Source organism: Juglans regia, chromosome 8, assembly GCF_001411555.2.
Source record: "Juglans regia cultivar Chandler chromosome 8, Walnut 2.0, whole genome shotgun sequence".
In the NCBI taxonomy this organism is placed as follows: domain Eukaryota; kingdom Viridiplantae; phylum Streptophyta; class Magnoliopsida; order Fagales; family Juglandaceae; genus Juglans; species Juglans regia.
Window position 1 is genome coordinate 23033695 of NC_049908.1, and position 72089 is coordinate 23105783.

The 72089-nt window shown below is 35.3% G+C and overlaps 4 protein-coding genes and 1 pseudogene across 4 annotated transcripts in view; 4 read left to right on the forward strand and 1 right to left on the reverse strand.

Moving 5' to 3' along the window:
• The first annotated feature begins 24675 nt into the window (after positions 1-24675).
• On the forward strand, positions 24676-26707 carry LOC109019971 (annotated as a pseudogene).
• Positions 26708-46585: 19878 nt separating this feature from the next.
• Positions 46586-54134, forward strand: LOC108980232 (glutamate--tRNA ligase, cytoplasmic). The gene is made up of 7 exons (XM_018951093.2): positions 46586-46833; positions 46921-47081; positions 47398-47494; positions 47611-47764; positions 50740-51809; positions 51964-52431; positions 53704-54134. The coding sequence occupies exons 2-7, from the start codon at positions 46942-46944 to the stop codon at positions 53920-53922; spliced, it is 2148 nt and encodes a 715-aa protein (XP_018806638.1). The 5' UTR covers positions 46586-46833; positions 46921-46941; the 3' UTR covers positions 53923-54134.
• A 261-nt stretch (positions 54135-54395) lies between these two features.
• LOC108980233 (germin-like protein subfamily 2 member 1) lies at positions 54396-55808 on the reverse strand. Its single transcript, XM_018951094.2, has 2 exons — positions 55488-55808; positions 54396-55044 (listed from the first exon to the last, which is right to left on the reverse strand). The coding sequence occupies exons 1-2, from the start codon at positions 55594-55596 to the stop codon at positions 54500-54502; spliced, it is 654 nt and encodes a 217-aa protein (XP_018806639.2). The 5' UTR covers positions 55597-55808; the 3' UTR covers positions 54396-54499.
• Positions 55809-62550: 6742 nt separating this feature from the next.
• Positions 62551-69302, forward strand: LOC108987452 (probable aldo-keto reductase 1). The gene is made up of 6 exons (XM_035693509.1): positions 62551-62697; positions 65645-65812; positions 65912-66115; positions 66622-66794; positions 67015-67111; positions 69132-69302. Exons 1-6 carry the CDS (start codon positions 62629-62631, stop codon positions 69174-69176), a joined length of 756 nt encoding a protein of 251 aa, XP_035549402.1. The 5' UTR covers positions 62551-62628; the 3' UTR covers positions 69177-69302.
• Positions 69303-71775: 2473 nt separating this feature from the next.
• Positions 71776-72089, forward strand: part of LOC109019384 (probable aldo-keto reductase 1) — a 6727-nt gene continuing 6413 nt past the window's right edge. Inside the window, exon 1 of the mRNA XM_019001665.2 lies at positions 71776-72007. Within this exon, the coding sequence (XP_018857210.1) occupies positions 71939-72007 (69 nt within the window). The 5' untranslated portion in view covers positions 71776-71938. The remainder of the gene's footprint in view (positions 72008-72089) is intronic.

Genomic DNA, 72089 nt, shown 5'->3' on the forward strand with positions numbered 1-72089 from the left:
ATGCTGACGAAGGTGGTGGTGCAAGCAGAGGGTGGACTGATTCTACAGAAGGCACAGAAAACGCCGACTGTGAAGGAGGTGGATCTTCCACCACCACTAAGTGCCTTTCCTCCTCTGAGGAGTGCACAGAAATTGTCGACGGGGTGTGGGGGAGGAGATGATGGTATGGCGAGTAACCCTGAGTTGCACAGTGACGTGGTCGTAATGGGAGATAGTGAAAAAGGGGGATTTGAGGACTCGAACAGTGATGATCTTTTTCTTTTAGATGAGGAGAACTCTCAGAGGCTTATTCAAGTTTCAAATGACTATGGTGGGGAACTTGGTTTTGTGTTTGTGTAAGAGAACATGGAGGAACAACCGTATTTTAGAATGCAGAATCCTATCCCTTTGAATTGTTCATTTCCAAACCATTCTAGTGCTTCAAACTGGGTGTTTAACACGGTGAAGGATATACAGGAAATGGTGGGTTTGAAGTGTGAAGGTTATGAGGAACAATTCATGGCACTACTCACCACTATCGAAGCAGATCACCAACAACAAAGGAAAGCTGGTTCTAAGAAACAGCGGGAACTCAGAAGGCTAACCTGGTCCATGAAGTCTGAAGGTAGCTCTAGTAGGGATAGGACCAAAGGGAAGGGGCTGGGCTATCCCAAATGAAACCAAAAATTGTATCTTGGAATGTTTGCGAACTAAATGAGGCTAGTAAGCATCTTCAAGTAAGAAACTTGTTTCAAGGGTGGAAGGCAGACATCGTTTGTTTACAAGAGACGAAGTTGAAAGTTATTACTACAAAAATTGTATGAAGTATATGGAGCTGCGTACACATGGATTAGGTATATTTGATAGCTAGTGGGGCCTCAGGAGGAGTGTTGGTGATGTGGGACCAACGGGTGGTGAAGAAAAGGGAGGAGTTTATAGAGTTATTTTCGGTAACATGCTCTTTTAAAAGTGTGTCAGATAGTTATTTGTGGGCCTTTGCAGGTGTTTATGGTCCCAATTTAGACAATGATCATAGATTATTGTGGGATGAACTAGCTGGAGTACACAGTTGGTGGGATCTTCCATGGTGTATTGGTGGAGATTTTAATGTTATAAGACTTCCCAGTGAGTGCTTTGGAAATAGAAGAATGCGTCCAGCAATGTCAGATTTTTCGGAATGCATATTTAAGTTGAATTTAGTGGGTTTACCAATGGCAGGCGATTCATGTACATGGGCCAATAATCAGATGTGGTCTCAATTAGACAGATTCTTAATTTCCTCGAAGTGGGAAAGTCATTATCCGGAGGTTTGACAAAAGAGATTGCCTCGGCTGTGTTTGGACCATTGGCCTACTATGTTGGATTGTGGCGGGATTCAAAGAAGACGTCGGTATTTTAAGTTCGACAACATGTGGCTTAAATCGAAAGGTTTTGTGGATAGGGTTAGACAATGGTGGTCTTCTTATCAGATACAAGGTACCCCAAGCTTCACGTTTGCGGCTAAATTGATAGCTTTAAAACAAGACTTAAAGCTTTGGAATAAACAGTCTTTTGGCGACATTGGGGAACACAAAAAGAGTAAGTTAAGGGAGATCCATGAGCTAGAAAGGTTACAAGAGTCTAGGACCTTAACTCCGGAGGAGATAGCCCAAAAGTTAGTGTTGGTTGTAGATCTAGAGAGGATCGTTCTATTAGAAGAAATTTCATGGCGGCAAAAGTTGAGAACGTTATGGTTGAAGGAAGGTGACCGAAGTAGTATGTTTTTCCACAAGGTACCCAATTCTCACAGGAGATCCAACAACATTGAGATGTTGAAGATTGATAGGGTAGATTGTAAGGATGAGCAGGGGATTAATAATCACGTAGTTGGTTCTTTCTTAACAGCTACTTACCGAGCAGGAGAGTTGGCGGCCTAAGCCTGATGGACTAGTTTTTTATTCTATTGGGCATATGTGATTCTATTGGGCCTATAGATGGTAACCATTTGGAGAGGCCTTTCGAGGAGGTCGAGGTTTACGAAGTTGTGAGGAAAATGGCTAGGGACAAGGCCCCGGGGATGGGTTCTCTATGAGTTTCTTTCAAACTTACTGGGATGTATTAAAGGATGATCTCATGAAGGTGTGCTAGGAGTTTCATTCAAATTGAAAATTTGAAAAAAGCCAAATGTCACTTTTCTTGCCTTAATACCTAAGAAGGTTGGGGCTGTGGAGATTAAGGAGTTCCGACCCATTAGTCTAGTAAATGGGGTATACAAGATTCTTTACAAGGTACTTGCGAATCGCCTTAGTGAGGTAGTGGGGAAGATAATCTCAAAGCCTCAAAATGCTTTTGTAAAAGATAGATAGATTTTAGACGCGGTTCTTATTGTAAATGAGTGTCTAGACAGTAGACTGAAAGCTGGAAATGCAGGGATTATATGCAAGTTAGACATAAAGAAGGCATATGATCATGTTAATTGGGACTTTCTACGAAACCTTCTTGGGAGGTGTGGTTTTGGGGAGAGATGAAGATCATGGATCCGTTGGTGTATATCTAAGGTGAAATTTTTAGTTCTGATAAACGGAAGTCCAACAAGTTTTTTTAATAGCTCAAGAAATCTAAGACAAGGAGATCCATTGTCCCTTCTACTCTTTGTTATTGTGATGGAGGCTTTGAGCAGAATGACCTTAGCCTTGGTCACCAATGGGCGTGTGATTGGTTTCTTGATTGGTTCCCCAGGACCCCGAACTTATTAATATTTCACATTTATTGTTTGCAGATGACACTCTTATTTTCTGTGAGGCAGATCATAACTAGGTTCGAGTATTGAAGGCCCTCCTACTTTGTTTCGAAGCAATTTCAGGGTTGAAAGTGAACTTGGACAAATCAGAGATGGTGCCTATAGGAGTTGTTTAACGTATAAGATGGTTGGCTAATATTCTGGGGTGTAAGATTGCCTCACTCCTTTTGACATATCTTGGTCTCCCGTTGGGGGCCACTTCGAGAGCAGCCTCTTTATGGGATAGAGTGATTGAGAAAGTAGAGCATCAATTAGCAGGCTGAAAGAGAATGTACCTATCGAAAAGTGGTAGGATTACACTGATAAAGAGTACATTATCTAACCTACTAACCTTTTTTTGTCATTGTTCCCTATTCCAGCAAGTATGGCACTTCGTATTGAGAGACTACAACGGGACTTCCTATTGGGTGGAATAGGCGAGGAGTTTAAATTCCACCTAGTCAGTTGGGAAGGTATGTAGCCCTCTCTCTAATAGTGGTTTAGGCATTAGAAATTTGATAACTTTCAATCAGGTGCTACTTGGAAAATAGTTGTGGAGATACCATAAAGAACCAGAAGCTCTATGGAAGCTGGTGATCGAGAGTAAATATGGTGGCTTATGGGGAGGATGGTGCTCCAACGATGTGAAAGGGGCAAATGGAGTGGGTTTGTGGAAACACATAAGAAGAGGATGGGGGGTCTTTTCTCGCCACACAAGTTTTTGTCTAGGAGATGGGGCTAGGATCAAATTCTGGTATGATACTTGGTGTGGTAATAGTGCTCTAAAGGATCTTTTTCCTACTCTTTTCTGGGTCGCAAGTGCCAATGATGTTTCAGTGGCGGAAGTCATCGCGAGAGTGGGGGAAAAAATTCAGTGGAATATCAATTTTAGCCTGGCGGCACATGATTTGGAAATGGATAGTTTTGCAACTTTCTTCAGCCTCTTGTACTCAATCAAACAGAGTAACCGGCATGCAGATTTATTGTGGTGGATTCCTATAGATAAAGGCCTGTTTTCCGTTCGCTCATTTTATAAGTCTCTTTCTCAAGAACATCCAACTCAATTTCCTTGGAAAATGATTTGGAGACATAAGGCGCCTCTCAAAGCAGCATTTTTCGTATGGACGGCTTCCTTGGGTAAGATGCTCACAATGGATAATTTGAGAAAACAAATGGTGATTATTGCATATGGTGTTGGATGTGTAGGAATTGGGGGCAAATATGTGGACCATCTTCTACTGCATTGTGATGTAGCTCGAGGGTTAAGGAACGAGGTATTTTGTAGACTAGACTTGGTGTAACACCCCGTATTTTAGTGTATTTTTAATCGAATGATTATTTGTTATTAATTTCAAAATTGATTCTTTTGTTTTAAATTTTCATATTTTAGTGGGTTTATTTTTATGATTTTTAATTTATGAAAATTTAATTTGACATGTTTCTTTAATATTTATATTTGTTATGCATTTAAATTTCTCTTTATTTTAAATTAACTTATTGTTAGGTTTAATTATTTATTTTCATTTTAATCACTACGTTTGAATTATTTTATTTTACTTGTTGTTTTGAAATCGTTTCCGTTGGATCTTTTTTGTGACCCAAGATGTGGGGATTGTACCTCATTTCTTTTCCTCACTTTTTCTTTTCCTCTTTTTCTTTTCTCCTCATTTTCTCTTTTTCCTCCCCTGCTTCCTGCGTGCCACACCCCATCTCCCTGTGCGTTTTCTTCCTCTCACCCAACCCGCCACCACACGCCGCCGTGACCGACACCGCCCAGCCCATTCGCTCCCCCACCGGCCGGCGACACCACCCCTCCAATCTCAGCCCCTCTAGTGCCGTCGTTTGCTCCCACGCACAACGCAAGGCCGCGGCACCTCTTGTGTTTGCGCGCCGTCGTCGCTCCACCTTCGGCCACCATTTCTTCACCACTTCATTCTCGACCTCCTAGCAACCCAATAGACCCAACCCCAGCTCTTATCCGTCACCGGTGAAGCACATACAACCTCATTTCCGATTTGGGTATTTTTGGTCTTCAACCACCCTTTGCGCCACCACCCACAGCCAACCACCACCACCACTAGCTTCACCAACATCCTTAAGCTCTACCCTAGCAATCTCGAGTCTTGGTTTGTCCCCGTTCAAAAGTGAGTTTTTGAGACCTACGGCCACAGTGCATTTGACACTGTTTTGTTGCTGCGTCGCCGCTTCTAGCACCTCTGTGATCTTTCAAAAATTATATTATAGCATTGTAAGTATTTTCTCAAAGAAATTTTGAGATTTAAATATATTTTCGCGCTAACTCATATTTACTGCGAATTGATTGGTTGTGCTGGACTGAGTCCGAGGAGTAAGGGGGTCGGTTGGATTGGATGATGGAGTTGTTTGTGTGATTGGTTTATGATGTGAGATTTGTTGGCTGTTTCAGGTTTAAATATTAGTGTCTTGAGGTTGACGTTGGTTATGGTGGATATTGATAATTTTAGAAAGTGATGATATATTTTGAGATTATGAGGGTTTTAAGTTTTGAGGAATTAAAATAAGTTATCGAAATACGTTATTGATTGGAAACTTACAGAAATTACGTGATTATTTTATAGGTGACGATTTATAGTCGACCCGACATTTTTTTGAGGAAATTTTCGAAAAGCTAAGAAGTTCAGGTAAGCGGGGTTCCTATACTAGATTTGCATAAAAAGAAATAAACTGGGGTTGGTTTGTAAAAAAAAATGTGCATGTTGTTTTAAAAAGAAAATGTGAAAAACAACCTCAGTATATGTTTTGCATTCACTCATGAGATATGTATGAAAGATAAAAGAAATGTTTTGACATGAATAGTGTAGACATGAACAATATTTGACATGTTTATGAAATATGCAAAAGAGCGATTATGATATCATTGAGATTTTTATGCATGTGATATGAAATGATTTGAATATGTTTTTAATCAAATGGAAATGATATAAATATGTTTTGCACATGTTTTGATATGATATGGATATGATAAAACTTTGGCATACTTATCTATTCTGAATGGTTCTGATATGATGATACTGGTTCACATGATATGGTTGGTACCATAATGATATGATATTATATGAGTGCACCCACTTTGGAAACAAAGTGGTCTTTTTACGTGTTCTTTCCTATGTGCACACTCGGGGCTCCGAGATTGAAAAAGGGGAAGTTCACCATATGACACTGCCTGGTTTGACCACCGGGCATAGCACAACCTTACCACGGGGGTTAAATATGGTATATGATATGATACGATATGATATGATAAGATGAAGATGTTCAGTTATGTTATGCCAAAACGTTTTTTAATATGAAACGGATCTTTAAATATGAATAGTTGATTTGAGTATGCAAAGATTGAAAAGTCGCTCAAATTTTCTGATAACACGTTTTCTGATATCTGCATATAAAAATAAAATGTTTTGTTTCTGCATACTGAACTTTCTGAAAAGGCTCACGTTTACATACTAGTATATGTTCTCTGCTTACTGAGTTGTTAATAACTCAACCCCTCTTATCTCTAATATTTTCAGATGATTTTTGGATATTTAAACTAAGGATCAGGACTATGAAGAGTTGGGTGAGATGACTTAAGAATAGTGGATTAAGAATAGAAAACTTTCGATGAATATTGATAATTTTTTATAATTGTATTGTTGAAATGTGAGTTTAAGTAACATGTAAAGGAGTTGGTAATTTTGGGGGTTACTGTATGGAAGATTTTATATACGAATATGTGTGGTTAATTAAATTTAAAGTGTTTACGTTGGATTTGGAACGTTTGGAAGTGTATTAGCAATGTTGGAGTTGATTATCAGATGTTTTGAGTTAACCCTCCAGACCCTCGGGGTCGGGGCATTACACTTGGGTTGGGTTATGCCTGAGACAGTAATGGTGATGTTGGCTAGTTGGACAGATCTAAGAGGCAATCAATAGATCAAGGCTGTATGGAAGATGCTGCCTATTTGCATCATGTAGTGTGTGGCAGGAGCGCAATGAACGGACGTTCGAGGACAAAGTGACATCGATGGAGGAACTAAAAGCTTTCTTTTTTCGAACTATTTGTACTTGGGTCATAGCCGTTAATTTTAATATGGCCACGATTTTCTCGAGTTCCTTGTATCTTTTGCCCCTCGTAGTTTAGGGCCTTCTTTGTACTGAACATGACTTTGCCAATTCTTTTATTAATATACTTTTAATTATAAAAAAAAGAATAAGAAAATAGGGAAAAGAATAAGAAAAACTTACAAAAACAACGTGGTTTAACAAGCCGGCTGGGCACCTCCATAGTTTGGGCCTAGGCTTGGGCATGGGGGCCTGGGTGTTACATCCTCTCCCTTATAAAATTCCATTGTCAAAATTTGCTACAAGTTATCAAGACTCCTATCAAACAAACATGGGTACTTGACTCACATCTCTTCCTCAAATTTCTACGAAGCTTCTTTGATGACGTGATTATTCCCCAACACTTTAACCAAAGGACACTACAAGAAATAAGACTTTTCTCGACGCCACATCTCATCGCTAATACTATCGAAAATCACCGAAAATACCCATTCTTGTTGATTTTTAAATCGCCGCATGTTCGTTAGAATTGTTTTTTTTTTTTTAAGTAAAATCAGTGAACAACAAAAATTGTCACAAATATTATGTTATTTCCGGCGATTAAGTTAGACGCAAATAGTTAAAAATTTGCCGGAAATGTGGATTCCATTACCATAGGAAATCGTTGAGAAAACGTTTTAGCGGCAGTAACTGTTCGTCGCAAATACTATTAATATCGCCGCAAATAAATATTTCCAGCAATATTTATTTTCGTTGCTAAAAGGTTATGGGAACCATATGAACTTTTTACGACCAACATTATTCTTCACAATAATTTATTTCCCTTGAAAATAGTCGTCGCAAATAATATTTTCCCGACGAATTTGGATTTTGACGCTAAATGTATATTTGCGACATACGTTAATCGTCGCAAAAAACTATTTTCGACGAGCCGCAAATAATCTGTTAGAGAGAGAGAAAAAAACAATTGGGGAAACGTTTCACTAATATTCCAAACCTCTTTTGAAAAAGTTAATGAAGTTAATTCACATAAAACAAATTTACTGAAATAGAAGTTGCCAAAAATGGTCCTTGATAAAAGAAAAAAAGAATGGCGATACTAAAACATTCTACATAAAAAATACAAATTCACATTATATTTCAACATGCCTTACAAGAATACTGCATCCAATTAACTTTTAATCTATACCAATAAAAGAATTTTAGAGAAAATAAAGGGCTAAACAAAACATGTAACCTATAAACATAATCTTAAACCAAGACATTCTGTAAGCAACTACCCAAGTTTTGAACTCCAACTACCTAAGATATTCTGTAATGATGCCAATATCCTCCTATTCAATTCCATTCTCAATCAACTTCTCTGTGATCTATATAATGAGCATGATGAGGAACAAATACATAAAGGGCTTGCACCGTGAAACAGAATTCAAAATGAAATAAGTTCTTGGTCTTAAGCAACAAGATCTATTTAATCATTTATTTTTATAAGTAACAAGAAATATTTAGTCATACCTCTGCAATTATGTAAGCTTCAATAGGATTATTCAGAGTCTTTTGATCTCTCTCCTTAAAAGCAGGTAAAATATATGAGTTGTAAAAAATTATATGTAAGAAACCAAGCCAAGTAACAAATAATTCATCGAAGGAAATGTTAACAAGAGTATAAATGATTGTATTCATCAAAGAAGAGTGATGACAGATGAGAATAGCAGTATCTGACACTAAGCATGCATTTAATAGTCCATGTTTTAGTAAAGAACTGGAGGAAACACTTACCACTTGTATATGATGCTAGTGGGAAGAAACTTTTCATTAAATTGGATCAATAGATAAGAGACTAAGGTGGGAAAGTAGGAGGTAGAAAAATTCCTAATTAATTCCTTATGTGCATTTATTTTGAGTGTGATTTGCATGTGTAGTCATTCTATTTCTGGTAATATACATTTGACTCAAAAAACTACAAGCAAGTGCTTCCAATGAACATATAAGCCAGCATATTAAGGCAACTGGATGTTGAGAGTCTATAATGAAAGTAGGACTAGAGATATACAAGCAAATCAGACCAATGAAACAAATGAGTGAGAGGATACATCTAGCACAAGCTCTTCCACATTAACCTAAACCAAACTGAAATTTTAAAAAGAATAAAAATCAAATCTAGGATCCAAATTCTAAGAGCATCTAGGATCAAATCTTTAAATCATGAGATATTAAACATCTTACCCTGAGGTGTTTTGCCATGTTAGATATCATAATGATTTAACTCTTGATAACTTTAATCAAGAGTTATTTTTTTTATAAGTAGCTTTAATCAAACTCATTACATAGTAGATGTACAAATTGATATTCCATGGATGTATTAAGCCTTTTTTTTTTTTTAATAAATATGGTAGTAGCAGCTAACCAACGTTAGTACTATATCAAAAGTGATTATAGTGGCATCCTATCTACTATAATACTTGGTAAGAGAATGTAATGAGTCCAACCAAAATAAACATCAAACTTTAGGCTCCAACATAAAAACTGAATGATACAAATATTAAAAAAAACCAACATAGCAATATATTGCACACTACAGAGCCTAAACCAAAGTCTTGTTTAGGCTCTTAGTTGTTTAAAAGTAAAGTGGTCTTCAATGGCCATCAAACATAGTTTTATTTGGTTATGTGAAAGAGGACCAAACATGATATCCTTGGCCTCTAATGCCAAGCAGACACTTCTCTTACTTTCTGTCTTCTTTTTTCCTCTCTCCCCTTAGGAAAACAACTCTTCCTATTGATAAGTCAATAAAGGAAAATTGCAGAAGAGAAAACCAATTACCAGCACCCAAAGGAGTTATAATAAGTTGATCGTCTTCTCTAGTCACAGATGAATCACGTCTCTTGAGGGATTGTTGTGGCCTTGCTGAAGCCATTCTCTTTTCCTTAATAGTAATGTACGACAAGGCCTTCAATTAAGTCCTAACTAATGAAAGTATACTGCCAAGTAGTCACATTACCAACAACTTCTACAAGTATTGGCTTACTCTTTTAAGGAAAAATTATTTCCTTTAAGCTCATTCTAAAGGAAAATACTCCCCTCTAATAACAAAATTCAAGCACACTCTGATTTCTTTCAAAAATAGAGAAGCAAAACCAGTACCTAAACCAGGCTTCCACTGCAGTGCTTTCAGAAAGGACTCTCAAAATCTTAATCCTAGCATCTTCCTATTGCAGTGCTTTCAATAAAGTCCAAAAACTTTTTCCATTTTTCAAATTATATATAACTCTTCATACATTAATTAGTACAACTTTATACTTGAATATTATATATAAAACAACATACTCTCTCTCTCTCTCTCTGGTTTGTTCTACCTAAAAGAAGACAATCTGGCCATACTCTACTGAGGATCATTCACATGCATGGCTTAATAGTTATTTGAAAAGATAAAAAGATTAGGAAAACCATATTGCAAAAGAGATAAAAAGAAAAATAAAGTACATAAAAGGATTTAAAACTAAAATTCCAACCAAGATTTAGTGCGCTAGCAAATACCAAATCCACCAAATCTACAAAATGTGATTCTGAGCAACTGAACATTGAACAAAAAGCAGTAGCGTACATAGAGAGATTTTAGTTTTGGAAAGATGATTGATTTCAGCCCCAAAGAAAAATGGTAGCTTACATTCTATTAAGATTTTTTTCCGGCCCGGTACGGAACCTGGAAAACCGGATTCCGGTTTCGGGTTTCGGCATGGATTAAATTCGGACTAAAATCCGGATTGTCAAAACCCAGACTTGTCCAGTCCGGATACGGGTTTGAAACCCAGATGCCGGATTTTAAATTCGGTACCCGGGTTTTTTTGAAGAACGATAGCTCGAGTCTGAAAGTCCAAGTTCTAAAAACTGAAACAATCCTCACACCAGTTACAAGGTCACCCGAACCCCAACTCCGACGAGCTCAACTCTTCCTCCCCCCTTAAAGCTCTGCACGAGCTCTAGAGTCCATACCGTGTCGGCTCCAGAGTCTAGATTGAGTCTAACACCATCCTCTCCAAGGACCAGAAACTCTCCACCATCTCCCCCATTAAAGTTCTGCAGGAGAACAAGCTTCTTTGAAGAGAGAGAAACTGGCGCATAGAGAGAGAGTGGCAGGCTATATTGTAGCTTTATCTTTTCACCGGAGAAGAGAGATAAACAGCGACCCATTTTGACAAACGCCTCCCTCTGATCAACGCCTCTGCTGCACTCTCATTTATTCTCATATTTTTCTTCCTTTTTTTTGTTGGGAAATGCTTTGGGTCCCGAATTCGGGACCCAAAGTATGTCCCGAATGTTTGTTTTTTTTTTTTTTTCTTTTACTGAATGATTAAAAAAATATTTTTTAATGATATTGTGATTTTTTAATTTTTTTAAAAAATATTTATGATGATTAAAAAAATACATAAAACAAAAAAACAAAAAAAATAAAATGTCTATTCGGGACACAAAATGGGTCCCGAATTCGGGACCCATAGCAGTGCCCTTTTTTGTTTTGTCTTGTCTTTTAATTTTCACATCATACTAACACACGGTAAAGGAGTAGTCTCGTAGAAAGGACGGAGAGAAACAGGGTGTCAGCGCCTCTGTTGCACTATCATTTATTCCTCATCCATTTCTCTGTTTTTTTTGTCCTTTTAATTTTCACATCACACGGTAAAGATGCAGAGAGGACGGAGAGAATAAAGGGTGTTTGCGGCCAAAAACAAAAACCCAAAGTAGAGGAAAAAGGGCATTGGGCATGCAGCCATTTACCATTGGCTGTTTGAATTTTTTTTCTTGTTATTTACGTACAAAACGAAACACGAACACACTCTATATTTGCTCTCTAAATATCTTTCTATGGGTAGGTTCTTTGTGCCATTAAAAATGTCTCGAGATTCGCATCAAGATATGACCACAAGACTCCCTCCTTGTTCAAGTTCAAGCCTTACCCAGCTTCACTTTACGAGAACTAGAACAAAGCACACCAGCAAATGAAGGAGAAAGTAGGTCTGAGCTTGCCCCAGAACACCACCAACATCAACAGCAATAATAAAGAAGCTGAAGAAGCGGCCAAAGCTACCACCTTTCTAAAATCTCATTTTCTTGGTATGAACTTTAATCACTTCAAAGTGAAAGTTTGCTTCATTCAATTGTTATTTTTTTTTAGTTTTCTTTGATTATCAGAAGTCTTTGGCCATATTTCATCACAATATATGCTTGTGTCCCCAAAAATAATAAAAAAAAAATGGATTAAACCCGAGTTCAACCCGGATTTCGGATTTAAAACCCAGGTTCATCAGGGTTCCGGCTCGGGTATGACCTAGGCTAACCCGATCAGGGTTCCGACCCGGATTTAAAATCCGGATTCCGGTCCGGATATATCCAGATTCCCGAGTCGGAACCCGGATGAACAGGCTTAGATACATACATATGATGAGTACAGCAGCTTACATCCTATTAAGATTATAGTGGATACATACTGTTAAAAAATGAATAGATAAGATACAAAATTGATTAAAAACAAAAAAAAAATAGTGTACATTACAGAAAAAAAAAAAAAAAAAAAAAAAAAAGAAAGAGTGAACTTAATTGCAAATATATCATTTCTTTCATGTAAATAAACAGATTCAGTACATGTATTCCAGCTTTGTGGTTGCTAGACTACTCGTGCAAACTCTAGTCTAGCTTGCTATTGACAAAAATTTCATATTTGAATAAATGCAAACTACAAACGAACATAAGGCATATCATACTTTATTTTGAATAACATGATATATTATAACTTAGGGGGATATTATGATCAATTGTCATTTGATCAGTCTTTGACCACTGATTAGGAAGCTTTTTTTCACATTTTTTCTTTTTTGCTTATGTATCTTATGAAAACAAACCATTATGATGAGCACAAGGAATAAACACAAAGAAGAGTTAGTGTCAATTAGAAGAAAGACTTGTATGATCTATAGAGAACAGAACATGCATGAATCATATGGCACTTAGGGAATTGAAGAAGAGACGAAAAATCTCGCCTTATGTTCCATGGCATAATTGGCTAGGCTGTCAACTAACGCATTACATGCGCTGTAAACATTTGGCAAGAGAGTACTATGTACGAAGATAAGAACTTGGGGTTACAACCAAGTCCTAAAACAAATGTAAAAAAAAAAAACTATACCAGCTAACTATCTATACAACACTGAAAAGTAAACTATATTAATAAAACTTTACAACGTAAAACATGTTTAAAAACTAAAAATTATGACTAAACTTTGGCAATCCATGTTAAATGATCTAATTTGAATTCTGTCTATCGTAAGCTAGATAGCAATCAATTTGTAGACATAAATTAATAGGAAACTAACAATATTACTTTGAAACCTCATGCAACCATGCAGTTACAGGCAATTAGTCATGATCATCAACCATCCTTGGCTATGGAACCCACATCTGCATGCTACACGCCCCACACAAATTAAAACTGATCTTTAATCTGATCCAATGTAGTACAGTGCAAAACAAATATGAATGTCCACAAAAATCTAAATGTAGTACGGTGCAAATGAAGAATATAACCATGGTCTTGTATACTCTTGACATATAGTACATACCTGCAGTGATAGAATCAGAAACACCTTCTAAGTTCACATGTTCACATCTAAAATTATCAACATAAATTACGTTTAAAAAAGCCTTTAAAAGGGGAAGCTGAAATTGGCCGTTGCAGGGGATGGTAGGTAAATCACCACAAGAACATAATAACAAGACTAAGAATAAAACGAAATAACTACAGGAAACAAAGATCACACGCAAGACACAGAAAACCAAATGGTTTAAGTCAAATTGACTATGAGAAGAGAGTAGACTGAAAATAATAAATAAATAAATAAATAAAAACCTAAAATCAAGATTACTCTCCAACAAAATGCAATAAAAAACAAAAAGAACCTAAAATTATCAACGAGACACCTTACAACATTACAATCCATAGCACTTGTTCTTTCTGTTCCAAAATTCGCACTAGTTCTTCAGCATAGGTCAGATTTTCTTGACTTTGAGGTGGCATCAATAACGTGGGTGAGGACGAGGATGTACTTCCTCAACATAGAAACATTAAATGCGTTGTGTACCCCCGAAATTTTCGGCGGCAGTGTGACCGTACAAGCCACTGGGCTAATCTGATCAAGGATCTCAAACGGTCCGATATACCTAGGGCTAACTTTCCATTCTTTCCAAATCTTATAACTCCTTTCATCGATGCAATTCTTAGAAACACTTTGTCTCCAACATCAAACTCTAGCTAGCGACGACGATTATCTGCATAGCTCTTTGGTCGACTCTGAGCTACCTTCATTCTAGCCCAAATGATCTTTACTTTCTCTGTTATTTCTGGATGATTTCTGGCCCCAAAATTTTTCTTGCACCCATCTCATCCCAATACAAGGGAGATCTACAGTTCCTACCATACAGTGCTTCATAGGGTGCCATTCTAATACTTGCATGATAACTATTATTACAAGCAAACTCCACCAATGGTAAGTTTCATATCCAAGTCCCCTTGAAATTCATTACACACCCTCAAAATGTCTTCTAAAATTTCAATAGCCATTTCTATCTGCCCATCCGTCCGAGGGTGAAAAGCAGTACTGAAATTTAAACCGATGCCCGTGGTCTCCTGTAAGCTTCTCCAAAATTTTGAAGTGAAATGAGGATCTCTATTTGATACGGTGAGCACCCCATATAATCTTACTATCTCTTATACATACAACTAAGCTAATTTTTCCATCTTATAAGAAACTTTAATGGGTACAAAGCATGCAGTCTTTGTCAAACAGTCCACTATCACCCACACTGCATCTTTCACACTTAGTGTCCAAGATCAACCAACAAAAATCATTTTAAAACAAAACCCCAAGCTTTAACTAAAAATATTATCTTTGATTCACAAGGTTTTGTCTCTTTTTAAAACATTTACAAAAACTCTAAAAGTTCAAAAATAACTTCCAAAAAATCCCTAACATACTCATAAGAAATATCATATTTTGAATCATCAAGTAAAAATCACCAAAAGTCACAAAATTCATCTAGAAGAACTTGGCTTCAACACTTCACCAAAAACAGATTTTCTCAAAATTTCGTTTTCATCAAACTACTTGATCCGAAACATACCATTACAAACATCACAAATCAATAAAATCAAATGGTTAAAAGTCATGTCCTAGAGTAGATAAAAGCATTAAACTCAAAATCACATGGCCAAAATTAAACCAAAACATAGATCTATCCAAAAACCTCAAATCGGTGACTTAACCGAACCATTTCATGTATAAAAAATAATATATTCAAAATCAACATCAAAGATCCTTAAACTAACATCCTAACAGGTAAAAACAAAAAGTCTTTAGGATCAGCATATAAAAATATTAAAGCCATTGGATCAAGTTTTTACCACAAAAGATCCAATCTTTCACAAAACAAAAAGTCAAAAAGTGTTTTACTCGTTCCAGTTTCCAACTTTTTAGATCTAAAAGAAAATTTCATCAAAAGCTTATAATATGCAACGAATCCTCATTATAATATAATATAAAAGTGTTAAATATACTCCATAAAAATTTCAGGTGGAGATCTTTCCAGTAACTTGGTCAAAAGCACCAAAATAACAGGCACTATCCAGTTTAGCGCTCAAGATGACCTTTCCAAGCTCAAAACAACTCTTGACCTATCAAATGGCAATAAAATCAAACAAAAATACATCCACAAAAACTAGACTCAAAGCGGAACAAATATTTGTGAAGGTAAATTTGTGAGATAATACATAAAAAAAAATTCAAAAAGGGCTTACAAAGTGACTCAGGAAAACTTTCTGAGAGAATCTTTAGGTTTCTCTCCAAGAAAAGTGTTGGAAAGGGGTGAAGTGAAAGGAAAATAGACTGGATGCCTTCTTACACAACTGAGGGGTGATAAGAGAGATGTGAATGACCTTGAGTGATGGTTATGTCAGTCCAAAATAATGGGCAAAACCAGCCCATCGTATTGCTACCTAGAGTTGTCATGTGAGAGTTGGTGAGTGAGGTGGCTTTGGCCTTTAGATCAAGTACAACTTGGGGCTCCTTTGGAGAGTGCTTGGCCAGCCATGGTAGGGGGAAACTTCCTCCACAAGCCTAGCAAAGGTGGCTCAATTCCGAGGGCCTTAACCAAGTGGGCATCAATTTGGGATTTAAAGATGGTTTGGCTAGGGTTTAGGTTGCTATCAAACCCAAATCCAATTTTTCTTAACCCAATAAAATTTTCAAGATTTAACGGATTGAATAATGATTTCATGACATGAACTTGAGAGGTTAATAGCTTGTGAAAGTGATTTAATCAAGTAATTAAATACTAAGCTAGAAACCGGATCCATTTAGGGTTTGAAAGCAAATTTGGGGTTTGGTGAAACCGTTTAGGGTTTCAGTTTCAACAAAACTTTTGTAGTTTCAATTGGATTCCAAGTATTTGGTATTTCAATAGGATTGAAACCCTATTTGATTTGACACAAATTGGATGATTGGATGAAATAGTGTTTTGCTTATGTAGCATGATCTCAATACTTGATTTCCTTCACATTTCCATCTCATGGTTCCTTTTGGTGTCAAGTGTCTCATACTATTCACCAAGTGTGGCTAAGATATTACCAAGGGTCCAAATAAAACTTCTCTAACATATTCACCAAGTGTGGCTAAGATATTGCCAAGTATCCAAGTCACCTACTACGGCGCTCTTCTCTCATTTCGTGCACTCGTTGTGCAGAAATGGTCGATCTCCTAGCAATCATGCACTCTCATTTCATGGAATTACAAAAAGACAAAATCAAAATGGAGAAAATAATACACAACACACTCTAAAGGTGGTCCACAAAATTTCCAAAATGGAAACATATATTTTATTCCGTATCAATGCAAATGAAGTACAACATCGGGCATAAACGACCCCATACATAAGTGAATCACAAAACATTGCCTAAGCCGAGACCAAAACAAGGCAAGACTAGATTAGTTTCCAAACAATTGCAGATACTTGGCTCGCATGTCAACTTCTTTCTCCCAAGTCGCTTCCTAAACATTATGTTTTTGCCAAAGTACGTTGACCAATGTTATCTTGCAGTTCCGTAACTCTTTTTCTTTCCAATCAATTATCTGTACTGGCTTCTCTTCATAGGTTAGGTAAGGTTGACTGCAAAGATATGCTATCGGGATCTACCACTACTGGTGTCTGATTCCCAAAACTCTTCTTCAATGAGGACACGTGGAATACATTATGAATTCCATGGGACTCAGTTGGTAACTCCAGACGGTACACAATTGCCACCACTTTCTCCACTATCTCATAGGGTCCCACGTATCTCGGACTCAATTTTTCTTTCACTCCAAATCGACTTACTCCTCTCATAGGAGATACCTTCACATAACCCAATCTCTTATACTAAAGTCCTTCGGTCCTTCCGACTTATCTTATGACTTCTGCAAGTTTGTTGTCCTCCTTCTAACGATCTTTCACTTCTTCCCAATCCAATGGAAAGAACTCTTGGACTGCTGTCAGAACAACTTCATGACTACAGTCCCTAATCAACAATTTCCTTATACTGCATAAGAGGGAACTTACTTCCGATAATGGAGCAGACAAATCTTCCAATCTGCTCTTGCAACTCAAAGCATCAGATACCACATTGGCCTTTTCGAGGTGGTACTTGATGTCACATTGATAGTCACTAATTAGTTCCAACCATCTCCTCTGCCTCATGTTAAGGTTCTTCTACTAAAAAAGATACTTGAGGCTTTTGTGATTCGTGAAAACTTCACACTTTTCACCATACAAGTAGTGTCTCTAAATCTTGGGAACAAAAACTTCTACAACTAACTCCAAGTCGTGAGTAGGATAATTCTACTCATGATCCTTCAATTGACATGAATCATAAGCGACTACCTTCTTTTCTTGAATCAACACAAATTCGAGTCCTACTTTAGATGCATTGTTATACAAAAGGCTTAAGAGACTCCGGCAGTGTAAGTACCGTGCGGTCATAAGTCTTTTCTTCAATTCAAAAAAACTTGCTTCACACTTATCATTCCAAATAAACTATTAGCTAGACACCGTTCTATTTAATATTATTGATTTGTAGTCCATAAAAGCTGCTAATTCTTTTTAATTTTTTTATGAAATTTTTTCAAAAGGAGCCGATTGAGCCTCTATCCCCCGGCCCATTGATTTAATACTATCACTTTGGACGCAAGACACTTGACTTGGACATACTTTAGCACCCTCCACCGAACATGCTATATATATTTCATGCTCTTGATTATTTCAACTAGTTCTTTTCAATGCCTAAAACCTAATAGAATAAGAATTCAAAAAAGGAAAAAAAACCTAAAAGGCATGTGGGTTTTTTTTATGGATAAAATAAAGTACAATAACATGGGGGCAAGGGACCACAACAACTGTCGGTCATCTTGTTGTTCATAAAGATGACAAGGGGAACCTAACAGTTCCATTTAGGCCTGTGCACATGGGCCGACGAACCGATTGGTCTGATTTAAGCAATCTGATCCGTCCGACAATATGACGGGTCATTACAAAGTCGGTTCCCAACCTGCCTAGTGCCGGTTTGTTCTTCGTGTGTTAATTTCCATCGAAAATAAATTTGTTCTTTAGTTCAGAATCCTAACCCCCTTCCAATCTCTGTCTTCCCCTTTCCAATCTCTGTCTTCCCCTTTCCTACTTTCCCATCTCTGTCTTCCCTTTCTCATCCTATTCCCCGAAGCCACCACCCACGACATGACTGCTCTTTGGTCTCTGCACATCACCACGATTAGGATTTTGACAAATCCCCCAAGGTTTTTATTTTTTATTTTTCTAGATTTACGTATATTTTTGGATCTCTGGATTTGGGATTGGATTTATATATTTTGAGATTATGATTTATTAGCATTATTTATTAGCACAAATCCCCCAAGTTCTTCGAGGGTAGGAATTTTCCTCATGTTAACAACCCTGTGCAAAGGATTTCACTGGACTTGAGGTACGTTTGGATAAACATTATTCTTTGCCCATTTCTTTCGATTCCCACTCGAGCACAAAAAAGAATGTTGTAGACACTAACAGGTCCCGTGTTGAAGATCTCCTCTATTCTTCAAATTCCGTAGCATAATTACTTGGTAAATCTTTTTCCGTGTTGACAATTTTCAACCTTCAGTTTTAATAATCACAAGCCAACACCTTTCTTCCCTATTTCATAAAAAATACATTTATTAGTTGCAAGAAACAATTTGGTATTTCAAACCTTTCTGTGATCAGAACATTTTCAAGTTCAATAAGGAATTCTATACTTATATAATTTGCACTAAGCACATACCGTGCGGGCTTTCAGTTTTCTTGGAAAAAAAAAATACAAACTGATCATTCTTACCCGACCCAAATGGTTCAGGTCGGGTCGAGTCATATTTTCTTGATCATACCTACGGGCCAAGTCGAAAAAATCCTTGGGCGAGCCAATGTGCAGGCCTAGTTCCATTCCCATTCCCATTCCCATATTTGTCATCTTGTTGTTCATAAAGAAACCACATTGTTTCAACTATTAAATGAGGACCTTTAAACATTAAGATAAGCATTGGAACTATCTGAGTTAAGGCATTTGATGAGGTTCTCCTCTTCACGAACCATGGGAAAAAGAGGTACTAATTCCTTAAAAAAGAGGCATCTAAACTCATACGAAAGAGTTGAGCGAGTGCAAGGTTCTGAAGGCTTGTAGAAGCCACTAGAAGTGTGGCATATGATGAGTTGCAACATTACGTGGTACTGTCCTTGGTGAAGTAGCATGGTGGAATTGAGGGCTACAACTCATATGAATAGGAGTCTTGCATGGTAATTGTGGATAAAAAAGGTAACTAGTGTACGACAACCTAGAAAAAAAAAAGAAACAAGGAAAATAAAATAGAAGAATAAAAAAGTACTAGGATATATGGGAAAAATAAAAAGTTAGGTTCCCCTAACTATTTTGGATGTGTTTTGCACTCCAGTGCATGCTCGCTGCGAACCTACAACGCGTTAATCGAGAAAGACTTGAAGGGTAGTGAAACGCTTCTAATGCCTAAGTCAAACGATTTATTTAAATTAAATAAGGAATAGAAGTTCCATTCACATGCTAGGCTAGTTCATCCCTTCTTGTATATATAGAGCTCGGGAGGGGTTTGCTCTCGTCTCCATAGCAACCATATCTCTTATTTGAACTAGGTCAGTGACTGAATCTCCCCCCTTATTTGATCTTATTCAATCGTTGAGAATGCATTTGAATTTACCTTGCTTATGCGGAATATGTTAGGTCCCTTTCCTGCGATTGATGTGTTGATCCTGAGTTCATGACCCACACGACATTCGAGGCTTGTCACAAGTTCTTTCTTTTGGATTCGGGGTCTTTAAGCCGCATAGGTTGGCCTTAAGGTTTGGAGGAGATTTTGGCCTTTCCAACAACCTTGTTGGTTGTTTTGTTTCTTACTTCACATTTATTTTCTTAGTTTCCAGGTTCTCATGCTTGTATATTGTACTTTGCAACTACTATGATTTTTCTCTAGGCTTGCAATTACTGCGTTGTTGTTATAATTACTATTTGGTAAACAATTATTGCGTTATCTGCCATTAGCATTAGTCTTGCTAAAATACCTGACATCTTTTGCTACCAGAATACAGCATCTCACATCCCACTACTAAGCAATGAACACAATTAACTAATGGTTGGAGTGAACTAGCTAGTGTTTTTTGCATGAAATGATTATTACATTAGGGTAAAAATTCTAAGAACTTGATGACAAATATTTTTGTGGATATCTCATGACTTCCACATAGGCCATCTCATGAAATGTTGAGGGAGTTTTGCTATGTACAGGGACCTTTGTAGCATAGGAAGGGGACGATGCATGAAAGAGAAGAAGGTTAGGGCACATTTAGTTAAGGAAAAGAAGGTTGGGGCTTAGGGGAAAGAGCTTGAAAGCGGTAGCCAAATGAAACAACGTGTTTTACTAATATGCCCTTTTCCACTTAAATCAAATGGAGTGTTTCACATATTACATGGCCCAACCATGTCATGCGCGTGCCAAGTCTCCCTTATGTGGGACTGCATAAAGAATTATTCTTTTTCAAAATGGAGGCAATAATAAGGAATGGTTGAAAATATTTTTTTTAAGGAAGAGGGATGGTATTTGTGAAGCCCAAAATTTTCATGCGTGTAGGGGTTTTCCTTAAGTGAAAATTTGTGCCCAAGTAGCTTATGGTGGGTTATTTGTTGGGAGTGTTGTGGGCCGAATCAAGGCTGTGAAGGAGGAAGAAATCAGGCCCAACCCTTGTGCTTTCCATAAAGCCTTTTTTTTTTTTTTTTTTGGCGGAAGAGCCGATAGCCCCAATTTAGTGGTCCCGTCCCAAATTTATTAAAAAAACACTCGCTTATGGTGGAGGAATACCTTGGTTACAACCAATGTATCTGGGAGTTTACAATAAAGAACTAAAAACCTCTCAAATACATACCAATCAGCCAATCAAGAAAAATAAATAAAACGCCGATCAAAACAAGCCAATAAGAACAAACCATAGGAAACTAAACAGGCCTATAAAAAATAAATAAATCTAAACAAGCCTAGAAATAGCCAAAACCAACAACCAAAAAACTTAAACCAATTAAAAACGAAATGAAGGAAATCCCAAATAGTCCATCAGGACAAAGCCTTTTAAACATCGGGGGGAAACTATGAATGCTATCATATATTTCATTTTTCCGCATTTCTCCATCTCTTGCTAAACAATCCGCAGAATAGTTGGCTTCACGGAATTGATGTGTAACCATGTAATTCAGCACCCTCAAAACTACGTAGTTTTGGCCAAGGGAGGGTGAAAAACCCTAGCTTTCTTTTCTCCTCCCCTTATTCTCCCTTAACACTACACAACCCTTCCTCTTTCTCTTTCTCTTTTTCTTCTTCTTCTTCTTCCTTTGCTCACCACTCGTGACCTACTGCACTGCCTCCCATTGCTACCATGCTTCTCCATGTGGTTGTGCCTTACGTCCCCACTGGCCATCGTCGCAGCTCCCCAATCCACGCCATCCGTTCTCTCTCTCTCTCTCTCTCTCTCTCTCTCTCTAATGGGTTAGTCAGTGCCTCTGCGTGCCACCCACCTCTGCCGGTCCAGCTTAACCACGCGTCCGTCGAGCAACAGTCCCGTCTTGGCTAACCACCATCTCCCCTTCCACTAATCCGCACCTCCCACTGCCAACTCATGCGCCACTCATTCTTGTCGCCTATTCACCACTACTTCACACCAAATGTCGCATGCCATGCTTCCAACACTCAGCTTCCTCCCACCATCCAGCACCACCATTCACAGCCACGACTACGTTCCCCAAGTCCCACCCCATGGCCTATATATAGACTAGACCTTACTCTTTCAAAAATCACCCCAAGCCTCCTGATCCTCTCTCAAATTGCATTCCATCTTCTTCCTCTCCCTCAAACTTGCCTCTCCATAGTCTTCGGTCCCCGCAAAGCGCCGCATTCCAGTGGTCGTCTGGCCACCCCTACTGTGAGCCACCACTCCAAGCCGCATTCCAATGGCAATCTGACCACCCCTTTGCCCATTCCCCTCTCCCTGACCTCCTTCTCCCTTATTTTCACCCCAACCTATGGGCTAACACCCAATCTTAGGTTCTGCTCTGCCGTGCACCACCACCCTTCGTCGCAAAATCCCCTTCATTCACCCTCTATCAAGTCAGATATGCCACTCCTTAAAATAACCCAGCCTTTAGCCCCTCTAATCTACCTAGATTCATCTCTGCCACATCGCACCACCACGACCCTTTGTTGCTGCCATTGCCACCGCACGACACGCACGCACACACTCGCGAGTAAGTCAGTGTACTTGATCATCCAAAAATTGCCCATCCGAGTTGTAAGTAAAATCCTAGACTAACCCTTGGAATATTGACATTGGAAAATATTTACTTCAATCTGGTTGTGATTGGTTAAGTGATTGAGGGCCCCCAAGTCGAGATAGAGTATTATCTCAGTGGAGCTTCTCTAGTCACTCGGGAGCTTGTAAAACTGATTTACGTCTCCTGACCTATCGTCGGGCGACAACAGGCTCGACTGAGACGATAACGCTCTCGATACGACTTCGTGGCCTCTCTACTAGCAGGGGCTAGAGGATATCTCAGTATCACTCGTTATGAAATCACGCGCAATAGTTACCTGTGGTGTAACCAGCCAGAGTGTGCGAATGGTCCCTATGGGAGACCAAGGTGCCCACTGTAATAAAATGAATATTTTTTGTGTATAAAATGTGATTTTGGTGTGAGTGGGTTATGTGTAAAAGATTTTTTGGTAAAGGGAAAGGAAAAGTAAATTTTGGAATATCTTTTTATGCTTGTCGTGTGCGTGTGGTTTTATGTTTTCATGTTTGTATTTTTTGATGGTTAATATGTGGATTTACTTGCTAAGATTGTGAAATCTCATTGTGGTGTTCCCACCTACAGTTCTGTTTTATGGAATTATAAACTTTGATGCAGAGGACGAATATAAGCATGGATGACCGACCCCACCTGAGGAGTGATAACTTGGAGTTTATTCCTGACGTAGTTTATTGGTCTCTTATTTTATTTTATTCAGCTGGATGACTGTAATAACCTTATGGAGGACTTCCTTGTGGGTTGTATTTAAATTTTATGGTACTTAGTTTTTGGACTGCCTTATTATTTTTCGCTACATTCATAATTGTACACATATTGCATGTGCACGCACACTTGCACACTGTGTTGGGGGTGTGTGACCTGAGTGGCCAGTACCCTGGTGTCGGGACTCTTGCCAAATCTAAAGTGGGGGTTGAGGGCGTCACAATACTCAAGATTTTATTGATTGCTTTCATTTTTGTGGAGGAATACCATACATAAAAAGGAAGGTTGGGAGTAATAAAATCCCAAAACCAAACTCTTATGAGAAAATTGTATTAAACTAACTATCATCTACACAAGTATTCAATCTAACCTAAACAAAACTTAGTCTATACAACATTATAAAACAGAAAAAGAATCTAAACAAAAACAAGTCATCTCATTCTAAAATATAGCAAACCATGATTTATCAAGCAAGCAGAAGATATTAAAGAGATGCTTTGGAATTAGTTGAGAAACTATAGAAAAGGATACATAATATCCACTACGGCACACACACCACATGGTGCATCGCTTCACCACATGGAGTACACTGTACATGTACTCCCTTCACAACATACTACCGCCACACAGAGTACACTCCACTTGTACTCTTTCCAATCCACACCACGCCACACAGAGTACACTCTACTATACTATTTTCAATCCACACTACACCACTCAGAGTACACTCCACGTATACTCTTTCTAGTTCACACTATGCTACGAGAGTACACTTGTGCATTCTTCTCATTCCACACTACGTCATGAGAGTACACTCCACGAGTACTCTTCCCATTCCACACTACACCATGAGAGTACATTCCACGTGTACTTCCTTCACAACACGCTACACCACGCACTACTATGACACATGCCACACGATGCATCACTCCACCACATGGAATACACTCCATGTGCACTCCTTTCATAACACACTAATTGAGTTAAATTATTACATATTTTATTTATTAGAGCTAATATATTTTTAATTATTTTATTATTCTATTATTGATTTTAGATGAAAAAAATGATAAAGAGTTATTTACTTTTCTTAGATTAATCTATATAACATCAATTTAATTTCTGTTATTTCTTTATATGTTTAATTATTTCTTTTTATTTTGTTCCACAGCATCCGAGCATTGCACCACCCACCATGGTTGCACCATTCGATCCCACGTGTCCAGAGCACCTCCATCGCACGTCCTCTCCACCAACCGTGAGCCCTTGCATGCACCACTCCTCCGCACGTTAAGCAGCACCACCTTTTCTCCACGTAGCCGTGTCTCTCGACGCCACCCTTCACTGCCGTGCCCAACTCCCTGCGGGCAAGAGTCTCTGTTTTTACTCACCAAAACAGAGCAGCAATTGAGAGTTTCGGTGGGAGGCCAAACTCATGTAGCACCTCCACCGCCCATTTCAGCCCTTGCCAACCTCAAGCAACCACCATGCTCTTCTACCCGCGACCACACCTGCACCACCAACCCAGTTGCACCATGCTCTACCACCAGCAACCCATGGTTTTGCCAAGCCAAACGCCCCTGTTTTACTGTACCCAAAACAGAGCATTCCGCCAGCACCATTCTGAACAACCATGCCCAACCTCGTGCCGCCGTGAGCTATCATCACACTATTTTCATGGATTGAAGCTCCTAAAGTTTGTGGTTTTTGTTAGTGCTCCTTTATCTTCTTACTTCGGTCACTGAGATATTAGTGTGTTTCTTCCACTTTATTCATCTAGGATTGGATTCGGATGTCTGCTTTTTGGTGAGGTGCTCGAAGCCTCTTGGTACTGATTAACAGTTGTAGAGACAAGGAGATTTTTCATCTGACTTATTTCCAGGACAGTCTTTCCTGGTTTATAGATGGATGGATCATCCAGAAATGATGTCTGCCCTCAGTTCTTAGATTTGGTTCCCAAAGAGAGAGCGTGGCTGGTCAACAGAGATGAACAAAGAAGGCGTGATCTTTCAGGGGAGAACAAGTTAGAGCTTAGGCTTGGTCCTTCTTGTGAGGACTGGTCTATGACAGATAACACAATGAAAAACCAAAGAGAGAGAAGCAAGTCTCTACTCTCTCTTGGGTACTTCTATCCCACTACTTCCATGACCCAAAACACTAGCAATAATAACAATAGCAATGGAAGCCAAACACATATGTTCTCTTCCTCTAAAAACCCTGTCATCTCCATGGTCTTCTTCAGCTTTCCAGGGAAAGACCCAGCACAATCAAAAGCAGACAAAAGCTCCATCTTTTCTTCAGGTACCTTCAACACATCAGAGCTTGCCGGTTTTGGCTCAGGAAGCGTCGTAGCCCCGTTGCAGTAACATAGTAGAGTTGAAGAGTGCAGAGAAGAAACCATTTTCAAAATCTTCTGCAATGACAGCTGTGCCCAACAGCTCTCAGAAAAAGACTGCTCCTTCTCCAGTCGTGGGTTAGCCTCCAATTCGATCATTCAGGAAGAGCCTAGCAAGCAGTAGCTCTTCAAGACCAGCTTCTGAGTCGCAAAATGCGGTCCCAGACAAGGTTCCCTGTAAAAAACCGGTTGAGTCTTGCACCAAAGGCCTATTCGTGAAGATCGATATGGATGGGGTCCCAATTGGGAGAAAAGTGGATCTCAAAGCCTATGACAGTTATGAGAATCTCTCCTCTGCTGTTGATGAACTTTTTAGAGGCCTACTTGCAGCTTAAAGAGATTCCCGAGAGTGTGGAATCCAGAACAAGCAAGAGGAAGACAAAGCAATTACCGGTTTATTGGACGGAAGTGGTGAATATACTCTTGTTTATGAGGATAATGAAGGAGACAGGATGCTTGTTGGGGACGTCCCATGGCACATGTTTGTATCTACCGTGAAGAGGCTACGGGTGCTGAGGTGCTTCTCTGGAAACAAAAGGCTGAACGCAGCAAAGAAATATTGAGGACGTTCAGAGATAGGAAGAAGGGCTGGACAGACGGAAACGAATCAAAAGAAAGAAGAAAAAAAAGAGGCAAGATGATGCGTACGCTGGGAAGAAGAAAAGAAAATTCATTCGGTGGAGAAGCCATGAAAAAAAGGTTAGACGCCGAAAGCAAAAACATGCAAGAATCATGAGCATTTCGGTGGATACGGGACTCATTGGTTTTACGCCGCACGAAAGAAAAATAAAAAATAAAAAGCTATCGGCGAACATGCAGCTGGCCATTTCGTTTGGACTTGAAGACAAGGGGCCTGGGACGCACCAAGGTACAGAACAAACAAAGTTGGACGCCGAAAGCAACTCACATGGAGTCTTGATGTGAGTCTATATAAAGCTTGGACGGACGAAGGAAAAGAAGAGGAGAATTTTTGGGTTTTAGTTTTGTTCAGAGAGGAGAGAACAGGAGTGAATTTTATTTTTCAGTCTCTTTAGTCAGTTTTTAATTTTGCAATTTCTGGAGTCAGTTCAGGATGAAACTCTGAAATTTCCATTTTCTTATAGTTCGGAATAACTTTTTTATTCAGTTTGAGTGTTTATTTTATTTGAGAGTTCAATTTATTTTAATGTTCATTTTATTTTGAGAGTTTATTTTATTTGAGAGATCATTTTATTTGGAATTTCAGATTTTTGGGTTGGAGAACACATCCTCCATTTCCAACCATCTAGTTAATTCCTTACAATTCTTGCTTTTATTTAATTTCAGTTTGATGTTATTTATTTTCCTTGCACCTTTAAATTCTGCTTATTTAAATTAATATAATTTATTTTCCTTGCACCTTTAAATTCTACTTATTTAAATTAATTTTATTTATTTTTCTTGCACTTTAAATTTCGGTTAATTAATTTCAACAATTTTAATTTACTATTTTGCATTTCAATCTCTTACTTTCTATTACTATACTCAAAAATCCAGAAACATGAATCTAGTCCATGACTAGTATCATTTTCATTCCCATTGTACTCTTCTATTCATTGTCCATATCAGCACTTTTATTTTTATTTTCTCTTTGTAAATACTTTCACCATTTCATGCGAGTTTGATTTTAAGCAACTTTTCATGAAGAGACAATTTAGGAATTTTATTCATAATTATTACGCGACACCCTTATGCACTTAGGAGAGCCTTTGTGCTGCTCATTTTTTAGCGAGTCACACACTACCCCACATCACAACTACGACACACACTTCACAACCATACTTCATAGCATAGTCCACAACACAACTACACAGCACACTTCCCAATTATGCCCAACACTTCACGTACACAGCCACACTTCACATCACCACACTACACAATGAACTCCATAACACAACACAATCCACAACCAACTTCACAATAAAGCTAACGAGGGAAAGGGAAAGAGAGCTATATCATCGTCGGGATAATCCGTGCGTTGCTCGATGTCCGACACGGCCCCATGGCGTCAGAAGCCACTGGCATTGGTAGTGACCATTCCGTCGTGGTCACTGTCGTGACCTTACAATGAGACTATTTCGAGTGGATAGATCTAGGGTTTTCTCAACTAGATCTAGGCTTTGGCCGGTGGATCTAGGCTGTGTGAGGTGGCTGAGGTTATGGCTGGTAGTGGAAGGTAGTGCATAGTGGCGGGTAGCCACGTACAATGGCTATTCGGTGGTTGTTTCGGGCATTTGGGAACTATTTGGGCATTGGGCTAGGCTATTACGCATTGGGTTGAGGTTCTGGGATGGTGGCCTCGTGGTGGTGCCGAGGTGGCACGCGGCGGAGACACGATGGCTCATGGAGGAGCTTGGGCAATGGGTCTAAAACAATGGAAATGGAGGGGGAGCTTGGTTGGCTAAGGGAGGTGGTGGCGTCTGGGAGGCAGCACAGTGGACCTACGGCGGTGGATCTAGGATCCCGTGAAGAGAGAAGGCATCTAGGGAGAGGGGAAGAGTTGGGGGTTTCGACTGGGCATGAAGGTGGCTAGGGGAGGTCGTGGGTGGTTAAGGGAGGCTCGTAGTGGCGACTGGAGGCTGTGGGCAGCGAAGTTTGGCCGTGGGTATGGAGAACCCGTGTAGGAGATAGTTCGTACATGGGTCTAGGGAGGAGCTATTGGCTTTGGGTCAAGGGGAGGAGGAAGGAGGTCATCATGGCAACGTCGTGGTGGTGCTTAGTGGGGCTGGAGGCTGGCAACGGCGGCGCATGGTAGATGAATGGAAGAACCTGTGTAGAGACCCATTTTGGGCTGAGGGAGAAGTTGTGCATGGATGGGGCTATCGTGGGGCTCAACGGTGGCTAGAAGGTGCTGGGAGGTGGTCGGCGTGAGGAGGAGTCAATGGTGGTGGCTGGTGACTGTACGGCTGCACTGGGTGGGGTTTCTTGGATGAGAAGCCGTATGGATAAGGGTCAGGCCATTGGGTGCTTGAACTGAGGGAGAAAGGGAGAAGAGAGAGAGAAAGGGAAAAGTGAGAGGGAAAGCTTGGGGCTAGGGTTTTAATCCCAACCCTTTACCTAGGAGTCTTCAAAACAATTTAAGGGTAGGCTCTAAATACTAATCTGAAAATGCATAAACACTAACGCAACTGAAAATACTATGCATACTTTAAAAATCAACTGCAAACATTAAAACACGCGTTCAAGGTTTGGCACGCAAGACGAGAGCGAAGGAGCAGACTGTTACATCCTTCCCTCCTTATATTAAATTATGTCCTTAGAATTTGCTCACCATTAGAGAGAAGAAGGAGTGGGATGTTACATCCTTCACTCCTTATAATAAATTTTGTCCCCGGAGTTTGCATAACTCACGGGAGAAAAGAAGCGTGTTGTTACACTGTTGATCCTCTCTCCAATCACATCCCATCTTCTTCCTCTCTCTCAGATTTGCCTTCCCGTAGGTCTTAGGTCCCCCCCCCCCTCACCCAAAGCGCCGACGTGCATAGTTGCGAGCCACCATTCCTAGATGCATTCCAGTGGTCATCCGACAATCCCTTCACCATTCCCCTTCATCCACCCTCTGTCATGTTAGATCTGCCACCCCTTAAAATAACCCAATTGTTAGCCATCTAATCTTCCCAGATTCGTCTATGCTGCTAAACACCTCCACTGTCGCTGCCACTGAATGACGTGCATGCACACACTCGGGAGATACATTAAGTCAGGGAGTTTGATTATCCAAAATTGCCCTTTCGTGTTGTAAGTAAAACCTTAGACTGATCCTTGGAATACTGACTTTGAAAAATAATTATTACAGTCTAGTTGTGATTGGTTAAGTGGTCAAGGGCCCTATGGAGCATATATTGTAGTTAGTATTGGAATTGTTGGCTAAGGGTTGGGAGAAGGGTTGGGAATCGCTTATAGTTGTGGAAAAATGTGAAATTGTGGAATGGATGATTGTGTGTTGTTCTGTCTGTTATTTTATTGTAATATGCCATGCCATCCAATAATTGTCTGTCATTCATCTATATTCTTAATATGATTTACTTGCTATTATTTTATTAATTCTGCTCTATTCTCTTGTTGTGCTGGAAATTTGGAAAATTGGGATTTTGGTGTCATTTGTTAAAAACGTATTTTTAGGAGTGTATGAGTATCATGACCCTAGGCCAAGATGGGGCATTATCTCGAAAGAGTTCCTTTGATCACTCGGAAGCGTATAAAACTGAGTGACGTTCCCTAAACTGTCACCTGTCTACAACAGGCTCCGCTGTGACGGCTACACTCTCAGTAGAACTCTGTGGCCCCTCTGCTGGCAGGGGCTAAAGGATGTCTGGTTACATAAGCGCTGGGCGCAGAGTTAAGCATCGCTTATTATGAAGTCACACAAACAGTAGTTACCCATGGTGTGGTTAAGGGAGCCAAAGTGTGTGAATGGTCCCTAAGAGAGACTATGGTGCACACCGTAATAAAATGAATATTTTCTATGTATAAAATTCAATTTTTGTGTGAGTGGGTTATGTGTGAAAAAAAAAAATGTAAAGGGCAAGGAAAAGTAAATTTTAGAATATCTTTTTATGCTTGTCATGTGCATGTGGTTGTCTATTTCCATGTTTGTATTTCTTGGTGGTTAATCTCTGGATTTATTTGTTGAGATTGCAAAATCTCATTATGGTGTTCCCACCTATGATTCCGTTTTACGAAACTGTAGACTTTGATGCAGATGACGAATATGAGCATGGAGGACCGACCCCAGCTGAGGAGTGATAACCTAGAGTTTATCCCTATCGTAGTTGATTTGTCTCTTATTTTATTTTATTAAGTTGGATGACTGTAATACTTATGGAGGACTTCCTTGTGGGTTGTTTTTAAATTTTCTAATACTTAGTTTTAGGACTACCTTATTATTTTCTGCTGCGTTCTTAACTATACACATATTGCATGTGCCCACACACTTACACATTACGTTAGGGGTGTGTGACCCAAGTGGCTAGCACCCTGGTGTCATAACTCCTACCAAATCCCAAGTGGGTTCAAGGGTGCCATAGTACTCAAAATTTTATTGATTGCTTTCATTTTTGCATAGAAATACCATATAAAATAAGAAAGGTTGGGAGTTATAAATCTCAAAACCAAACTCTTATGAGAAAATTGTATTAAACTAAACTATCATCTACAAAAGTATTCAATCTAACCTTAGCAAAATTTAGACTATACAACATTATAAAACAGAAAAAGAACCAAAACAAAAACAACTCATCTCATTCTAAAATATATCAAACCATGATTTATCAAGCAAGCAGAAGATATTACAGAGATGCTTTGGAATTAGTTAAGAAACTATTGAAAATGATACATAATATCCAGCATAACCTAAGTTTGGAAATCTATCTGCTATACCATTTCCCTCTCTAAAAACATGACATACAACCTGAAAGGATATTAAATTGTGGAATGAGATAATATCATGCCAAGTCTAAAAACACTACTATATATAGTGGCTACCAGCTTCCTTGTTGGAAGCAATTGACCACAAGCAAGGAATTAGTTCCAACTATTAGACCATGGAAAGCTCACTTCTTATCCAAACACTTGCTGAAGAGGGACGTGAGAAGCTTTTTATGTTTTTAAGACAAAAAGGTCCCTCTCAAATGACCATTGCTTTTGGAATCTTTTCAGAAGCTCAGGCCACTCTCCTCAAATTATGAGGGTATATGGGGTGAAAATTTTTATTTTACTGTAGGTGTTGTAATAAATTATTTATTTTTATCATAATAATAATATAAAATAAACTGATTTATAAATATTTCATAATTATTTAAGAATATTGTAAATAAAAATATATATTTTTATTTGATATTTTTTATAGAATTTGATTTTATAAAAATATTGTCATTTTATAATATTATTATGAATTAGATTATAAAAAAATTGGGTATGTAATTTATAAAAATTGTTATTACTTATTTATAAATATTGTCATAGCAATTAGCAATCTCTGAAAACCAAAATTTCCATGATATTGGTCTTTAATAGAGGTGCTAGCCACCCCATTCCCCCGCCCTCGCATGGGCTGGGGGCTCTTTTTGACCCCACCCCCGCCCCCCGAGTGTGGGGGCGGGGGACCCCGTCCCGGATAACCGGGTGGAGGGGGTCCTCCGTTTCCCCCCCCCCCCAACACCCTACTATGCCAAAGGCCCAGAAGCGATTTCTGGGCCAAAAACCACTGAAATGGGCCGAAAATGGTCCAGAAACAGCTTCTCGGCCATTTTGGGCCCATAAAAATAGAATTTTTTTTTAAATAAAAAAGTTACATGAATAAAAATAATAGATACATACACAATTTTATATAATTAAGATTCTAATGAAGTACTACTATAGATTACAAGTCTACTACCTAATAAACTAAAAAAATAATAATAATAACTAAGCTATTACAAAAATAAAATGGAAAGTCTAAACAATTATAAAATTACAAAATCAAAAAGTGTCTAAGGGACATTGTATCAGCATTACAAAATTACAAATCAAATAGATAATACGTACAACTGATTCAAATTTCAATATTCTAAGAAATTAATAATCTAAAAAAATAGGCGAGCTATTTGAGTCTTTGACTGTGTGACATTTGGGGTGGCCGGATGGGTAGTCTTTTGAGGTTTGAGCACATATTCATATTGCAGTAGAGGTAGACATCGTCTAAGTCGTCTCATATGTTCCTACAACAATCAATACTAAAATTAATACTGATGAAATTGCAATGAATATAAATAAATCAAAATAATAAAATAAAAACAACAATTACCAGTTTAGGGGTTCAATCCAAAACCCTAAAATTTAGGAGTTTCAATTGAAACCCTTAACTCAATTTAGGGTTTCGGATTGGAACCCTAAATTGATTTAGGGTTCCAAATCTGAACACCCAAAGGCCAAGAAATGAAAAAACTACAAAAACAAACAAACACACAACGAATCAAACACATGCACAAATTTCTCCACAACACACAAGTTCACAATTATTCTCATCCTCCATCTCTGATTCAACTCATCATTCCTCCAATCTCCAATCCAAAACTAAAAAAATAAAATCTAGGATTTCAGATTTCTTACCTTTGAGTGGCGGCGAATGCGAAGTGTCAACTTTCAAAATAGGTTCGCACGAGTCAACGAAGGTGGAGTGGTTGGACTGTGGTCTTGCTCGTGCAATCATGTGAGACAGAGAGAGAGAATAGATCAAGCGAGAGAGAGAGAGAGAGAGAGAGAGAGAGAGAGAGAGAGAGAGAGAGAGAGAAGGTGTCTGGACGCGAGGGGGGGACCTTAACTGAGAGAGAGAAGGTGTCTGGACCGGGACCTAACAGTGAAACGGCGCCGTTTCACTATTAGTTAAGGTTTAACTAAATTCTAAAAGTGAAACGGCATCATTTTGTCATGGAAAAAATGTCACATTTTTACTTACTTATGATTTTATTTATTTATTTATATATATTTAATTTTAATTTATATATATATAAGCAGAGTGGAAGAAAAGCGGAACGAGACTTCGCCCCCTCCAACATGGACGAAAGCGGGGCGAAGAGGGCGGGTTAGCAGGGTGGCACCACTGCCCACCCCTAATCTTTAATATATATATATATATATATATATCTGCCTATTACTTAAAAGAGCCTATACGTGTACTGTTCATTACTGTAAAACAGCTTCTTTCTCTCATTTTTTTTTTCATATCCTATTACTGTTCATCAACAGTAATGAACAGTAAAGAGTTTTTTTTTTCTTTTTTTTTTTTGGATTTGTCCATGTGAATGCCAATGTGTGACGTAATACCACAATCGTGCGTAGGAAATGAGAAAAGAAGAAAGCAAAAGTGGAAAAAAATATTAATTTTTGAGTTTTAAATGAACAATAAATAAGCTATTTTTTTTTCTTCGCATGTTTTTTTTCACATATCCTATTACTGTTTATTGTATCATACACTAAAAATCAACTTTAATTTATAAAATACTAATTTTTCATCATTAAATAAATGATGAAATTTTACTGTATATTTTTAAGAGAAAAAAACTATCTAATTAATTTGAATTTTTAATATAATTTAAATTTTATAATAAATGATGAACATAAATAAATAATAATTTTATTCTTATACATTAGACTATTTTAATATTCAAAATTACACTTTATTTTTTTCTTCAATTTGACAGATGTGGCAAACGTGCTTTTTTTTATCAATTAGAAAATCTTACGCCATACAGGATTTTACACAAGTACCACTAATTTCAAAATAACCAAGTTTGATCAAATGGTAAAAATATAAATACTGATTTAAATTAATTTAAAATAGATAATTAACATATAAATATCATATCATAAATAAATTATCAAATTTAATTTATAAAATATTAATATTTCATCATTAAATAAATGATGAAATTTTGTTAAATATTTTTAAAAAAAGTATAACTATATAAATAATTAGAGTTTTAACATAATTTAAATATGATAATATTTTTAATTAATAACAAAAAAGTAGCCTAAAAATATGTTCTAAATGTGTATTTATTTTTTTATTTTTCTTTTATTTTTTTTCATATATATATAAAGAAAAAATCTATTCATCATCTCAATTTTTATCATCCTCTCATCATCTCATGATGTGGTATTAAATGATAGGTTTACAAATAAAATATAATAAATAATTTCTAATTATTTAATATCATATCATAAAATAATAGAAGAATGATAGAAATTGAGATGACGAGTAGCATTACTCATATATAAAACCATCATAGCCAGCAAACCCCGAATATCCCGTTGAGGGACCACCAACGTTTAATTCTACCTTACCAGAAGGGGAAAACATCTATAAAAGCAGCTATAGTTTTCTTACCTTTGTTGCGATTTTCGAGATGTGCAGAAAAGTCAACAAAAATATTCATTATTTTAGGTATAGTTTTTATGGACTTAATGGAAACGTTAATCTCACGCAGCTATTAGTAATGAAAAACTTTCCAAATAACGACTGGAGAATGATATCATCATGCCTTGCAGAATTTCGAGCCGACCACACCTTCCAAGGAATTAAACATTAAGCAAGATCATGATCAGCAAGAATAGAAACCAAACTGCCATTATTAAAGAATTTATTTATTTTTATTTTACTTAATAATTAAAAAAATAATTATTAATAAAGTTATATATTTTTTTAATGATAAAAAATGTTAAAAAATTATTTATAAAAAAAAATTTAAAAAAATAATTACACATTAATACTAACAGTATGTCCAGCAATAAATATTGAGCAGTCGCAAGTACCACCCATCATAATTTTGAATTTCGTATCGTACCGGTCGGTACGGTCGAAATTTTTCGTACCGTACCGGTCGGTACGGTGGAAATTTTTCGTACCGACTGTCCGGTCAATACAGATATTATATCTATTTCGTACTGGTCAAAATGCCGACCTCAATTTCGGCCGGTACCAACTTCAATTTCGACCAGTGTTTTTTTTTTTTTCATTTTTTTAAACTACAAGTTTATTTTTTAACCTCCAATTCAGATTAGACTATTTATAATTTATATATATGTATTTATATATAGACTATTATTTTGGAATATAATTTTAGAATATAATTTATTTATATATCGACTATTCCGAAATGTTATCCCGAAATGTAATCTCAAAACGGTATCGATACCGAAATATTTCGTTCCAATGCCTTGACCGGTATAACATCCGGTACGGTATTCAAAACATGGCACCCATTGCAAATACATGACTGTTTTAGAAGCAAATGAAAATCAAGATGAACTTACGAATAAATGGTTTCAAAGTTCTTGATTTCAAAGAGTAGATGTACGAATGATGAATATAGGATTATTTGACGGGATTTATGATCATCCAAAGCCGAAAAAGAGCAGAAATTAAGGACTCGAAGCCACCTATAACCTTAGACCAACCAATCATTCCATCTGTTATTGTTGAAATTAAGAATGATCATCAAAAGCACTCGACGGCATCGACTCATGTGTCAAAAGTCGGCAAAGACCACCAAACAATAATATTATTCATGAATCCACGTGTGATAATTACGTGCTGGGTTAATTAATTAATCGACATCCTAAATTTCCCAAAATCTACAGGAAGTTGTCCCTTACTTGATATCATTATAATAATTCTCCCAAAATGATTAAAATTCTTAATCTTATTACGAATTTTCAAAGCTTGTCGCTTTCGATCAATTTAATCCCATCCGCCATAAATTGACATGAAAAATTACAGCCATTATAATAACAGTAGCTAGCTATACATGATATACACCTGTAAAATAAATGGCTATAAGTTCCATTCATGGCTTTGCTTCACTTCAGTGGAAAGTCCCATTAATGGCATCTAACAAACTCCAGTACTCCAGCAAGCTAGCAATTACCCACCAGCCATTTATTTGCTCTCTTGGGAAGATAAGACAAATGAAAAAAACTTGTCAGAGATTTTGTGAGAATTCGTGACGTTTCGGATACGTGTCTTCATGCATATATATATATATATATATATATATATATATATGTATGTATGTATGAGAATCTGAAAAGATTTCGTGGCTTTTAGCTTAATGCAGCTTCCAAACAAAAGCTAGTTTGGCAACCTCCAACAACCTTATAATTTGGGTACATTGAGTTCTATGTTTCGCGCTCTAGTGCTTAAATGCAGTCCCCCTGATCAACCTTATCTATTACGTACATGATGATCAGGCCTATGCACCAATTACACAGATGCGTTTGAAGATGACAGAGAGAGAAGGTAAAGTTCTTTAAAGGAGAAAAAAGTTATATATATATATATATATATATATATATATATATATTTTCTAAACAAGCTTGTATTTATTATAAAATAATAATAATAATGATAGAGAGTTTAGGATGAATCCTTTTCATTATCAAAAAATAATAGACATCTAGATAAAAAATCAGAAAATGTAACCAAAAATAATATTGGTTGTTGCCCATTACGCCACAGAGTGTGCATATCAATTTGCAGATCGATAAATTTTTACAAATTTCCAATACCTTTGAGAAGTAAAGATATGTTTGATGTCTTCAATGATGGATTCAATGTTCCAATGAGGGACAGTTTCTTTGTTATCAATGGCTTTTATTACCAGCTTCAAGTCACCTTCCAAGATTATCATTTCTTGCTACCTTGGCTAGAAGAGCTGCCTTAGCTTCAGCTACTAAGGGTTTGGAAGTGAGGAATTTTTCTGTTTAAATTTCTAAAACTTTTTTACTATTATCTCTGCCGACTACTAAGGCCATTGAGAAAGAATCTCTGGAAGCTACGTCAAATAAGAAGCTCTGGAAGTGACACATTACATACGTAGAAAAGGAAGAAGAAACAAGAAGTTGCATTCATGGCGTAGAAAGTTGACTGTGTTTACTTGGAAATTTATTATACCTAGTAATAATTAACGAGGAAAATAGATCAGAGGGAGAAAGGCACGTGAAGTAGGTTCATACAATATTTATTATTATTTATGTGATTTTTTGAACTGCATTAAATATTTATTTATATTATCTCCCACTTAAACTGCCAAATGTAATATATAAGATCAACTTTGAGGGAACCTTGATCAGTCATTATATATATAATTAATGTTACGCAATCAGCTTAGAACTTGATCATATTACGTACGCATGCCAAGAAAATAAATTAACCTATGAGATCACAGACACAGAGAGAGAGAGAGAGAGAGAGAGAGAGAGAGTCAAATATTGTCATCTACTTCCACGTACATAGAAAAACTAAAAGTTGGTCCAACATAGTAATCATGTTGGCTTTAATTTTGATCGACACCGATACGAGATAGAACATCATGAATCGATGAAAACCAGAAATTAATATGTAAAACTGCCTTTATGCGCATAAAGGCATGAGAACTTCACGAGCTCGATCTTTTGAGAAAGCTAGGGTAAAGCCATCAATTATATATATATATATATATATATGTATATACACACATATATACATATGGTGAAATTTATGTTTTGAGTTTTTGAACTGCTGTATATACACTATACATGATGAGGAACTCCAAAGAAAAAGAAAGGGGAAAAAGAGGGGTCTTCCTTAAAGAAAACGCTACAAAATTTCAAACGGCCCGGGGATTTACTCCAATACAGAATTCATGCATACCAACTATTCAGATCTGACGAATCTCTCATATAGATAGTTATACAGAGAAAAACTGTCAATCAAGATACTGACATCCTTCCCAGCTTATGAGATCTCCCAAACAAGAAACCCAAATTTAATATTTATAAAAAAAAAGCCAAAAAAAAAAAAAAGAAGTCTGCCAAAGTAAAATGGAATATTGTAGCCAAACGAGTGAAAATATGATGGAAGACGATAAGATACCTTTCTCTTGGGGGTTTCTAAGCGAAATTAAAAAAAAAAAAAAAAAAAAACCCTAATAATGGGTTGCTTGAATCATATGAATAAGAAGATGGAATTAGGGTTCTGTATATGGGAACGATTCTCATGCTTCCATCAACAGGTGAAACTGCCATATGATCTATGCTTTCAAGCATATATATTTAGGTTGCTGAAGAAAGCTTAGATCATGCTGGCAGCTTCAACTGCAAGTGGTGCACGATTCGACTCCTCTTAATTATGCTCTTGATCTCCTCCCTTTTCTTCTTCTTCTTCTTCTTCTGGTTCAAGAGTCTGTAGATAAGAAACGAAGAGAGGATATATATAGACAGAAATTATGGAGGAGTTCCAGTAATTCTACTATCTCCAGGTACAGTCTTGCTAGTTCCAAACAGCTTAATGTAACTTTTGTCTCATATGAATACAATTAATAATTCAACAAAATAGAAAGTATCTGATCATTTAAATGGTCAAGATAATTACCTTTTGTCAGTAATAATAACAATTAGTAGCGATTAAAATCATGATAATTATATTTATATTATGTCATGTACGTGTGTGTGTGTGTAAGAGTAGAATTTGGGATTAATTCCTCTTTTGGTATTTATATATCCCAAGACGTCTACGTATGCATCATAAATCCTAAGGTGGGTTAGGAGAATAACATTTTATTATTTATCTGAAATTAAACCTTGGAATAAAATGATCAAGTACTGATAACGATGCTTTCAGTACCATATTACTTGATCTGGAGATGTCTCCGTTTGGATTCAAAGATGATATAAGATGAGTTGCGATGGTTAATTTGTAAATAATAATGAAAGTTGTGAATAATAGTGAGATGAGTTGAGTGGTATATTACTCATGTAATGGAATATGAAAAATTCCTGAGATGAAAGTAGGGCTATTTTTGAGTGATTTTGTTGATTTTACGACTTTAATTTGGGACTGAAATCCAAAAGGCAATGGGGGATGATACATAAAAGCTGCAGACAAAAACAAAAGGATCATGCATGCATGTGGTCCCTAAGGAATTAGCAAATTGAATATTTTGTCACTCGGGCAGGCCGCCTAGCGGCGCCACCACATGGAGACAGCTTGTACTGAGGGTTTTCTAAGAGGCTTTTAGAACTAGAGTTAATTCATTTACGATGTCCACCTCTATGGCTCTATTGATATCTCTCTATCGATCTCTACTTGTCATGTGTAGTGTAACGTAAGCATCAGCCATGAACCCCGCAAACCCAGATCAAGCTGTGTATGCAAAGGGGACCATTTTGTATGGCGATCTATCGGGGTTGGATAAGGTTTCACACAAAATTAAAGCAACGACATAGAGAAGACTTCGCTCATTGAATTAGGTTGCATTTGGATAATGAGGTATTATCAGGTATTTTGTGAATAATAATAAAAAATTAATGATAGAATATTGAAAAGTAATAAAAAGTATATGAAAAGTAATAGTAAAATAATGAATAGTAATGAGATATTCTGATAATACCATTCTCAGTACCCAAACTTGGTATATATTAATGTCATAATAATCTTAATTTTGTCCAGCGTCAGAAACAAAACTTTCCAAAGATTGGCCATCTCTTTAGCAAACAATTGCAAACATCAAATATATGTATTCAGCTATCACATGATTTACCGGGTTATGTATCATTAATTAATATAATGACCTTTACCAAAAGCCTGTGACCTAGTTAACATAACCCTCAGCCTTCAAAATAGAAGTTGCGAGTTCGAAACCTCCCTCTCCCAAATCAAAAAAATTAATATAATGACCTTTACTTTCGTTGGCACCGGCCGGGTACACTTGAAAAAACAACTATCATAGAGTATATATTCTAGCTAGCTACCATATGCACGGGATTAGGTGATAATTGGAACATTAATCTGTAAGCCATGTGACTTTTCCATTTATAAAGATCCAATGTATTGTATATATATAGTTTTGTCAAAGTTGTTGTGATTTGTACCCATCTCATTTACTTTTCAGTTTTGTTTTGCTTAATGATCGAGGTTGTGTGGATGGACTCACGTAGGACAGATACGACATGATTGCATGTACTTGGAAAATGACCACATCGATGGCACCAATACTAGGAATTATATATATGCATGCATATTATATAGTTGGCAATATTAATTGTACAGATTATACAAATCATTAAGTTTAGTTATATAACTCAAGAAGTTAGCCAACTCTGTATATATGGAATCATGATTAGAAAATTCTCTTCAGTATTTGGTTCTTATCATGGTATAATCAGAACGATAGTACAAAAGCTTGTCAAAGATATCGTGCTCTTCAATGGCGTACGTCCTTCACGTCTAGTATTTCTGTTGGGTCAATTGATTCTTCTCACTTTCCAGAAGAAGAATAATCCAATCCCTATTTTCTTCAAAATGACAACGATAATGGATCACTGCCAGTCAATTAATCTCTCACATCATGTGATAATTACAATACTTGGGTGCAAATGAATGATCATGCATATTTGACATGACTAACTACTATGAATAAGACTTGCATCATGTACAATAATGCCTAATTAGTTCAACAACTTGTTCCTTTCTTGGATCGTCATGAATTATATGTCTAAAGGAATTGCTGCAAGTGTAATATAAATGAATTCAACTCAGGAACCTAGTGCTTGATCTTAAAGGGAAGATTTTCTTAAGGCAATCATCATCATATTTATCAAAGATAAATGTTTAGTCAACAAAGAGATTATAAATAATTGGCTTACAAATTAACGTTACTTAAAATAACAAGATCAACTGTTGGAGTTTCAACTACATACCTACAGTAAAAAACGATGACAATAAAGCAAAAGGAAACAAGAAATATTAATCATACAATCAATCACACGACATAAATTTATATGGTTCGGCAACGTGCCTACGTCCACGGGTTCGACAACCGATATTTATGTAGTTGGCCACGATGCATTGGCTAAAGACCAAAGCCCCGAGCTCTGCCCGAACAACAGCCACTCGGAACACAAGTCCTTTGACTTGCCGACCTTCATGCCAGGTTGCTGTCTACGATATATTCGCTAAGGACCAGAGCCTTGGCTAGACTTGCCGACCTTTGCAGGGTACAAGCTCAGTCCCTTAGCTGGCCACGATGCATTGGCTAAGGGCCAGAGCCCCAAGCTTTGCCCTAACAATAGCCAATCGGAACACAAGTCCCTTGACTTGCAGACCTTCATGCTAGGTTGCTGCCTACGAGGCATTAGCTCAAGGCCAGAGTCCCCTAGCTCTGCTCAAACAACAGTCAGTCGGAACATAAGTCTCTAGACTTGCTAACCTTTGCAGGATACAAGCTCAATCCATTGGCTAGCCAAGATGCATAATTGCTGCCAGTAGGTTACCTCCGAGAACGAGCCTTCGGAGTTAACAAGCCTCCAAGCTCCACAAACTGCCTAGCGCAGGTTACTTTTGGGAACTAGTCGACGGGCTCAGCAATCACCTAAAGTGGACCCAAGGGGTTGACGGGCCCTCTAACCGCTTTACATGGGTTACTTAACACAAACTCCAACACTAACAATAAAACGAAAACAAAGGCACCGAATGAACATACACTTTTCGACAATGATAAAACATATGAATGACACACAGCCAAACTACACATCATACGTGGTCGAGCTAGCCTCCTGCCACATCCGAGCTTCGCGCTCGCATCATATGCGGTCAAGCCAGCCTCCTGCCACATCCGAGCTCCGAGCTCGCGTCATACGCGGTTGAGGGCGCCTTTCGCCTAAATTCGCCCCTAGAGGCATTTATCGCTTAATACAAGAGAAATGGAGAATGGAAAACCCCTTTTGAAATTTATTTTCTTACTAACGACCTATGTTGCATATTGTATCTTAAAAATTCTCAAGAACTTTTTGTTAGAACAAGTTGCCTTTAAGAATCGCAGGCTTCTGTGAATGGCCAAAATACCATAACCCACAATTGGGTCCAGCTCACCAGGCCACCACTGGGACAAGAAGACAAATAAGAAAGAGACAAGGAGGGACATGAGAGCATGCAAGTGTCAGAGGGATCAGAGAAAAAGCAGGAAGAGAAGAGAAGTTGACACACGCAAAGGAGTCAGGTCCCATCATTGTAAGCTGACACACTCAACAAACAGATATATAAAAAGCCCTTAGCCATATGACAAAAGGACTCTCTCTCGATCATATCTTCAACTTCTTCTTCAACCTACAAGCTCCAGGAAGAATTTACTCAGCCAGTAAACTACTAGCAATCCTTGTACAGTGAGACAGGAGAGACCAAGTGAGACTATAAACAGATATATTATAATGGATTCCCCTCTCCAAACGCCCATGGACATAGACAACTCACCAAATCACGTAAGCCTGTATATGTCTCTATCTTTATTCTCTCTGCACTTATCTATCATAGACGTACGCATCACCACCGTATAGCCACATCGGAACACTGTCGGGGGCTCCAAACAACACCGATCAAGGCTCAATCAACTCAGTGGGCCGGGAATGAATCTTTCTCTCCCTTCGATCTGATGTGCATTTTTTCCAGCATCAATTGTAAAAATTAGTAAATACTTTGTATTGACGGATTTTAACTACATTTCAATCAATAAACTAATTAATTCATTCCATTCAATATTGCCTAATATTTTTTGCTCATCACTATTTCATTTAGGACCTTAAAACAACAAATTAATGTAATGCTTCTTCACTTCAAGATTCCAGACACACGGATTTACTTGGTTTTACACCAAGACCTACGTCCTCAAGTCTTGGAAAAGTGAAATCCAATATATTTGGGCTTTGTACAAGCTCTCAAGCCCCTCAAGTCTTTGTTACAACACTCATGGGAAGGGAAGAAGGGAGAAGGAAAGATGAAGAAGATGAAGATGCTCTCTTATATCCAAGTCATGTAGTCCACCATTTTTGGTCATCATCTTGCCCCTTTAGAGCACTGGCTTTGTGCTAGTATACAGTTAAATGTGACGAATTTGAGGTTAAATCCGTTGGCATTGGATTAGTCATAGCAAGATTATCTTATTTTTTTAATGAATATTTCTCCAATCAAACCCACTTATCCTCTCTCCACTTCGTTTCTTTTCCACGCATTTCTCCTCTCTATTGTATCAGTTGTTATTACTTTCTATTGTCTTGCCATGTTATGGAGGTCTTTAAAGATGGGCCTTGAGGAGACTCGCTCTTCATGATTATAGAAATGTATAACTCATGGTTCACACGAGATACTTTTATATATATAATGTAGAAATGAGTAAGTACTCATGGTTGCTGCCAAGTTATAAGGGGCTTTATTGGTGATTGTGTTGTAGAGGCATTTCACAGTAAGAAAATTGTTTATTTGTAGTCAGTTAATTCCAACGAAATGATTATTTATAATTAAAATGAGTTTTTTTTAATCACAAATTATTTTTTCGCCGTAATTAAATAGTTACAAAATTCCATTTTTCTTATAGTGTTTGTTTTTGTATTGATTTTTGGGCACCCCCTTCTACTGCTGGCAAAGTAATGTCATGGTGCAGTGATTGTGGCCCTTTGGTCGGTTTAAGGAGTAGTGTTGTTGGGTTGTGACTTGATTAGACCTCTACTTCATTTTATTATACATGATATGATATAAAAAATTTATAAATAATAATCAAATAATTTATGAATAATAATAAAATAGTTTGAGTTATGATATTTTATTAAGTTTTGGAAAATAAGAGGAAAAAAATTGAATAAAAATATTATACAATTAAAATATTACTAGAATATAATTTTTATTTTGAGATTTCTAAAAGTTGAATTATTTTTTATATTTTATTTAGAAATTTGAAAAAATTGTAATGATTAGGATTAAGTTCCTTTTTTTTTTTTTGTTCAAAAGAGAGTTGTAAAAGAAGAAATTAGTGAGATGAGATGAAATAAAAATTAAAAATTGAATAAAATATTGTTATAATATAATTTTTGTTTTGAGATTTGAAAAAGTTAGATTTTTTATTATATTTTTTGTGGGAGTTTGAAAAAATTATAATGATGAGATAAGATGAAATTATTTGAACTTTGTAACCAAACCAGAGATTTTTATAAATTATTGTTAATAATCAATATAATTATTATAAATTATAAACTTTCTTTCTATAATTTATCTATTTCCAAAATAGAAAAATTCTATTCATAAGCCTCACACACCACACACCATATTTTTTGTTACTTTTTTTTGTTATTTTTTTCTCTTATGAAATGTACGCTATATGGATAATGAGTAGAAGAATTCAATAGTTTTAAGAAGAATAAAATTAAAAAAAAAATTAAAAAAATTATGATGTGTGATATATGAAGTTTATGAATAGCAATACTCTTCCAAAATAATTCATAACTTCTAAAGTAAATTATTGTTAATAATAATCAATATAATTATTTTGAAAATATTTCTGTTTAGCTATGTGCATTCTTTTCTGTAGTCAATATTAGCTGGCTGCCATATTTTCTTTGTCAGGTGCTATATATTCCAAATCTTTGAGCTGAACACTTTTTCCTATCATGTGTTTTTCTTTGGCATGGAAAGACTATGGGCCGTATACACTTCCACATATATTAACGACTCTGGATGGTTTAGCTTTAAAGGGGAAATTAAATAAATAAATAAATAAATTTCACTTGAATGTTTTTTAAGCATTGTCATTATTATTCTCAATCTATCTCATCTCATTATTATAATTTTTACAAATTTTTACATAAAATATAATAAACAATTCAACTTTTTTAAATCTCATAATAATAATAGTATTAAAAAATAATATTTTATTCAATTTTCAACTGTTATCTCAACTATATCAACTCATTATTCAAACCTAACCTAAGTTTTTGTTGCATTTATTTATGGCAAAGTCAAAGTGTTGGACCTGTCCATGGGTATGAATCTTAAAGATATTCATGAGTCTAACTCATCTCATAAAACCGGTTCAACAAGAAATGATTGCTCTTTCCTTATAAATATGTTCAAAACTTTGTCCATAAACAATGTGAGATTATTCCTCAACAAACCTGTCCTATCGAGCCACTAACATGAATTTAGAAGCCTAACAAACAATTTGTGGGTATGAAGTTATGAAGTATGAACTGGCCAGTTTGTGGGTTTGTCCATCTTTTGCACTGCCACTGCCATGGTATTATTGTTTGTGGGTTGTATTTTATTCTGATGTCAAAAGAAACCAACAAAAGGAATAGATTCTCAGCTTTTCTAGTTTTATGTCATCGCTGAAGAACCCTATTGCAAGCATAGATTCTCTTGACATTATGTTAATTATACCTTCTGCTTTCTACAAGTTCTTTTGAGATTTTGTTTCGATCCGTCCATAAAATATAGTGTTAGAATTCGAACTCAAAACTTCTATTATGAACTTATAATAGCATGTGAAGTTAAAATTTGTTTCAAACACATATATTTGGTGAAAATTATAAATTTAATTATTTAAATTATATTCTTAATAATTACTTAATGGTGTAAGTAGTTGGTGCTCCTTTATTCGAATAAGAATATTTTATTGTCAAATATATTTAAATAATTGAATATGGGTTTGAAATTTTGAATGAAATACCTAAAATTCAAAAAACACATGTTAGAAAAGAAAAAAGAAAAAAGGAAAAGTAAACCAAAAGTTTTGTCTTCGAGACATCGTAGTGCTAGGAATAGTAAAGTTAGGTTTGGACGGTGAGTTGAGATAAGATGAAAATTAAAAATTAAATAAAATATTATTTTTTAATATTATTATTATTTTAAAATTTAAAAAAGATGAACTATTTATTATATTTATGTAAAAATTTATAAAAATTATAAAAGAAATTTTGAATATAAATTTTATACTCTGTACATTACTTAAAAATATATAATTTCAATGAAATATAAAAATAAAAAAATAAAATTATGTATTTTTAAATCGTACGTAAGAATGTGAACTTTTGTACAGCAAAACTCAAATTATAACGATGAGAGATTGGATGAGATAATAAATTCAAAATGAGATTTGCTTTGTTTGGTTTCCAAACTCATCTCAACTCATCTTAACTCATTATTATAATTTTTTTAAATCTCAATATAAAATATAATAAATAATTCAACTTTTTCAAATCTCAAAATAATAATAATATTAAAAAATAATATTCTAACAATATTTTATTATCTCAAATCAACTCACTTCAACATAAACACTGCCTAAAGGAATGTATAGAGTAAACAAGAAAAAAAAAGGTGAAAAAAAACCCTAAGTCCCTTGCTTGCCGCCACCCCCTGCTCCCATCCCAGCGTCCACCACCGTCGCAGCGTAGCCCTTGCAAGACCCAGACGCTACTGCCACCGTCATTTTAACAAGAGGACCACCGTAGACTGGACCATTGTCCACATCCACGACTCCACAAGGTAAATTCTTGCTCTGCAGTTCTACTTTTGCGACTCTGCAGCTCTTGAAGACTACCGTCAAGAGCTTAGGCCACTATTCATCCAAACACGATAAGGTATGGAACGGTGGTACTCTTGTTGATTGCGTCCCAAACAGCCGTTAGAGAAGATTTGGATATAAGCGCTCTCTCTCTTATCTCTAGACTCCTGATTAGCTGTTGAAAATGGAGATTAAGGTTTTGTCGTTCCCAGCTGATAGCCCTCCACTATCGGTAATAGTAGCCGCTAAGATTTCCGGCTTTGCTCTTCCAACGGACACGTCCCTTCCTCCTGACTCTGCTCCCACCCTTCTCTTCTCAGATGGGTATTATTCGATTATCTTTATTATGTCAACATGAGCGTTGAATTCATATATTGGCTTTTAAGTCTCCATTTTTGTCTTTATTATCTTATGTTAAATTCCCGATTCTTAGAATTGTTATCATGTTGGGAGACCCATGTAGAAGTTCTTTTCTTTTATGTATGTGGCCCTTTTTTGGATCCCGTCAATCACTTATGAAGCTAAAACCAAAAAACTGCTCTTTCGCGATGTTTGCATTTTTCTGTATGATATGGTAGCATTTTGTTTTAATTGGTACGAGTGATCCGGTACACTGAAACTCAACCTGTATCCATTCTAGGACGACATTGCATGGAACGTATGTGCTTCTTCGTTATATTGGTCGGGTTTCCGCCCTTCCCAATTTCTATGGGCAGAACGCATATGAATCTGGCCAGGTGATTTATTTGATTTTTGCAATTAAAGAATGTTACTGATGTCGTTCCACATTTTGTTTCGGGCTGTCTGGTTAATGCTTGGTTTGCATGGTTTTGTTTTTCCTTTCACTTCTCAGATTGATCAATGGCTTGAATATGCTCCCGTCTTTTCATTGGGTTCTGCATTTGAGAATGCATGCAAATATGTGGATGAGTTCTTGCAGAGTCATACCGTTTTGGTTGGTAACTATTTGTCAATTGCAGACATAGCAATTTGGTCAGGTCTTGCAGGTAGAAGCTTCTGAGGATACCTATATATATCTTCTTATGTTGTTTTATGCTTTGTGCATTGGCCAATCAAATGTGTATGTTCCCCATATTTTATAAGTGAATCTGATTATCCTTGAATTCCTTTCTAAGGACAGCCCTAACAAAAGTTTTCCCTTGCATCCCACTAGAAGGACCACCTTATTGCTTATATGGGAGTAATTTTTAGGATGACCCTGTTTTGGCGAAATTGCATTTTTGGATTATTTTATCCATTGCACTCTTTTATACTCTAAGCAGTTCCTGATATACATGCCCGCATGCACGCACACATACATAGAGAGAGTCATTTATCAAGGTACTATATTTTACACACAATGCATTTTGTGCAAACTAACCAATTGTAGAGGTATATGCGCCTCTTTTCAAGTGTTACCTGTATAAATGTTGACATCCCTTTCGGAAAATGTTGGACACTAGCATATATTGATTAGTAATGAAAATTACAAAATCCAGTAGAAAATGAAACTATATAGTATGTGAATAAACCAAGTGTTGACAAAGAATGGCCTGCTGCAAGTTGTCTAGGTAGCCAAGTATCCACTGTACTACTATACTATAAGCTAGTCATAGATCTATATGTAGTGTGTATTTTTTTTAAAGAAGCCAGACCCCAAAATGGAAGATAATAACTTTCAGAACTTCTTTTAGATTTTCTTTTCTTATTAGAAAGATGTAGGTTTTTCCTTTGTATACGTCCCGTGTACTTGGGCTTTGCCTATTCTTGGGAATAAAGTTTCTTATTACTTATCAAAGAAAGCCAGACCCCAAATTTTATTAATAACCCTTACTTATAGTGGAGGAATACCTTCTACAAGATGAAGAGTTTTGGGGGTTACAAAAATCTTGTAAAAGCCTAAAAAATGCTATATTAACTACAAGAAGAAAAAGGAAGCTAAGAGTATTAAAACTATATAACCTGTGGTATGACAAGAAGTAAACAAAATATAAAGGTCTACCTCTGTCTAAATGTTGGTAGGCCAATTTGATCCATTGCTAAAATTCCAACCAACTGTTTAGGAAGCTGTGAAGAATTAGAAATGGTAGCATCATGACCAGCTGCCCCTAAATTAGCTAAACCATCAGACAAGGGGTGCCCCCCTTGGATACACTACAAACCAAAGTATATGTAGTCTATGAATAGTGTGTCAAAGTAACTCTGGCCATTAAGGGCATGTTTATACCAAAATCATCTCTAAAGTCAGCGATGATTTTTCAGTCAAAGATGTTTTCATTCTTGAACATATACAACATCTATAGTGTAAAACTCCAATCTTTTCAAAGACACCATCTTTCGAATAATAAGTTTTTAACAAAATTAAGAAATTAAAAAAATGACAACAGGCTACAGCCACCACCACAAGGTGGACCAGATTGGGCATCCTGTGGTGGCTCCTTTGGCCACCATGGGTGGTGCAATTTGGCCATCGTGGTGACTAAAGTTTTTTGGCCACCTCATGGTCCAGAGTCTTTGGACACCATTGGCAGCTTGGGGTGGCTTTTTTTATCAAAATAATTTATTCTATCATCAAAATGTCCTCGAGATTTTTACATTCAAGTATATTTTCAATGGGTCCCACCACTTTTTAAAGATTCTATCAAAACAACCTCTATAAAAGTTTTCTGGAGTCTAATAATTTTATAAATCTATTGGTTACAAAACTCAAAATGCATGAGTTAAGACTTGAGAAAACAAAAAAAAATTAAAAGCCTACTACATTTGAATGAGAATTACTAGCAGAGGAGAAAAGCATGAGTTGAGAAAACTAAAAAGGCATGGCTAAATAAAACTAAGGGGAGGTTTGTATAGTGAGTTGAGTTGAGATGAGATGAGGTGAGGTGAAAGTTGAATAAAATATTGTTAGAATATTATTTTTGTTTTGAGATTTGAAAAAGTTGAATTTTGTATTATATTTTGTTTAAAAGTTTGGAAATGTTGTAATGATTGGATGAGATGAGTTGAGAGTGTTTTTGAATCCAAACAAGTCCTAAGAGACAACTAAATCTAAGTGAAAATTAATAATGAATGAGAGAAGTATGACTTGAAAAAACTAAAAAGTCATGCCTAAAGAAAGCTAAACTGATGGGAAGTAGTGGAATATATAATTAAGGGAGTGAAGTGTAGGGTCCTAGTTTGAACTTAGGACTTCTACTCTAATACCATGTTATTCTCCACTTGTCTTAAAACTTAAGCTGATGGAAAGAGGTAAATTTAATTATCTTAATTATATTCTAACACTCATTTGGATATGTTGTTTTTCATTTAGGTATTACAACATTATTTTTTTTTGTTTAGCAACTTTAATTTAATTGCATAGATTTTATTTTCATTTAGTAACATAATGTTATTCATATTTATTATGTGAGATTGGGTTGTTACGCAGGGTCTGGGTTTTTTTGGTCCTAGTTTATTCTTATTAGACTTTTAGGCCTTGTTTGTTTTCAGAAAATATCTCATCTAATCTCATCTAATCATTACAACTTTCCCAACTTTCAATACAAAATAAAATAAACAATTCAATTTTTTCAAATCCCAAAACAAAAATAATATTAAAAAATATATTTTAACAATACTTTACTCAGCTTTTTAACTTTAATCTCATCTCATCTCTGAAAACAAACGAGCCAAGGGCTCGTTTGTTTTCAGAGATGAGATGAGATGAGTTGAGATTAAAGTTAAAAAGTTGAATAAAATATTGTTAGAATATATTTTTTAATATTATTGTTGTTTTGGGATTTGAAAAAGTTGAATTGTTTATTTTATTTTGTGTGAAAATTTGAAAAAGTTGTAATGATGAGGTGAGATGAGATGAGATGTTTTTGGAAAACAAACAAGGCCTTACTCTTAACTAGATCTTAGTTTTTCCAAATTAGCTAATAGGAACAAACCTTTGGCATTGAGTGCATTCTACAGACCTTTCATATTGTATGCTTTTCAGGAACTGGGCAGAGATGGGAAAGTTTGAGGAAGTCAAAGAAGTACCAAAATCTTGTGCGGTGGTTCAATTCTATATTCTTGGAATATAGTGATGCCTTGAATGAAGTCACAGCAATGTATATTGGCAAAAAAAAGCTGGTTGCAGCCAAATCGAAAGAGCAACAGGGTGAGAATAACCAATCAAAAAACTCCTTTGAAGTAGATCTTCCAGATGCTGAGGTTGGGAAGGTGCGACTGCGATTCGCACCCGAACCTAGTGGTTATCTTCACATTGGGCACTCCAAAGCAGCTCTGTTGAACCGGTATTTTGCTCAGCGGTACCAAGGTCAACTTATTGTACGCTTTGATGACACAAATCCTGCCAAAGAGAGCAATGAATTTGTGGAAAATATTTTGAAGGATATTCAGACTTTAGGTATTGAGCATGATGCTGTTACATACACCTCAGATTACTTCCCCCAATTGATGGAGATGGCTGAGAATTTGATTTGCCAGGGTAAAGCATATGTTGATGATACACCACGTGAGCAATTGCAGAAAGAAAGAATGGATGGCATTGAATCAAGATGTAGAAACAACAGCTCGGGGGAGAATATGAAATTATGGAAGGAAATGATTGCTGGATCTGAAAGGGGTTTACAGTGCTGTCTCCGTGGGAAGCTGGATATGCAAGACCCAAACAAATCACTTCGTGATCCAGTCTATTACCGTTGCAATCCGGTTCCCCACCATAGGATTGGTTCCAATTATAAGATATACCCAACCTACGATTTTGCATGTCCGTTTGTTGATTCTATAGAAGGTATAACACATGCTTTGAGATCTAGTGAGTACCATGATCGTAATGCTCAGTATCAACGAATTCAAGAGGATATGGGAGTAAGAAAGGTTCACATTTATGAATTCAGCCGGCTGAATATGGTGTATACGCTTCTCAGTAAGCGTAAGCTTTTGTGGTTTGTTGAAAATGGAAAGGTTGATGGATGGGATGATGCTCGTTTTCCTACTGTTCAGGGAATTGTTCGTAGGGGTTTAAAAGTTGAAGCATTGATACAATTTATTCTTGAACAGGTAATTTCAAGCATTTATCTGATCCATGCTTCTTATAACTGTTATTGGTTCTGCGCTGTGGAACTGTTTGTTCATATATTGTACAAGATAATCATTCTTGGATTGTCATCTTCATGGAAATGTTCTTGATTATCTCTGTTTTATTATGCTTCAGGGAGCATCAAAAAATCTCAATCTGATGGAATGGGATAAACTCTGGACCATTAATAAGAAGATCATCGATCCTGTGTGCCCCAGACATACTGCTGTCATTGAAGAACGGCGTGTTCTCTTGATCCTGTTAGATGGCCCTGAGGAACCATTTGTTCGCATCATACCTAGGCATAAGAAATATGAAGGTGCTGGGGAGAAGTGTACAACATACTCAAAGAGGATATTAATTGACCATGCTGATGCTGAATCCATCTCAGTAGATGAGGAGATAACATTAATGGATTGGGGAAATGCCATAGTGAAGGGAATAGAGAAGGACCAAGATGGAAACATCACCCAGTTGACAGGAGTTTTGCATCTGGAAGGATCTGTAAAGACCACGAAGTTGAAGCTTACTTGGCTACCTGAAACAAGTGAACTAGTTAACCTCACACTGGTGGAGTTCGACTATTTAATTACAAAGAAGAAGGTACGTGCTGGTCAACTGATAAAGTATGCTTTTTTCCATCAGATATGTACATTTGTGCTAAATTGTCTAGTGTCAATTCTATGCTTTATGTTCAATTGAAATATTAAACAGTAGGGTGGAAAGGTTCAGTTTACAACCTGGTGGACCATTGAATTGTTGGTAGTCTCATTCCTGACAATATGCTGTGCCGAGACATTTCTTGGTTTTAATATGCTGTTTGGACAAAGATGCCAGTCTGTCATATTTGTGGCCCATGGTTTTCAGGATGTTTTCATTGAACCTTTTTTTTTTTTGTTTGAAAAGGGGACAGAATCTCAATTTTTATTAAAAAACCCTCACTTATGAGCATGTGCATGTGGCAAAAATTAGAGGCTTGTTCACTATAATTAATTCTTATAAACATTGATCACCGTAAGGGTTGTCTTAGTTGCAATGTTTACTCCTGCGGGTTTATCTGATGAGAGGTCATGAGATCCAGTTCCTACGGACTCAATGCTAAGGGAATAAACTCATTCTTATTATCCCCAGCCACCAGCTTCTAACCGTACTGAAGTTGGTAGGGCTAGGATCAACTTATGGCTCAGTCTCTTTATCTCCGACCCCATGTAGAGGGCTTGTTACTGGCCTTAGGCTTCTCCTGACAGATTTTCAATGGATAAAGCTTATACAGTTGCACATAGATAGAGTTGCAAATCTCGGTTTCCACTCTTGCCCTTCATAACCCTTTTTACCCAAAAGAAAAAATGGTGAAAAACATTGGCTGTGTAACATGTCTTGAGCAAAAGTGCATTTTAAATCATGAACCATTGAATAAGTTCTGTGTATACACATATTACTTCCATGTTTTAGAAATTGGACTGGCTTTGTGTGATATCTAAAAGAATGCTAAATGTTTGACTTGGTTAACATGTGAAAAATGAGTAATTGTTAGCTAGTCTTAGGGTACTGACATGCCATACTCTCATCCTATCATTAGATGCTAAGTCAAACTTAGTGTTATATATACAATTTTAATTAAAAAATTGTATACACCATACTATCATTCCACTTTCATTCCACTAAGATATGATACATTTATCACCATTAAATGATCATTTATTGAATGCTTCTTTATCATCTAATGGTGATGAATGTGCCACATACTACTTAGTATGATCAAAATAGGAGGAGATTGTAGTGTATAGTACGATAAAGAAGTTTCCATAAAGAAGTTTCCACTGGTTTCCATATGGGAAAGTACGATACACGTAAGTTTGTAACTTATGATTGCAGCTTGAAGAAGGAGAGGATTTCCTTGATGTGGTCAACCCATGCACGAAAAGGGAAACTGCAGCTTTAGGAGATTCCAACCTGCGGAATTTGCATCGAGGAGAGGTATTGCAGCTGGAGCGGAAAGGCTATTTCAGATGTGATGTTCCCTTTATTAGGCCTTCAAAGCCTATAGTTTTGTTTGCGATTCCAGATGGCAGGCAGCAAACTGGTTTGAAGTAAACCTCTTAAATCTGAATTATTCAGTTTTCTGGGATTTATCAACATTAACATCACTGTTTAACGTAATTTCATTCGATGAGAATTGGTGTTGTCGTCTCTCTATTTGACATTTTCATGGGAGTACTCTTGCATCTGTTATCTCAGTGGTTGAAACTAAAGAACTTTATGTCTTGAATCTTTGCAAATAAAGCATGTTCTCGTCTTTAATCATTTATTGTATCTATCTGTCAACTAATCTCTGTCACAGACCATAAATGGCATCAGACAACTCTTGGACTGCATGCGGCGCATGTTTATTGTAGTGTTTGGAATAAAAGAAACATCTACAAAAGCAGATGAAGATTGATGGTTCTTTTTATCAATCCAATTGATTTGAGCCGTAAAGTGAGTAATCGATTATGCAAAATGAACAGTTAGCCAGCAATCGAAAATGTCTGTCGATTCCAAAATTAAAAGAAATTAAGAAGACCGCGTCCCACAATACATTATGAATCACTAAAGAGGAATAAATCCCAACAATTATTTTAAGGTACAACAATATAGAAGAAAGCTAGCCCATGTATGGTTCAATATTCCTCTACTTCTTGGGTGCAAGCCTAGACTTGATTTTGTTAACCTCCTTAGTACCCACCTGGAATGCCTTAGTCAAGACATTGTCAGGCACCGGAGGTGTGGCTGCAAACAAGGTGGTAGCAATGGACTGTGTGCCTGGCAATTGGCTGTTAAACGCAGCTATCACAGCTGCAGGCACCTTCCCATTGTTCTTCTGAAAATGCACCAAACCCTTTGGGAACGTAAAAACCTCACCCTTTTTTATGGACTTGGACATGAGCACATTTGCTGTGGTTATGAATCCCACGTCCAGTTCACCATCAAGCACAAAAACTATTTCGGTGGCCCGGGGGTGTGTGTGAGGTGGGTTAAGGCCGCCGGGGGCGTAGTCAATGCGGGCGAGCGAGACACCAAGGGTGTTAAGGCCTGGGATTTTCTGAACATTGGCTGCAGTGACCAGAGAGCCAAAAGTGTTGTTGGTGAGGCCTGGTTTGGCCAAGCCCTCAAAGAAGAAGTCTGCTGCAGATATGTTTGCAATGTCCTTGCACAAGAACCCATTGACTTTCACACCTGTTCGTATATCACAGCTCATATTCATCATGAATTCAGATTCGTTTCTAGCAATATTTCCAACTACCAACCTTCATTTCTAACTAACTTAGCCTTTAAGTACTGTCTCACATTCTCAGTACTAATAATGTTTTACTTCGAAATGACGTAAGTAATCATAGATGCCAAGAATATATATGCATGTTTGGCCCAAGTTGGTGGCATAGGAACTTATATGTATTAATTAGCACATAAGTTAAAAATAAATTAAAAAAAAAAAAAGGCAAAAGAAAGGAGCTAGGAATAAGCCTCTTGATCATAAACTAGTACTGGTTTTGAGCTGTTCTTGATCAGAAAGACTAGGAATACCAGAAAATTCAAAGGAAGAAGAAGAAATAAGAAAATGATAGCACATTAAAGGGAAGAAGAAAAATGAAAAGGAAGTATTAGGCAAGGAATAGTACCAGAAGCAAGATCGGCAACACAAACATCTTGAAGCAAGTCAGGATCTGCGGCGGCAGCGTTGAAGAATACAGCAAAAGTAACAAACAACAGTGCGACAATGGCCACCATGGTTGCCCGAGATTATTAATGTAAAATGGTAAAGATCAAAAGAAAAAACCATCAATCAAATAAGCGAAAGGGTGTGTGGAAAAGATGGTAGATGGGAAGGAAGATGTGTTTTGGGAATTACTCTTTGATCGGTTAAGAAAGAGATTGGGGGGGTGGTGGGTATTAATAATGAGAGAGGGAGAGAGGGAAAGGTTCGAAGTTTTTTATGAACAATATTGAAGAAACTAATTGAGAGGAAAGTTTAATAAAATGTGTGAGCCCAATTTTAAATGACATGTTAAATAATGAGAAGTGTTCTATGCTACATTCTCATTTTTTATAAATTTTTTTTATTATTATTTTTGGATCCTTATTTAATTTTAATGGATAATGTCATCTTATTATAGTAGGCAGATAAAAGCGAGATGAGAGTGTAGTGTGTAGAAATTTTTGTAAAAAATTATTCTATTCTTAAGTCAGTATGTAGAGCATATAATTAATCTACGTCATTTAAATGGTAAGATTCATAATATAATTAATCTCACTTGATTGGCTTAATAATAGAATCTTTAAATAAATAAATTATGTTAAAGATGAAAAATATTATACGTTTGAGAAGAGATTGAATATATATATATATATATATATATATATATCTATATAAAACACTCTCATAGTCATGCCACTCATCCAAGGATGCTTGACAGAGCGATGCTGCGAATGCAAAGCACGAAACATGCCTTCGTAGATCCAAAGAAAAGTCAATCGCAAGGCAAAAGCCCACATCTTGCGTCTCTTCCGGTGCCCAGCTATCGAATCTGACATTCATGGGCCCTTTTATGTTATATTTATATTACATATTTAAGAAGTTTTCATTAAATAATAAACAAAATAATAGAAATGGCTTATTAAAAATCATAATCCTTCTAAAAAGTCCAACATTATAAGCAATTTAATTACTACAAGTTTTGTAACCAACTAAGATTGGTAGCCTTTATTTAATTGTCTCACTCTTTCAATTGCCACCTCAATGTCATGAGTCCTATCTCAAGAAGAAGAACCAATTAATTATTAGAAGAATCCAAAAAACTATTGGACATGTGACTTGATGCATTGTTTATTTACTTTGATAAAAGTGTGAGGTGAAGAAGATTAGGGTTGGTATTTTTGGATTAATCTGGGTGGATAATTTTTTAGAATCTGGATTCTTATCCGATTATGGTTGGATATTCAAATCCAGATCCGGATCCAGTTGCACACTCCTAATATTTTGTACATTTTTTAGCTTTTACAATTCGTTTTTTAAGACGAATTTGAGCTATATGCTAATCCTAACTCCATCAAGAGTGTGACGGTGCTAAACAAGTGGATACGTATAAATAATGGACATTAGTATCATTTCATTTACATCATATCTATGGAGACTCGAACTTATCATAACATGTCAATCTTTTAGCATAGAACTTAAAAGTTTTTAGTGATGGCCGCATTATTGATTTTGATCGCTTATAAAATGACTCGAATTTTCATTTTAGTATCAATTAAATTTCTAGTTTCTTCGTGAAGTCAATCTAATTCAAAGATAAGGTTACGTTTGGGTAATGAGGTGATCTCAGATGATCTGTGAAAAAGTAATGATAAAATATTGAATAATAGTAAAAAATAGATAAAAAGTAATGATAAAATATTGAATAGTAGTGGAGTATAGCCTTAGAGAAAGTGTTTTGGCCAACCCAACTAAAATTATATTGGATATTGTCATCCATGTTTAGTTACATGAATAAGTTCTAATTACACTCTTCATGTAATTTTCATGCGGTGATCGCATGCTTGTGTGACAGATTGAAAAAGATTAGCTCAAGATATTCTCAGAAAATTCTTTATCCGTTTGACGAGGAAACACTAGAGCTTATTCCAAGCTTTCATAATCAAGAAAATGGCATATTCAACTCCACCATATATAATTTGTATTCAATTTGACATAATTGATGACGAAAAAGAGGCAATTAATTACTTGAAGTAGTTGACCACGATGTTTTATTTATAATATTGAAAGAGAGGTTGGATAAGAACATGTCATGCATATTGCTTTGGATAAAAGGACTTGAAGAAATTTTTTAAATTTTTTGTTAATGTTTCTCTATAAACTTATGTTTAGAGCCAGTTTGGATTGAGAGATGAGTTGAGATCATCTCAATTCATTTCATTACTATTCACTACTATTCACAAATTTTAACTCATGACAAATTTCATTATTATTCACAAACAATCTCAACTCATCTCGTCACATCTTTCAATCCAAACGGGTTAACTTTTAGTGTTCATATATTGTACTACTTATTAATAATTGTTCTTGAAAATCTCAATTTTTGTTTTCAAATTTGCGAATATATAATATTTGTATATTGCATGCAATCGCATGTTTGGTTACAAAGGTGAAATAAAATCATCTTATCTCATTTCATATATATAATTTCAATGAATAATCTCACTACATACTTTTCTGTCATCCTCTTATAGTTCGTGTACTTTCCTTTCTTCTCCCAACATGCGCATCACCCGTGGTCCTTAGACAACAAATTATTTCCCACTCTTTTGTTACTACAAGAAAATTTCTATTTGCAAGTTTGTTTATTATATATATTATTGATGTAGAAACTTACACATATTAAACACCAATATGTAGCATACAACACTATTCCGGCCACCGCCCGCAATGAGGGGTTGGCTATGATCCACCCCCTTATAAGGGTTTTGCAAGTGACCACTGTGCCGGCCACCACCCATCTCCTCATTTTTTTAGATTTCTCTATTTTTAAGAACTCACAAATTAGTTTATGAGAAAAGGTTGAGTACTTATCAACAAAAACTTAAATGAGGCAACAGTTAAAAGAAAGAATAATATTATGAGATTACCAACTTTGTTTTATGCGGGTTAAACACAGCAAATTGAGCAAAAATTGTAATATATAAATTGGAAATGAAAAAAATGGTGTTAAACTGATTATTAATGATGGGTTTAAATTATATTAAACAAAAAAAAATAATATAGAGATGGATAGCACTAATCTCATTACTTTGTAATTTTCATATCCTTGTGTGACAAATTCTTAATTTCTTGTTTAAATCTGTTTGGAGGAAACTCTAGATGCCCATGATAGATCGAGATAGATTAGCTCAAGATATTCTCAGAATGATCGTAAATGATGAATTTTCTTTAGGGGTCTTGAATTTCATATTATAAATCTAAAATAAAAATTATGGTTCTAACAATTGACTGCAAATAAAAATTTAAATCACCAGATTCCTTTACAAAAGCATGCCTTGTGTTGTACCATACATATATATATATATATATATTCATGCAAAACAATTATAATATAATTGAAAGTTCATATAAAAATGTATACACCATTGCAGCGAATCTTACCGACAGGAACAATGTTAATTGCGGCAATTTTTGACAACACTAGAAATAATAAGAAGCTATTTACGGCGATTTTTGCATATTAGCGACGAAATAAAACGCTGTAAATACTTTTTTGCATGCTGAAGCCAAAGATATTTGTGGCGTATTTTTAGAATAATTGCAGCAAAAAAAATCGCTGCAAATAAAAAATATTTACGACGATTTTTGAGTTTCGCTGGCTAAAATTTTAAATGAATTAACAATTACAACGAAACTACGACTCAGTATAAATCGTTACAAAAGGTTATATGCAACGAGTTATGAGATTATTTGCGGCGAATTTAAACGCCACAAAACGCGGTTTTTCTTGTAGTGACGTAACACCACACATGACTTCACACCTAATTCCCAGATCTCTATTTAGGCCGTTGATTGTGGTGCATGTGCCTACCTATTAGGCAGTGGCTCCATGTCGACTATTCACATCTTCTTATTATAAGAAGCAGTTTTCTATTCTATCTTTCGTCGGATGCGAATATTTGTCCTTACTTTCTTTTCTACAGATATTTGTAATTATTATCATTTTCTTAAGGTTCCGTTTGGATTGAGAGGGACTCTATCTAATCTCATCATTATAATTTTTATAAATTTACGTACAAAATATAATAAATAATTTAATTTTTTTAAATTTTAAAATAATAATATTATTAAAATATAATATTCTAATAATATTTTATTTAATTTTCAACTTTCATATCAAGTCATCTATTTATCTCAACTCACTATTCAAATTTAACCATTCTTAGTATGAGTAGTATATATAGAGCTTTCTAGGCCTTCATCCTACTAACGTCTCTCGAAGTAAATTAAGAAAAATGCTAATCATTATTTTTTTATCATCTTTCAGTCATTCGATTTCACATCACAAAATAATAATAATAAAACAATAATTAAAAATATAATGATTAGTATTACTAATAATAGTCTAATAGAGCATTGCTTTGGAACGGCGCCCCTAGATGCGTTATCACTGGGTGTACCTGTGACTTGGAAAACTTAAGGTGAGCTTGGATCCTCGACTTATTTCAACTTATTATTATAATTTTTTTTAAATTTCAACACAAAATATCATAAACAATTCAACTTTTTAAATCTCAAAATAATAATAATATTAAAATATAATATTCTAATAATATTTTATCATCTCAACTCAACTTATAAACTCAACTCATCCAAACACGTTATTCACTTTTTTTTAATAAAGGAATAAAATGATATTACCAGAAAACTCACCCTACACTAGGTCAAAAGTCGTGGTTCTATCGTCCAGGTTTTGAATCTCTCACGCTCAATTAAGTAGGACCATGAAAATCTTCTTATGCCGCAGTTTAGCCGTAGGTTAGATTTTATGCTACCGTTGTGATTATTTTATCTCTTTTCTACAGTCATTCTCTGGTTTGGGAAGTTGCTGCCACTGGCGTGAAGAAGCAAATGCCATGAATAATTTGTTGCTGCCATAAACACAGTGATTTTGTCTTGAAGAAGGTGCTTATGTAGGAAGTTCATTTGTGTTAAGCTCAAAAATAAATTAAACGATGTCTTTGAGCTGTCACAACCTAATATTGCTTGTTTTGTGTGATAGTTTTGTTGAGAGTTTTGTGTAGTGTTCTAACAGCGGTAGATCAAACAAGAACTTGATGAGTGAAATTTGCTGACTAACATGAATTGATTAGATGGACAAGATGAAGATTTGGGAACCATTTTATAGGTGGATAACGAAGGAGATGGAGTATATATGGACAACATGAAATCGTACCAGAAGCTCAAATAAAGGTTGTGGAGAAGGACGAGGCTAATGAGATTGAAAACGAGAATGCCTTCCACAATAATTCTACTCTTGAAGAACCCAAGTTCAGAATGATTTTTAATACTAACATGGATCTCCAAGCTTATTACAAGAAACATGGGAAGCAGTAGGGTTTGGGATCAACACTCAAAGAGTCAAGAAGGATGTGGGTGGTATTGTTAAATACTTTATTCTAGGATGTGCTCGTGGCAGTAAGGCACATAATCGCACACATGATGTTTCTAAAGCCAAGTCCGACCAATAAGATGGAATGCAAGCTAGCTACAATCTTGGAGTGCAGCCTGAAGCCAAGACACAAGGATAGATTACTTACAATCTTGGAGATTCTCCTGCAATCACTTGGCAAGGGCTCTTTCTTCACTCTTTTTGAAGTTCTTTCTTTTTAACTCACTCAATAGCTCTTGTAAGTGGTGTGAGGTGAAGTGAGGTAGGTTGGGCCTAGTATGTGAGATTCTATTTGGGCCTTGGGCCCATTCGGATTTGGGCCTAACCTTGCCCCTTTTCTCTTAGGCCTATCATCCTAAGTAGGTTGGGTCCTTTATTTTTTCATGTTTCTAGCTCATTTTTCCTAACTAAATTCCTCAAGGTAGTTTGGGTTTCATCCTTTTTAAGTTCTTAAAGATAGTAATTCCCATAACAAGATCCATTATCCATAGGGTCTTTTGGTAGACTTGATGGGGCGGTGGTTATGGGAGAGTTTAGATGTATCACTTCATTACTGATTGAATTTTGATTCATTGGTATTGTTTTTTACTTGGGTAGTGCTAAAGCTCCCGCTGGGGGGTGCAGCATGTATTTACTATTTACTATTTATATGTATTTTTTTTCAAGTTATTTTTTATATATATTTTTTCAATATTTTTAAAATATAAAATAAATTTAGAACATAATTAAAAATACTTTCTTAATCAAAAAGTAAAAAAAAAAAACAATTATTAAAAAATATTTCCTTAATCACGAAGTAAAATAAAAAATTATAAAAAAATATTTTTTTATTTTATTTCATAATTAAGAAAATATTGTTTAATAATATTATGGATATTATTCATATAGGATGATGCTAGAGCCACCGCTGGGACTTCCGCTTGCTCTAATATAGTGTTTTTTCATGTGTTTTCTTAAGTTATTTTTTATATAGATGTTTTTAATACTTTTTAATATTTTTAAAAAATAAAATAAATTTAAACATCATTAAAAAATACTTTCTAAACCAGAAAGTAAAAAAAATTATTTAAAAATACTTCATTAATCACGAAGTAAAATAAAAAATATTAAAAAATATTTTAATATTTTACTTCGTGATTAAGAAAGTATTTTTTAATAATTTAATAAATTTTTTATTTTTTTAAAATATTTAAAATTATTAAAAAAATCTATATAAAACAAAAAATAAAAAAAAAATAAAAAAAACACATAAAAAATACAAGAGCCCGGCCCCAGCGAGAGTTCTAGCATTATTCTTTTTACTTATATCAGTAGTCAAAGTTTGACAACGTCCACCCTTGAAGTCAGATAATTAAAAGTCACACCATACCAAAATTGATTACGTTGATCGAGTTACATGATTCGAAAAAAAGTACTTAAATAATACCAACAAATAGCAAATAATAGTGTAATCAATTGGTAATCTATCTTCCTTTCTCTTTTGGAGTTCATTCTCCTTCCTTCTTATCTCGTTCTTTCTTTACAGCAGTTCACGCTCTGTCAACAATCCATTCTCTCTCTTTTCAGCTGCTCCCTCCCATCCTTTTACTGAGAAGAAACACTAATCTGAAAGATGGAAGATCATGAGGAAGGAAACCAAGTCGTAATTCCAAGGGTGAAACTGGGCAATCAAGGCTTTGAGGTACGTAACTCTAATGAATTCCATTCCTTCAATAAACATTTCAATCTTTACAAGAAACTTCCTAAACTCACTATCCAAACCGTACCTAAATTATCTCATCTCATATAAACATGAAAAAATAATAATATTTTTTATTATTAGAATATATATTAAAAAATTGAGTTTTGCTACTCATCATCCCATACATCATACTTTTTGTATTTTATTGTATTTTGTATTTTTAATCTTTTTTAGTTTTATTTTTCTTAAACTAATTGAATTCTTCTATTTATCATTCATATACCACATATTTGATAAGAAAAAAAATAAAAAATTAGAAAAAGTGTGGTGTGTGGTGTAAGGGAATAATAAATAGAATTTTTGAAAAAAATTATATTCTAATAATTATTTATTCAACTTTTAACTTTTATCTCATCTCATCTGTATAACCAAACGAAACCTATATTATATGTGTCAAGAACAAGATAGACGCAATTCGATCGATTCCCTTGAGATGTACAAATGTGTGGGGGAGAAAGGATCAGTTTCAGTGATTTGGAGCTTTGTGGTGTTATTTTTGTAAATATTAAGTTCTAGTAGATTGTACGGTATTATTTATAAGAGGAAAATTGACGATCCACATCATCATTTCATTTTCATTGTACCATATAAGATATTATATATTTATTATTATTAAATAATTTTTTATTAGATTATTTTTTATCATTTAATGAGGATAAATATAGCATATCTTATATAATGAGATAAAAATAAAATAATAGTGTGGTATATAACATTACTTTATAAAAGATTGTGAGGACTAACATTCGCATTTGGATAAGTATTTTTTTTTTTTAATTTTAGTTAAAAATCATCTTTTTTAAATTTATTCCTATTCATCTTTCTAAAACCTTTTACATCTCACTCCTTATTTTTTGTTCTATTCTATTAAAATAATATTTCTCTATTATTTCTTTATTATTTTTTTCTACTCATTTCTTTGTATATTTTTAACTACTCATTTTTTTTTTATCTTTTGAGAAATAGCAGAAGAAATTTTTTTATTTTTTTTACGTAAATTATTTAATTATTTGTTGTACCCATTTTTTCGATTTTTTTTCTCTAATGATTTTTTTAAAACTACTTGTCTCTCTAAATGATAATATTTTCAAAATGCTTTCATAACAATAATATTTTAAAAATAAATCATATTTTCACAAATGGTCAATTTAAAAAAAAAAAAAATGGATCATCTCAAAGGTGACATTTTTTTCAAATTTCAGCTATAAGAAATATGAGCATAAGAGAAAATGTAGATGATTAGAAAAAGAATTTCTTTTATTGATTAGAATGGAATATTTATAAAAAAAAAATGATTTAGAAATAAACAGTAACCCTCCATATTTAGAAAGCCACTGTTCAAAACCTACAACTTTTCCCCTAAATTAGTCAGTCGGATGGAGAAGGGTTAAAAAGTTAAAAAAACAAATTTAAAATTTAGGGAATGAGATGTTATGCTCAACCGGATGTGGATGCTCTAAGACTCTAAAGTTATGTAGTGACTATCCACTGAAGAGTGCACCATATAAGCTCCACACCACCGAGACAACAATATCTGTTTGGTGAGTGAAGTAGTCTAATATTATTTTATTATTATTTATTATTATTTATAAATAGTTCACTACTATTCATAAATTATTTACTATCTTTTCACTATTATTCACATATTATCTGAGATCACATGTACATCTAAACGTAGCCTTAATTAGTAAGAAAAGTTTAAAATTAAGGTCATATTTGAGAAGTGAGATGTTCTCTTCTCATATTAAAATTTCTCATAATTCTTTTCTCAAATATCACTCAAATACAAAACATTTTCAATTTTAAATATTCAAAATTTTCATTTAATTATTACCTAATCATTACAACTTTTTTAAACTCTCAAACAAAACACGAAAAATAATACAAATTTTTCAAATTTCAAAATAAAAATAATATTCAAAATTTATATTCAAACAATTTTTTCTTTTTTACTTTATAATATTTTTTTTTCTTCTTATTAAAAATCTAATAAAATATCTTAATTCAAACTATTCACACTTGTCAAATCTCATTACCTAAACATGCCCTAAATCTCTTGCCAAATAATTTGGATACAAAAATCATCTCAACATATCTCATCTCATCTTATTTCATTATTACAATTTTCACAAATTCTTATATAAAATATAATAAACAATTCTAATTTCTTAAATTTTAAAATAATAATAATATTAAAAGAAATATTCTAATAATATTTTATTCAACTTTTATCTAAAATCATCTCATTTCGTACAAACCCCACCAAATCCTTCCAAGCTATCGATGCGGAGAGCGTGTCCTCCACATTGACTTGTATTCTTTATAGTTCTAGGTCCAATTCAGAATAAGTTTCTAGAGAGACGCTAAAATAATCCGTTCATGGGATGTGATTGCAATCATGATGTCTTCTAAATTCAATAGCCCTTCAAGAACTTCCTACTGCAGGCTGCAGCAGGAGTTCCATCATCTCTAAGGAAGGCCATTCTGTGTTCATACTCATAGAATGAGCAGGTAATGGCTTCTTTAGGTGGTTTTAAATTGGATCAACCTCAAAGAAAAGATATGATTTTAGTAACTGATGATAATTTCATGTTAAGAAAATAATACAAATAATTAAATTTATCTCTTTTTATTACTTTAAATTTTTTAAACAAGTGGTGACATTCTATAAAAATGATCTTTGTGAGAACCCACTGATTGTAACCATGAAATAAGTTGTAACCATGAAAGCCTAATGTTCAAGATGCATAGGTCCCAAGGTTTTAAACCATACTTTTCTCAAAAAAATACATTGTTTTGTGCTGTGTTTTCACTCCAGTTCCCTTCTTTCTGTTAACTTTACCTTGTTCATTTCTTTCAGATTCTAATCTTCCTTTCCTCTTCCTAGGTCTCAAAGTTGGGATTTGGATGTCTGACCCTGAGCGGATTCTACAATTCTCCTCTATCTGATGACGATGGAATCTCTGTAATACAGCATGCTTTCAATAAGGGAATCACTTTCTTTGATACATCTGACATCTATGGGCCCCATACTAACAAAATTATGCTTGGGAAGGTGCACATTGCAAATTTGAACCTCCACTTGTAAATATAAACATGCATAATTTTCCATATGTTATGGCTGTTTGCAAACTTAAAAGGATACATCTTTCAGGCCTTGAAGCAGTTGCCAAGAGAGAAAATTCAAATAGCCACCAAATTTGGGGTCCAAGTATTGAACTTTCCTCATATGATAGTGAACGGTACCCCCGAGTATGTTCGCTCATGCTGTGAGGCTAGCTTGAAGCGTCTTGATGTGGAATACATTGATCTGTATTATCAGCATCGGGTGGACACTAAAACACCCATAGAAGAAACTGTAAGTGCTTTCTCTTTTCTCTTTCAGCTAGCCAGCTAAATGCCTGCAATTGGTAATCTTTTGATTTATTTATTATTATTATTTTTTTTTGCAGTTTGAAATGATAAAGGTTTTAAGAAAGTTCAGTATTTCATTGTGGTGATGGTGGGATCTGTTAAGATAAAATATAAATGATTAAGGTGTTGTTTGGATAGTGAGTTTAGATGAGATGAGTTGAGATAAAAGTTGAAAGTTAAATAAAATATCGTTAGAATATTATTTTTTAATATTAATTTGAATTGTTTATTAAATTTTGTTTGAAAATTTGAGAAAATTGTAATAATGAAATGACAGGAGATAAGAAACACTTTCACTATCCAAACAGCGCCTAAATCCACCTATTCCCATCAATTTAAACTTTTAGGACAAGTATTGATTTTACATGATATCAGAGTAAATGTTCTGAATTCTAATCCTGACTTTAGGTAGGTCGGAAAACTGATTAGATAGATATTATTGTTTTGTAGATAGGTGAACTTGAGAAACTGGTACAAGAGGGAAAAGTCAAGTATATTGGTCTATCTGAAGCCAGCCCAGACACAATAAGGAGAGCACATGCCATACATCCCATCACAGCTGTGCAAATGGAGTGGTCTATCTGGACTCGTGATATTGAGGGAGAGATAATACCACTTTGCAGGTTTGTTCAATTTTGAGCCAAAGTATTAATGAAAACTAGTTGCAGATGCAATGTCTGGAAATAAATTGTGTCCAAAATCTCCATCACAAGGAGTCTGAAATGCAAGAAGTTCTTATGAAAATTTGAAGTTTGAGGTGCTTAGTTGTTCTTTTATTTCTGTGTATTTAATCATCTATCCAAAAGTATGAGCATTCTCCTCTTGATTCTTTTGTGCATGCAGGGAACTTGGAATTGGAATAGTTCCATTTAGTCCTCTAGGTCGTGGTTTTTTTGCTGGCAAAGGAGTCGTGGAAAGTCTGGCCACAAATAGCTCCTTGGTATATGTTTCCCCCATAATTTCCCAACCCATATATAGGTCTCCAATAAACCGTATGAATACTTCTTTAGGCAACTATGATATAAATTCTTCTCTCAGCTGTGCTTCACTGTTTAAAAAAATATGGAAAATGCTTAAGTTACTGATAGTTTGTCCCGAGAGATTCTACCTATTCGTTTTTTGTAGGGTTAATTACACTTTACTCTCTTGAACTTTCACTCAATTTATAATATGCTTCTGAAACTAATAATTGCATTAAAGTGGATCCTCGAACTTTCAAAACTTCTCAATCCTCTATTTCGTCTACCAGCAGTGTCAAATCTAACAGAAATTCACTGTAAATATGTAATTTTTATTTTATTTATTATCATTGACCATATAAAATATAAAATAATATATGTTATCAATTAATAATAAATCATTAATTTTTAACCATATATAAAATTATTTTATACCTAAGTTGAAAGTAAGTATGAATAATCTATGTACACATTAATGAAATTATTTGATATTCATTAACCATATATAAATTAATAAAAAAATTATTTAATGATTTATAATTTATTATTAATTGATAGTATATATTATTTTATATTTTATATAGTCAATGATAATAAAGTAGATAAAAATTATATCTTTATAGTGAATGTTATACACATGAGCAGCACGTGCAGTGAATTTCTATTAGATTTAAAGCTGCTGGTAGATGAAAGGGGGGATTGGAAAGTTTTGAAAGTTCAAGGGTCCACCTTGATGTAATTATTAGTTTTAGACACACATTGTAAATTGAGTAAAAGTTCGATAAAGTAAAGTCTAAAATTTGCTTATGCTAAAATACTATGCCCTTTCCAAATGTGTAGTGCTGCTTCCCTTTTAATCTACCTGCAACATATGTAATAAGATAACTGCATTTCATAGAGGACATCAACTTAGATTGAAACCAAGGAAAACTGTTGGACGTAATTCGATCCATGTGCCTAAATGGTCCGTTTGGCAACACGACTGTTCTCAAGTATTCTTAGATATTTCATTCTCAAACACAAAACACTTTTCAATTTTAAATTTGCAACTTTTTTATCTAATCATTATCTAATTATTACAATTTTTACAAGTTTCAAAACAAAACACAAAAGTGAATACAATTTTTTCAAACTTCAAATAAAAAATAATATTAAACAATTTCTCTATCATTTACCAAAAATAGTACTAAACCATTTCTCTCTCATTTGCTAACTTTTTCTCTCTTCTTTTCCAAAATCCAATAAAATATCTTAATTCAGACAATGTCACTACTATTCATAAAATTGAAGAAAAAGTTGGATAGTGAGATGGGATGAGATGGTTTTCGATAAAAGTTGAAAATTGAAGAAAATATTGTTAGAATATTATTTTTTAATATTATTATTATTGTTTTGGGATTTGAAAAAGTTGAATTGTTTATTATATTTTGTATAAAAATTTGAAAAAGTTGTAATGATGATATGAGTTGAAACTGTTTGTATCCAAATGGGGCCAAAATACTCCTAGTGTCCAGGCGAGTATATTTAGCTTAGGAAAATTAAATTAGGACAGATGCACACATATTTTGTTTTGCCTCGTTTTTTATTTTGAGATCCAAGTCTTCAATTCTTTTTTTAACTTTCAGTTTTTGGCCCATTCAAATCCAAGGCATCAGTTTGTCTCCTCTCGATCTAGACCTTCTTTCTTAATGAATTTGATTGCATTTTCCTTGGGGGTCTATCTTTCAAGAAATAATCAGTTGAAACATTCTAACTTCTGCTTGTGTGTGATATCCTATTTTTCTTTTCATCAAGAAAGAATACTATATCTTCATGTTCTCAAGAATTTAGATGATCTAGAATCCAGACTCATTTTATATATAATGCAATTTCTCCATGAACTTTGATATTAATGCTTGCTTATTATTTATTCACCTTGAAAAAAATGTCAAAACAAGTTGAGACAGCTTTCATCTGCATTTGCTCACTGTTAATTTAATTCCCTTGATGTTTTATATATAGGGACAACTAAGATCAAGAACTTGGATAGCAACATTGGCTCTTTGAAAATGAGACTTAGAGAAGAAGACCTGAAAGAGATATCTGATGCTGTACCCATCGAAGAAGTGGCTGGCAGTAGAAGCTATCAAAACATGGATCATTTTCAATGGAAGTTTGCTAACACTCCTCCAAAGAATTAGAGCTGTCTATCAGGAAGTATTGTTTATTGAGATCCCTAATAAATGACTTGATTTGCAGTTTTTGTATATTCCAAAATATGGAGGGAAATAGAAGAAATCTATCATATACTTGTCTTATCGCTTGCGTCTAGGAGTGTAAACGAGTTGAGTTTGATGGTCGAGCCTTATTTGTTTAATTTTTGCTTGAAATGAGTTGGGCTCGAGCTTTTCATCAAATTAGAATTTATGTTTTTTTCTTTAAGAAACGAGATCACATGTTCAAGAGTGATCTCTTCCCAATTTTATTCAATAATTAGAATTTATGTTCTCAAACATATCATTTAATATTTAAGCGAGTTTGAATTAGTTCACAAGCTATTTCATTTAGATAAAATATATTATTTATATTGTGTTGAGTAGATTCGACAAGTCTCTGGCAGTGAGGGTGGAGCGCCACTCGAAACCTTCGAAATATGGAACGTCTTTGGCAAAAGAAGATTCCAAGACAGCAGGGGTTCGGGATGTATTTCGTTGGGCCATGAGGGTAACAAAGAAGCAGAGGGAAATGCAAAAGATTGGGGCCACAGGGAAGATTGGGATCGCAGGGAAAGAAGTCTAGATAAGGGGTTTCAAGAACATAAAGGAAAAAGTAAGAAATCGAGAAGAAGACGAAGAATAAGAAAGGGTTGAATGTAATAAATATAAATCATCATTACCTGACTAAGCGAAGTGATTGAGGAACGTGGTGACAGTTATTAAGTAACGTACACACGTTCCCCCAAGTTTAAAATCCCCACCTTTCGATAAGTGGAAATAACGAGTAAAATGCTAAATGGGCCAGCGAGGTAGCCCATAGCTTGTCACTAGCGGAGTGATCTACCTTCATTATGAATTTGTAAGCGAGAGGAATTAACAGGTTAACTAGAGGAGTTAATATTGGTCTAGCCCGAATCGGGGACCCAAGGCCCATTACCCATAAAGGTCTCAAAGGAGTTGTGCGACTGGACGAACACCTAGCCGCCGACCTATTAGGAGGGGATAAATCTCACGTTATGGATATAGACCACGTGTGATTAAGATGGTTCCGATACATTATGGATAACTCTTATAATGGCTGAGCATAGTACAAGGTTAATCAATTATGGTACTCATCCTATATTCTCCATACCTATATATATGAGCAACAAATAACCTTCGTCTTTTCTGATTTTATGTATTCTTGAATTATTACTTCTTATTACTGACTTAAACATCGGAAAGGTCACAGGCACATTGTGCCGCCCATTCAACAATTTGTAGGTGAGCAATCACGACCGATGGCGGGACATGTCCTATACGCCCTTCCTTTTCATTTAGTGAAAGATTGGGCCAAAAGACTAGACACCTAGGGATTGAAGAGGCGTAATTTGGCTACATAATAGTGTTGAAGATTTGTTTCCCATCCAAAAGTATTTATATGTTGAAGATGGAAATGTTCTCTTTTACTAATTTTTAATTTTAATTATTATCTAATTATTACGATTTTAACAAATTTCAAAATAAAATACAAAAATAAATACAATTTTTTCAAACTTCAAATAAAAAAAATTATTAAATAATTTCTCTATCATTTCCTAAAAATAGTATAAAACCATTCCTCTCTCATTTTCTAAATTTTTTTCTCTTTTTTCTAAAATTTAATAAAATATCTTAATTTAAACATTATCCATAGATCTTTTGGTAGACTTTAGTGGGGGTGTTACATGCATTGGGTGGTTATGGGAGTGTTTAGACGTATCAGTTCATTATTGATAGGACGTAACTTGTTTGATAGTCATTTGGCATATTATTAAGCCTATTGAAGCCATTAAACTCTATATATAATGATTCATTGGTATTTGTTTTTTAATTATATCAGTAGTCAAGTCAGATAATTAAAAGTCACACCATACCAAAATTGATTACATTGATCTTGTTACGTGATTGCAAAAAAAAATCAAAAATTCTTTAAAGTTTTTTTTTCACATTATTTTTTTAATATTTTTAAATATTTAAAAAAAAATAAAAAAAAATTACAATATTATTAAACAATATTTTCTTAATCATTAAATAAAACATCACAAATACAGCTCACTTATGGTCTCGTTTGTTTTTAGGAAACATTTCATCTTATCTCATCATTACAATTTTCTTAAATTTTCACATAAAATAAAATAAATAATTTAATTTTTTTAAATTATAAAATAAAAATAATATTAAAAAATATATTTTAATAATATTTTATTTAATTTTTTAATTTTAATTTTAAATTATTTCATTTCATCTCTGAAAATAAAAGCCCTAAAACAAACTCAATAACTCGGCCGAACAATAAAAAAGACAAATTAGCTAGGAAAAATTCTAAATATAAGCCTCACACTCTGCACACCTACTTAAAATCATGTGATTTTACTTTTGTATCCTCATATTTCATATTGAGCTTCAGTGTAGCACAACTCTTTAGCTAGAGGCCCTCAAGTCCGGCCGAATTAAATTGGGTTCATGACACCTTCCTTCTTATCTCATCTCGTTCTTTCTTTACAGCAGTTCACGCTCTGTCAACAATCCATTCTCTCTCTTTTCAGCTGCTCCCTCCCATCCTCTTACTGAGAAGAAACACTAATCTGAAAGATGGAAGATCATGAGGAAGGAAACCAAGTCGTAATTCCAAGGGTGAAACTGGGCAATCAAGGCTTTGAGGTAACTCTTATGAATTTGATCATTCTTTCAATAAACATTTCAATATTTACAAGAAACTTCCCACTAGCTTGTCTCTGTCCAA

Coding starts and splice junctions, on each gene's coding strand:
- LOC108980232 (XM_018951093.2), top strand. CDS start 46,942: ATGGAGATTAAGGTTTTGTCGTTCCCAGCTGATAGCCCTCCACTATCG. Junction 47,082..47,397: donor ACCCTTCTCTTCTCAGATGG/GTATTATTCGAT, acceptor TATCCATTCTAG/GACGACATTGCATGGAACGT. Junction 51,810..51,963: donor TACAATTTATTCTTGAACAG/GTAATTTCAAGC, acceptor ATTATGCTTCAG/GGAGCATCAAAAAATCTCAA.
- LOC108987452 (XM_035693509.1), top strand. CDS start 62,629: ATGGAAGATCATGAGGAAGGAAACCAAGTCGTAATTCCAAGGGTGAAA. Junction 66,795..67,014: donor GAGATAATACCACTTTGCAG/GTTTGTTCAATT, acceptor TTGTGCATGCAG/GGAACTTGGAATTGGAATAG. Junction 67,112..69,131: donor TGGCCACAAATAGCTCCTTG/GTATATGTTTCC, acceptor TTTTATATATAG/GGACAACTAAGATCAAGAAC.
- LOC108980233 (XM_018951094.2), bottom strand. CDS start 55,596: ATGGTGGCCATTGTCGCACTGTTGTTTGTTACTTTTGCTGTATTCTTC. Junction 55,045..55,487: donor TGTTGCCGATCTTGCTTCTG/GTACTATTCCTT, acceptor ATATACGAACAG/GTGTGAAAGTCAATGGGTTC.